The sequence below is a fragment of the Oncorhynchus kisutch genome, unplaced genomic scaffold (genome assembly GCF_002021735.2).
Source record: "Oncorhynchus kisutch isolate 150728-3 unplaced genomic scaffold, Okis_V2 Okis07a-Okis12b_hom, whole genome shotgun sequence".
NCBI lineage: Eukaryota > Metazoa > Chordata > Actinopteri > Salmoniformes > Salmonidae > Oncorhynchus > Oncorhynchus kisutch.
In genome coordinates, this window is record NW_022261984.1 from 873,963 (window position 1) to 946,051 (window position 72,089).

Sequence of the window (72,089 nt, forward strand, 5' to 3'; positions counted from 1 at the left end):
CTAAATCACAATTTCAAAGGCTCTGGTTGGCGCCTTGTGAAATTTATGGCATTCCGTCTGTTCTCGACCACTCCTTGTGCACATTGTGCCGGCCGGCGCTGCCAAATGTGAGAGGAATATAGATGCTAGGCCTAATTGCCAACGATCGCCCTTAAAGTCTGCCTCTATAGTGTAATGGCTAAAATCAGCGCAAGCTGTTTCTCATTTGACCGCATATTAAGTGTTCCTCCTCCGCCGAGTTTGTGCTCCCCCTCCCCCTAGCTCTTTCTCTGTGTCTCGCTCTTTCTCTGTGTGTCTCACTCTCTCTCCTCTCCTCTCTCCTCTCTCTCTCTGCCCTGTCATTTCCACCTATTGTAATGAATACAAGTCCTCCACAATCAGAGTTCATCAAAGTATTTCATCAAAGTTTTTAGGACCAGAACACATTGAGCATAGTATACAATAGAACAGGTTCACTGGATGGCAATTCTAGAATGTTTATTTCTTCCCAGCGAGACTGCAAGTATTAGCCCCATGGCCCGATCTATAGATCTGATAGGAAATAGGACAATATGATAAAAAGGTGTGATTTTCCAGTACAAAATTCACTAATTTATGGGGAGAATACAGTAATTTATGGGGAGAATACAGTAATTTATGGGGAGAATACAGTCGTAGATGTGTTCAACAGTGTGTTTGCATTACGGAGGTCAGGAGGAAGGTGATCCCATTGCTGCCTATGGAGATGGAGAAACGGGAGCTGACTCGTTGGCACACCTGGAGTGTCAGACATACACGGGGTTCTGGGTTCCGCCACCTGGCTGTCAGCCTGGTCTGCATTGTACTGTACTGCAGGCTGAAGACTCACTGTTGTGCAGAGGAAAATAACATGACGGTAACTCAGCAGTACTAGGGGAGGAATTAGGGAGGTTATTTAAGTGGTCTATTCAGTTGATTTGAACAGGGACCATGTACTACAAAAACACACGTTTCAGGACACTTGAGAAATGATACATTTGTATCAGATTTAGCTGACAGCTGATTTACATCTGCAAGTGGGTTCAAAGAATAGACAACCCAGAACCCAGAGTCCTTAAGAATGAGATTCATTGACTAATTGAAAGTCCAATTCAAGAATGGAGGGGGAAAAGTGAAATTTTCTGAATGAAATTAAACCCCAAACCAACCCTTAAATTGTCCGCGGGCTTCAATATGTAGTTTCAGGAGTGAGGTAGACAGGAGAGGACACTGCAGAATATGTGGAACTGGAGTTTACATCCTACTACAACTCTGCTGGTCAGGAATCCATGATGAGGTTTAATGTGTGGAAACGTCGTGGCTCTTGCTGCGGCCTTAACAGTACAAATCCGTACAAGACGCTCCGCACAACAATCCACACGACCGCAAGCCGCTGAGAAACGAAACCACATTTGACAAATGTGATTATTATGAGGAAAGTGCATTGTAACGGTGGCGAGAGAAGGAATGTGCTTGAATGTTACCCCCTTTGTCTAAATGAAGGAATCTACAGTAGTATCTAATGAATCTAATCATTGACAAATATTTCATTTATCCCCTACTTGTGTGTGGCGGAGTCATGGAAGATTGTATTTAGACTAGTCTGTTTTTTACAGGAATTTTCTCATTTTGGTTTGAGACTAATTAGCTGTGTTTAGACAATTTTTTTGGCCCGTGTTTATTTTTGAACCAGTTGTTTAAACTGAGAAGTCTAACAGAAGGTTTGAATTTGACGGCGAAGGTCTGACGTTTAGGTTGCGCTCTTACTTTGCCGCTGGCTTGAAGCAACGTCTCTGAGTGCTGCTGGTTCATGTGTCTGAGGTTCTTTTCATATCCCAGGTCCCCTGGCGTAAGGGGGCTTGAGTGCGTGTTTACTTCAATTACTGAAATACATGGCCTTTTTTTCCAAGCATATGAAGTGCATTTTGTGAAGTTCCCTCAAAGAACTCTTCCTAAAGTGTCCTTGAATTGAGTTGGTCATGCCATTCATCCACACAGTAAGTTAGAAGATCGTTCCTCACTTACCAGACAGCATGTCAGGATCAGGCTGTTGAAATGAGACGGTGCCTTCTACATTTTTTTTTTCTTCATTTTCTTTCAGCCATCAAGACTATGACTTCATCTCAGGGACACGGATGCGTAAGATGGCTCGCGAAGGACAGAACCCTCCGGAAGGCTTCATGGCCCCCAAAGCCTGGGCTGTCCTGGTGGAGTACTATCAGTCCTTGGAGAAGGCTACCTAAGGTCAAATGTCAAAATGGGGAACATCCGGGTCGTATTCATTAGGGCACACCATAGTAAAACTTTTTCAAACGTTTTCCACCAGGAAAAACTAAAACAAGCGGTTGTCATTGGACAAGTCCAGATAGTCCCTGCCTGCTTCAGTCTGTTTCCCTCCGTTTGGTGCCTAATGAATACGACACAGCTATCTCCTCTAAAACAGTTAAAAGATTAATACGAGGACCACTCAACAGCTAGATGTCCCTCTCCAACGCACACACCTCTCTATTCTCCCCTTCTCCTGTATTTTCTCCTACTCTCCTCTCCTCTCTCTCGTTCTGCTGCTACTGCCACTGGGCTTCAGTCTTACCACACTGAGTATGTACTTTATTTAAACTCACCATTAGAAATTGGTTTCTCTAATTGTGCAACTATCAGTATTTTTTAAATGTGTTTTAAACTGGAAAGTGGGTTCAAATGTTCATTTTAAAAGGTGTGAAGAGGCAAAGATTGTTGTTTTTAGAGAACGATGCAAAAAGTTTCCTCATGATGTAACAAGATGTGGTTTAGTTGAGGATGAAAACATGATACATGTAGGAAGTCAATGCCCCTCTTAGTAATGTTTCCTAGAACTCTTACCGTGTCCATGGCTAACGTGATCATATTGATTCTTTTGAGTGTTTGGCTTTGTCCCTTTGTCCCCATGCACACTTCAAATAAGTCAGTGGAAAGACTCATTTAGTGATCTGAAAACAAGCCATCGCTGTGTAGCTGCAGTATGTGGGTAACTGTCATCTGAGGTTGTTGGCCTGACTGGAACTGTGGTTTGAATTGGAGTTTGCGGTCAAGTTGAGTGCCTTGTCTTTGTCAATCGTTCTCACACAGAGACAATGCATCCCCCCCCCCACACACACACACACACCTGCTCATACTCCCACTTGCCTCTGTTATATTAAAGCGGTCCAATAGATCCAGGAAGTGATCTGCAAAGCAGATGAGAAGTGAACTAATGACTAAACCTTTAGAAAACCTTCCTGTTTTACCATTAGCTTTATTTCTCCATACTGATAAAGGATGTCTTTTTACCTTGATGTAGCATGTAGTGAAGTGTTTACCACCTATGACTGTTTTAGTGAACTATCAGTATTTTATTTTTTTAGTTGATGTTTATCACACAGGAGGTTGGTGGCATCTTACTTGGGGAGGACAGGCTGGTGGTAGCGACTGGAGCAGGATAGGTGGAATGGTATTCCATTTGTTCTGTTCCAGCCATTATTATGAGCTGTCCTCCCCAAAGCAGCCCCCTGTGGTCTGTCACTATATATATTTGAGTTTGTTTGCTTGTTTTAATATTCTTTGTACTGAGTTATGATATTTTCCATTTGGTTACTACTGTACAAACATGGGTCTGCTCTGCTAGTATGGCTGGAAGAAAAGATATTGGTTTATATATTATTGTCCATGTTCTCCAATAAAGCATTTTTAGCAAATGGATACATTTTATTTTTTTGTTGGTTAGCCACAGGCCACGATGGATATAGATAAAATGCTTCCAGACTCTCAAATATACTGTGTCATCAAAGAATTAATGTTTAACTCAGAACTACATCTAATTTGCTTCAAAAGGAACTACCATTGATGAGCTTTTACTGATTTAAACCAGAGTAGGTGATCTCATTCCCAATGTATACCGTTAAAATACCCTGCCATCTCCCATCAGGCACATATAGTGCTGACGTATGTGTGACAACCTGTAATGTTTCAACTGGTCCTGTTGTACGTCTCAGTGCCTCATGTCCACACCTTTTTTATATAGGAATTTCCATTCGTTTTTAATATTCTCAGACCCGGTACATTGTGCTCACTGCTCAATCACGGTAAAGAGCCCCCTCGTGCTCCATCTCTCTCTCCTTCAGTCTCTCCCTCCGTCTCTGTTTCTGACACACACACACACACACACACACACACACACCCTCCCAGCTGTGGCCCAGATGCGTGGGCCCTGTGAAAGTGGAACACACAGGGTAAATGCATGGCCTTAAGTCGCCCCTCTCAGACAGGAGGACCCTGGATATTCCATCTAAGCCACCTCATGGAGACCTCCGTAACCAATAGACCTGCCTGCCAGCAGTCATTTTTCTACACCGCGTTGCCAGACCTTGTTCAATCTCAAATGGTAATCAAGCTCGGACCTCGATACCTCTTCAAAGGGAGTGCTGTTGTTTTTTTAGCTGTAAATGAAGGAATGCTGTAGGGATTGGGAAGCTTGCCTTACATTTTGGTTGTCCTTTTAACTTTCTCTGAGGGAATGAGGGGGTGTAGTCCTCTGGGGGGGGGGGATTCAGGTGTGCAGAGTTATACTGCAGATTCCCTTCAACCCTTGTGATGTTCTAGATGGATCACACACATTGTATAAGAAGTGATTATACCATCTATCACTCCTTTTCATCTGTATGAAGAATCGAGACAATTTTTCAGATGGCTCTACCTTTAATCAGATGTGGCTTTGAACTTTTGTCATCTCTGATTTCATCAAATTTGCCAAAGAGTATTCCTTTACAACATGGCTGGCTGCCAGCCCCAAATATACTACTAGAAAGATGTTAATGCTTCTACTAATGTTACTGTGCCATGTACCTGTCTGTCTACTCACCTGTCTGTCTACTCACCTCACCCGTCTGTCTACTCTACTCACCTGTCTGTCTACTCTACTCACCTGTCTGTCTACTCTACTCACCTGTCTATTCTATTCTACTCTACTCACCTGTCTGTTTACTCTACTCACCTGTCTGTCTACTCACCTCACCTGTCTGTCTACTCTACTCACCTGTCTGTCTGTCTACTCTACTCACCTGTCTGTCTGTCTACTCTACTCACCTGTCTGTCTGTCTACTCTACTCGTCTGTCTACTCTACTCGTCTGTCTGTCTGTCTGTCTACTCTACTCGTCTGTCTGTCTACTCTACTCGTCTGTCTACTCTACTCGCCTGTCTATTCTACTCTACTCGCCTGTCTGTCTACTCTACTCTACTCACCTGTCTATTCTACTTACCTGTATCACTTATTCATATTGACTTGAATTACAGTCTCACATCGTCAGGACAGTCTCACCATTTTTTTTTGTTATCTTGGCTAAAACTGTAGAACAACTTTGCTGAAACTGTTTCCAGACAGTTTTATGTACAGTACAGTTTGAGATTTCCATAAATGCTAGACTTGACCGGAGGTGCTATACTGTGGGATATCTACTTTGAAAGCAGTTTAGAAAATGGCATTGCATATACTAGAACGGAGGCAAATGCAATAAGGAAAAATGCAACTCAAGTAACATCTAAGGACTTACATATAACTAGTGGCCAGCTGATCAACTGGCAATGTAACAAGATGCCTTAGTACAGCAGGCTTAATGTACTGTAATGCCATTTGCGATTGATGTGAAAAGATTAATCTGTTCCTCCTCTAGCACATCCACCAATATCTCTGCTATCCCAGAGATTCTCCAGTCCATAGAAATGCACAGTGACCCATGCGTGGCACATATGATGACCTCACACCCCCTCTCCATCGCCAAAAGATTCTGCCGCTTACATGGATTCCAGCTGCATTTAACTTCAATTTCCCCCCATCTGGTTCTAGTTCCCATTCAAAGCCAGCCATCATAAAAATAGGCTTCTTCTTCTTCTCTGCAAAATGCAATACAATGGTATATACACCAGGATGTCTGGGGACTCTGGACAGATGAATCCAAGCAAAGCCAACTCCAGCCTGTCATAAAATGGGACAGGGGGGATTGTCATCCTTATGTCTCTGTTCCCAGATCAAGGCCATACTGACTCCATAGCATCCTGGTCACATGGTCTAGAGAGATGACTATATAATAACAGCATAGTACAGTAGGCTAGCCTGGCTCCAGATCTGTTTCTGCTGTGTAGCCAACTCCTATGGTCATTTGCATGACAACGATCAGGATCCAGGCTAAATACAGTATACTAAGTAAGTCTTGGAGCTTGGCGGTCCATTAGGGGTGTTGTGGAGACAGCTGTAGTTGCGTAATGATCGTTTCTCTTTCTCGGAGTATCGTCACCACGGTGTTTACACTGTAGCTATGTGATCCTATTACTTTTTTTTGGCTCCCGTCATGAATTAGTGTAGTGATGTCATCCAAAGTGGACATAAATCGCTATGAAAAGACTTGATAACATCAGCCTGGGGGTTAATGACAAATGATTGGCCGCTGTCATGTAAACACACATCGTGTAGCCTTGCTACTTCTACTCGCTGTTGATATATGATACTGAAGACATATTATTACTACAACATCTCGGCTGGGATAAATCCATTAAGGTTTATGATGTTATCCTGTCTGTTCGTCGTGTCAGAGTGAGACGGGACAGGCCGGGAGACCATTACCTCAGTAGAGGGGGAAGACTAGAACATATGAAGAGGAGGATATCATTCATCAAATGATCCTGCACTGGCCCGCCGCACATCAAAAGGATATGCATCTGTTTCAGGCAGGGAACGAGGGGAGGACCAAGGAGGAATTCTTCCAGGCTGTTTTACCACACAGGGGTAAGCTGCCTGACAGGCACGTACTGAGGTGGGCTTTGAGACCAGCCTAGCTCCAGGCCAGCTCCAGCCTGCTGTATCTACCCAGCCCATCGCCTTCCCCCTACAGTCCTACCTACTGAGCACTAGCTGTCTGACAATGGGTACATTCCACCTGCCTGGTATGCCTGTCTACCACCTACCTGGAGGAAAGAGATGAGGGATTTTCATGATGTCACTGCTGGGTGCAGTCCCTAAGCATGTGATGTCATAGAACATATGGTATGGGGACAACAAGTTGGGAGAAGCTGGGCCTAGTTCTAACAACATTGCCATGGCAATAATATCTAAACGCTTCTTTGTTTTATTTGCGGATTCCACCAGACCAGTCAGCCCCCTCTCTCTCTCTCTCTCTCTAGAACAACTGCAGGGATCATTATGGAATTGTCAGTCAAAGACAGCCACACATGGTTGTTTATAATGGTAGGTTTTCAATGAGCCTTGCTGAATGCAAGTTGTCAACTGCCTATTAACAAACAAGATTCACGCAAAGATGATGAATGAATCGTTGATAGTAGCCTTTGATAGCATGACACCGTTTATGCCACTGTCACACAGAGGGGATGACCGTGACATTCAAGTGATAGGCTGGCACACCGGTAGTCATTGTGAAGAATTCCCGCTCATAATCTCTATCAATCTCCCCACACGCCTCTCATGTTGAACACCGGACCACATGTAGCCGCCAGAATAAAGGAAAGGCCTCCGTAAATAAGGGAAACACAGTATATTGAAAGGTTAAGCACAAATGTTAATTAAGCATTTAACATCCCATCATGCTGAGGGTCATGTAGAAAAATGCCCAGTGGCCCATTATTTTATCTACCATGTCTAGAAGAAGAGATCTCAGTGCCTTTGAAAGAGGGTCTCAAAGGAGCTTCGAGGGTTTAAAGGGTGTGTGTGTGTCTGTGTGTCTCAGTCACCAGACATCAACCAAATTGAAGACTTATGGGAGATTCTGGAGCGGCGCCTGAGACAGTGTTTTCCACCACCATCAACAAAACACCAAATGATGGAATTTCTCGTGGAAGAATGGAGTCGCATCCCTCCAATAGAGTTCCAGACACTTGTAGAATCTATGCCAAGGTGCACTGAAGCTGTTCTGGCAGCTTGTGGTGGCCCAACACAATATTAAGACACTTTATATTGGTGTTTCCTTTATTTTGACAGATACCTGTATATTTGTTCATGAAGGCTTGGAGTTGTGAACTTGATTTCACTACTGTTACTATTGATACATGGAAGTTGTGCAGTGAAGGGATGCTACTAAGGCGAGCAACAGAGGACTTTTGAAAGGTGAGTATCTGAATGAAATAGAATAGAAACCTGAATGTTTAAAACTATAGTTTATCGTGCTCTATAGAAAGCAAACGTGGCTCGCTGTGACTGCTAACTATTGTCATTGGCTCCTAGCTCTCAATATCCAAGAATTTAGCTTTGTCTCTAGTCTAGGCCCATGTCCAATGACCTCCTGCATATTTCACACCTGCACCATAGTACCACGCCTCTGAAACAACACAAGCCCTAACAAGAGAACCATTCAATCCACTGTACTGTTTGCAGGTGCATTTGAATGGCATGAATGAATAGACTTAAAGCACCTGGACCCACAAGAGGACGACAACACATGGATTGTTCCCCCCTGCACAGTACCTCTGTCTGCATGATATCTCCTGTCTGCTGGGGTTCCCCAAAACGTCACACCTTGACACGTAGTGTACTCCTCTACTGTTGTCCACATGCCAAGAAGGGTCAGTCTCTCTTTCTCTGTCGTGCTCTTTCTCTGTCTCTCATCTCTTTCTCATGCTCTCTCTCTATCATATATATATATATATATATATAAGTTTACATACCCCTTAGACAAATACATTTAAATTCAGCTTTTCACAATACCTGACATTTAATCCGAGTAAAAATGCCCTGTCTTAGGTCAGTTAGGATCACCACTTTATTTTAAGAATGTGAAATGTCAGAATAATGGTAGAGAATTATTTACTCTACTCACCTGTCTGTTTACTCTACTCACCTGTCTGTTTACTCTACTCACCTGTCTGTCTGTCTACTCTACTCACCTGTCTGTCTGTCTACTCTACTCACCTGTCTGTCTGTCTACTCTACTCACCTGTCTGTCTGTCTACTCTACTCACCTGTCTATTCTACTCTACTCGCCTGTCTATTCTACTCTACTCGCCTGTCTATTCTACTCTACTCGCCTGTCTATTCTACTCTACTCGCCTTTCTGTCTACTCTACTCACCTGTCTGTCTACTCTACTCACCTGTCTGTCTACTCTACTCACCTGTCTGTCTACTCTACTCTACTCTACTCACCTGTCTGTCTACTCTACTCACCTGTCTGTCTACTCACCTGTATCACTTATTCATATTGACTTGAATTACAGTCTCACATCGTCAGGACAGTCTCACCATCTTTGTTGTCCTTAAGCCATTTTGCCACAACTTTGGAAATATGCTTGGGGTCATTGTCCATTTGGAAGACCCATTTGTGAACAAGCTTTAACTTCCTGACTGTCTTGAGCTGTTGCTTCAATATATCTACATAATCTTCCTACCTCATGATGCCATCTATTTTGTGAAGTGCACAAGTCCCTCCAGCAGCAAAGCTCCCCCACAACATGATGCTGCTACCCCCGTGCTTCACGGTTGGGATGGTGTTCTTCGGCTTGCAAGCCTCCCCCTTTTTCCTCCAAACATAGCAATGGTCATTAAGGCCAAACAGTTCTATTTTTGTTTCATCAGACCAGAGGACATTTCTCAAAAAATACGATCTTTGTCCCCATGTGCAGTTGCAAACTGTAGTCTGACTTTTTTATGGCGGTTTTGGAGCAGAGGCTTCTTCCTTGCTGAGCGGCCTTTCAGGGTTTATCGATATAGGACTTGTTTTACTGTGGATATAGATACTTTGTACTGGTTTCCTCTAGCATCTTCACAAGGTCCTTTGCTGTTGTTCTGGGATTGAAGTACCTTCATCTCTAGGAGACAGAACGTGTCTCCTTCCTGAGCGGTATGACGGCTGCGTGATCCCATGGTGTTTATACTTGCATACTATTGTTTGTACAGATTAATGTGGTATCTTCAGGCATTTGGAACTTGTGGAGGTCAACAATTCTTTTTCTGAGGTCTTGGCACACCTCCAATTGACTCAAATGATGTCAAGTAGCTTATTAGAAGCTTCTAAAGCCATGGCATCATTTTCTGGAATTTTCCAAGCTGTTTAAAGGCACAGTCAACTTAGCGTATGTAAACTTCTGACCCACTGGAATTGTGATACAGTGAATTATATGTGAAATAATCTGTCTGTTAGCAATTGTTGGGAAAATTACTTGTGTCATGAACAAAGTAGATGTCCTAACCGACTTGCCAAAACTATAGTTTAACAAGAAATTTGTGGAGTGGTTGAAAAACGAGTTTTAATGACTCCAACCTAAGTGTATTTATACTCCGACTTCAACTGTATATATGTGTGTGTGTGTGTATATCTCTCTCAAGAAACCACAACCAGTGCATAAGCAGTGTAGGATCTGAACATGTATCTTTCCCAAACCAATCTCAGAACTGTAGTCAGACTGTAGAGAGTGGAGATACCGTATGCCTGAGGGGTACAGAAGAGATAGGGTTGCTACAGCAGTCAGCCTGTTATGTCTCAAAGTTGAAAAAGGTTTGGAGAGAGAGAGAGGGAATGGATCATTTTGATGCATAGAATATGGGGGAAAGAATGTTGAAGTATAGGCATAGGTCACGTGATCAAGCTATAGTATAATGAATGAATGTCAATCCAATCTATCCATATTGAGATAACACACACGTGTCTCTTGACATGATCTCTACTACATCTTTGCACCTGGAAATAAATCAAACCGACCACATGTTTTTAGTGTTTTTAATAATCCACTTTAACGCCATACAGCCGCTATACAATAGCTCCCTATACAACATCTGTGTGTTGACCCCATATCATATCCTGTGCGACGTAGATCACACAACACAGGCACCTGAGTTCACTCCAAGTTCACAAGGTAATACTCACATCGTAAGGGATAATTGGTACCTGTGTGAGTGACTTCCAGGCGCTTGTTTTTCAGTAATAAAGTGTAGTGATGCGGTTTCAGCTCTCAGCAGCCTCTACCTTGGCAGGGCACCTTTTGGCAATCTCAGATTCCCCGCGTATCATCAGATGTGCTGCTATCCGATGTCACCTTGTACTTGTCTTGGACATTGTTCTAGCTTTGATCATAAATTGCCGTAATTATTCCGGTGGCCTATACTTTACAGCCTACTTCCCGTAAGAAACACAATTCATGGAACAGGAGAAGCCGGTGCTGTGGTAGTTGTACAGTACACAAGCACAGCAGGGTAAAGGGGAGTGGCCTACCTGACTGGATAAATGGGCCCAATTAAATGCGTCTTTTATGTTTTTCATCAGCAATGCACTTTGCAGCTCTCGCTGCTGCTGCTATTGTGCGGCTCGTCTCTCAGGCTCTTCATGACCGAGTCCGGATGTGTAAACGAACCGAGGGTGAAATTGAACCAGCTTTTTTTTCTCTACCTCCTCCATCCTCCTATTTTTCTTTCATCTCCAAAACACAAATAAATAAATGAAGAGAACCTGAGAGGTGAATGCAGGGAACTGTTCATTTGCGGGTTCCGGAAAACAGGAGAAATCAGGACTTAAATTGGGGGTGTTTGACTGACTCATTTGGCTTTTAATAGTGACACACACACTTAACCCTAGAGTGCACACAGCCCACACCTTACCGTAATCACATAGGCTACTGTGTCGCTTGTCTTTCTTCTACCCTCTTGTATATATGGCTGGGATTTGCCAAGGTCTTCACGACACAATATTATCACGATACCTTGTTCCCGATACGATAGGTATTGCGATTCTATATGTATTATGATTTGATACTGAAATGTTAGTGCGATTTGATGCTCCAAACATATTGCTCCCCATATGTTTATTGCAGAGGGACAATAGAGAGACATGAGAAATCAAGTTTTGATCGGTCATGGAAATAAAAGTGCTGAAAACAAATTGGCTCCTTATTTTAAAAAAAGATGGAGAACAAGCTATGAAGGAAAAATACTGGAGTTTGCAGGTACAGCCAACTTGTGTAAAAATAATATTGTGATATTGTAAAATCAAGCTTTATTTATACATCACATTTCAGACATGGAATGCAGAGTGTTTTACAGGGGGGGGGATGAAAATAAAAGGTGAAATATTTACTACTCAACAAACATAAGATTAAAAAACAAAAGAATGACACAAACTGACACTAAAAAGCACCCTGAGGAAAAGCAATGCAAAAGATATGTGTTTGAAGATCTCTTTCAAATATGTCCACAGTTTCGGCCCCCCTTTCAGCCCCCTCCGGTTCATATCATCCAAAATAATATCACACTATGTAACTAGCAACTTTTCCCCCTATCACTACTTGTACACAATGCAAACATCCATCTATCACTCCAGTGTTTAATTTCTATATTGTAATTATTTCGCCACTACGGCCTATTTATTGTCTTACCTCCCTTATCTTACCTCATTTGCACACACTGTATATAGACTTTTTCTACTGTATTATTGACTGTATGTTTGTTTATTCCATGTGTAACTTTGTGATGTTGTATGTGTCGAAACTGCTATGCTTTATCTTGGCCAGGTCACAATTGTAAATGAGAACTTGTTCTCAACCAGCCTACCTGGTTAAATAATGGTGAAATAAATATGTAAGCAATGAGACCCAAGGGGGCATGGCATATTGTGAATGTACCACAGCTAAGAGCTGTTGTTTGGCACGATGCGTTCCCCTTTCTTAACTTGTTATTATTTGCAACAAACATGTACGAATTCACAGCATCAGTGAAATGTTTATCATTTACATGTCGCTGAAATATTTTCCCAGTTAGACCGTCATTTATTTCCATCAGACATTTATTGCAGACCACTTACTGGCTTATTCTGGCCATTGTTTTCTGGTCGTTAAAGCACTAAGACTTGGTCTGTTCCGTCAGTGTGGTTATCCAGAAATATGGTGAGAAAAATTCCAGTGATTCTCTATTTTTGCCCATAAAAGGTTTTATTGCTGTGAGAATGATGGGATTCCCTTTTCACTGTTCCTTGGAGAGACAGTGCATGCAGCCTCCCTGTGGTACAGCCATTCTGATCGCTCCCCACTGGGACTCGTGGCTGCAGGTTGAATGACTGTCTGAGCAGCTCCTGAAGTAGCCCAGCTGTCTTGACTGGACCATTACTGATCATCAACAAAAGGTCCTATACCGTCGTCCTCCTCTTTAGCAATACACAGGCCACGTCCTTCGGCTGTATCAACTCATATTACTTCAGTCAGAATTGAGAGGAGAAACTGGATACGATCTTCGCGTTCCAAGGGGTTACGCATGTTTTCGTTTCCGTTGTCCAGAAAGTCCCTCATCCTCATATCACAGTTAGTTAATCACTCGTCTCCATCGAGGACTGGAGCCCACAGACGAGCCGAGCTGAGCTGAAATTTTGAAACCCAATCAATGTTTACACTATAACACAGTTAACGTAAGCCAATTTTCAAGGTTAAGTGTAAAAGCAAATTCAATTTTGTTCTGCAGGATTTAAACCACCGATGACTATCTGAGAAAAGGAGAGACATGGCGTGGCACATAGACAACAAGATGGTGAAAATCACCGTTTGGAACGGAACACTGTCCCAGGCTCAAATTGATCTCCAATGTTATTTTTCTCTCAGTCTTTTCATTCTCAGCCACTTACCGAAAAAGGCAATATTATGAGACATGCCCTGATCTAGTATAACAAATATGACTTGGACTGGGCCTGCAATTATGTTGAAATGGTAAGTGTTATCATCAGTTGAATGTGTTGGATAGGATTAAAAGAAGTTGTACTTTTTTGTCCAAATTTATGACCTCTCTTGATGTATGGTAGTAAAATACAACACAGAAGAGATGATCTCTCATATCCAAGACTAATACGAAACAGCTTTTTCTGGCCTGTAGGCCTGCAGAATATTCATCCTTACTGCACAGCACAATGATTCATACATTTCTACAAAAGCAGAATTCTCTGAAAATGCATTCTGGTTGCCGGGGACGAAACATCTCTAGTAGTTTGTCCCAAAAAGTAACTGATGTTAATTGAAAACCTGACTTTCTGCAATTTCAAAAGGGACCTCGGCGCCCACAACAATTATGAAATGCAACAGCTGGTTTCTTTACTTTGTAGAAATGCTCTGTCTTTGAGTTTGAACATTGTGCATATTGCTAAATAACATGGTTCCAGTTTCTTTACCGTGACATTTATTTATGGGAATCGTCTTGGTAACAGTAATGAAAATATAGACCCGTCAACAGTATCAGATATACATCCTCCGGGAGGTCATTACTTTATGATGTGGTATGTTCAGAATCAGATGCCATCCACAAAGGATTCACCAGTCTCAAAGACGCTTCCCTGGGTGCCTTGTGTCAGCCAGTCAACCCTTTGCTTTAGGTACATATCACAGGAGGCTTCTGAGGGCAGGGCGGCCCATAATAATGGCCGAAGCGGACTGAATGGAAACCATGTACAGTGCATTCGGAAAGTATACAGACCCTGTGACTTTTTACACATTTTATTACGTTACAGCCTTATTCCCCTCATCAATCTACACACAATACCCCTTAATGACAAAGCCAAAACAGGTCTCTGGACATTTTTGCAAATGTATTAAAAATAAAAACCAAAATATCACATTTACATAAGTATTCAGACCCTTTACTCAGTACTTTGTTGAAGCACCTTTGGCAGTGATTACAGCCTTGAGTCTTCTTGGGTATGATGCTACAAGCTTGGCACACCTGTATTTGGGGAGTTTCTCCCATTCTTCTCTGCAGATCCTCTCAAGCTCTGTCAGGTTTGATGGGGAGCATCGCTGCACAGCTATTTTCAGGTTTTTCAAGAGATGTTCGATCAGGTTTAAGTCTGGGCTCTGGCTGGGCCACTCAAGGACATTCAGAGACTTGTCCTGAAGCCACTTCCGTGTTGTCTTGGCTGTGTGCTTATAGTCGCCCAAGTCTGAGGTCCTGAGCACTCTAGAGCAGGTTTTCATCAAGGATGTCTCTGTACTTTGCTCTGTTCATCTTTCCCTCGATCCTGATTAGTCTCCCAGTCCCTGCTGCTGAAAAACATCCCCACAGCATGATGCTGCCTCCACTATGCTTCACCGTAGCGATGGTGCCATGTTTCCTCCAGACGCGACGCTTGGTATTCAGGCCAAAGAGTTCAATCTTGGTTTCATCAGACCAGATAATCTTTTTTCTCATGGTCTGAGTCCTTAAAGTGCCTTTTAATGAGCCTTTTGGCAAACTCCAAGTGGGCTGTCATGTGCCTTTTACAGAGGATTGGCTTCTGTGTGGCCACTCTACCATAAAGACCTGATTGGTGGAGTGCTGCAGATATGTCCTTCTGGAAAGTTCTCATATCTCCACAGAGGAACTCTGGAGCTCTGTCAGAGTGACTATCGGGTTCTTGGTCACCTCCCTGACCAAGGCCTGTCTCCTCTGATTGCTCAGTTTGGCCGGGCAGCCAGCTCTAGGAAGAGTCTTGGTGGTTCCAAACTTCTTCCATTTAAGAATGATGGAGGCCTGTGTATTATTGGGGACCAACAATGCTGCAGAAATGTTTCGGGACCCTTCCCCAGATCTGTGCCTCGACATAATCCTGTCTCGGAGCTCTACGAACAATTCCTTTCACCTCATGGCTTGGTTTCTGCTATGACATGCACTGTCAACTGTGGGACCTTATATAGCCAGGTGTGTGCCTTTCCAAATCATGTCCAATCAATAATATAATTTACCACAGGTGTAGAAGTTGTAGAAGCATCTCAAGGATGATCAATGGAAACAGGATGCACCTGAGCTCAATTGACCCCATTACCCTTTTTTGACAAGCTGCTTCAAAGCTGTACTGTTTACATTTACTCTGATTATTTCCAGGGATACACAACATATTGAAATATATGTAGATATCTTTGTTAGAAAGAATGCTTGACGTAACAAGGCTGAATGTAAAGAATAGTTCAATATACCCCACTCTCCCATCTACGTAAGTTATTAGTTATGTTCTTCCTATGTATAAGGTTGATTGGGATACCAAAAGCTGTTTACTGACACACTGCCTGACACCCACTTCTGCCAACAAACGTCCAGCCACCAACCTACATGTGACCTGTCATCTGGCATGTGACAGGTCTGCGGTGTTGTGCTAACATTAGCTAGAGTAGTGTTACTCCATTTTTTTCCCACTCTTGACAAATTGCAGCGTTGAGAGGCACCAAAGTGAGAAATGCAAGTGCAAACAGCTTCGCTCCCTCCAACACTGCTGAAATACACCATCCTGCCAAGACCCTAGCTGGGTACAGTATAATTCAGCCTTTGGCTCCCTGTGCTATTAAGCTGTCAAATATAAAACCAACAGTATTATGACTACTGTTTTCTGCCTAGATGCAATACTTTAAAGCGACTCATAAAGAGGCACGATCATTTATTTCCAGACTTTTATTATGTATTTTCACCTTTATTTTATGTTGCAATAACAAACATTCATTTGAATAATGATGTTTTTAAATAAAGAAGGTAAAAAGTATTTTTATTGGCGTACAACAATAAAAATATCATCTTAATCCAAACCACATGAAGACAAACATCTGATACAACGAAACTCAAACGCACCTCCGTAAAGCTCTGAGAATTGTCATTATTTTGTGGTGGAATTGGACACTACAATTATCTTTGAAACGATAGGCTAACTGTAAACATTGTGAATAATCAAATGTAACTGGTTGGCCATGAACAATAATCAGAAATTGTATCCAACGGACATATAAAGGTAATAGCTCTTTCCATTAGTCAAATCAAATGTATTTGTACTACCGTAAAGTGCTGAGATAGGAAGATTTTTATGGTCCGTTTTAAACTTGTTAATTAACCTCTATATCTGCCGCTCATCCTGTCTGCTTTAGCTGTTTATTTGCTAGTTTGATTGTCTGGCTGCAGCTCCCAGCTTTCTCTGAGATTTTTCTACTGTAAATCACATCGAAGCAGACACTCTGACTGCCTAAAGCCCTGGCTGGTGTACAGAAACTCAACCTTTCTCAGGAGTTAGGTTTAATGAAAGGATTTAGTAGTACGCTGATCTAGGATCAGGCTTCCTGTGACAATGCACACCTGTACATTGGAACCGTCATGAGATCTGAAGCTGGTCTTCTTTCTCAAAACACTGACGGATCATCCTCATCTCCACACAAGTGTAATTACTGTCATCGAGAAAAGGTTGTTGCTTAATTATGTTCACACTATAATCTGCTTGCTGCTGGTTGGCTTTGATAAGCTCAGGTAACATGTGGGTGTGTTGGTTCTGTTGACTAGATGAAACCACACCAGATAACACGGTGGGACAGTTTGGGGACGGCGATGTAAGACGACATGCTTCAGCATGTATTGTAAGGGTATCAATTCAAGTCAATATTGTTCAAGTCAAGGGCGCAACTTTCACTGGGGGGGGCATGTCCCAAATGCAATTTCAGAATGTTTGTCCCCCCTAGTTTTATCATTGGAATGTGATACAAAACCAGGTAACAGTGTGTTTTTAGGACCATGCGGACGCCTCCGAGCAGTCGGGGACGCTATTTGGAGTGTTTATCCGACTGGATAACAAAAAAAACGAACAAAAATGATTACGTCCCCCCCACTTCTAAAATCAAAGTTGCGCCCCTGGTGGGGGACGGTTATGTAAAAGGACATGCTTCAGCCTGTATTGTAACAGTATCAGTGTACTCAATCGGAGACTGTTTGTTCAAGTCAATATCAAAGTGTCTTAGATTGCCTGTTTATCTCATATTCCCCCTGTGTAACAGTTCATTAAAACTATTTCCGTGTCCATTTGTTGTTAGTCGGACTCCCAGGTGCACAGATGAGTTTTTAAAATGGCCCGTAGCTCTTATGTTCTTCAGAGTCAACATTTCTGGGAAATATTACGAGCTGCACTTTACATGGGAAGGAGGGGACATTTTGTTCTTTGCCGTCGCTTGAGGAGATGGTTTTCTCTTTGTTGGGGCTCAGTACAATGGTTTTCGGTGGTTTCCCCCCGTTGACCACAGACACTTTGTTCACTTTCTCAAGGAGGAATTCCAGGCCCAGCGGCCAAGGCCTCCTCCGCATAGTGACTGAGCATCAAAACATGCCCAATATGCATCACATCTGCCCCCAACAACTCCCATGGGGACGGCATGTTGGCGCGTCAGTTCGAGATGACATTCTCCAGACCTGGTCTTAGCTTCTCAACTTGTGAGTGTAGCCCAAAACGCCGTAACAAATGTGTTTCTCTGTATCACAATTAGGCCTCAGACTGCAATTTCCAACTAAATATTGCAGCTGGAGACTTGAAGTGCAATTGTGAAAGACATCATGAGCCTTCTACGTTCTGTTAAATTAGAATTTACATACCCTGATTTGGCTTTGGCTTACACTTATATAAACGGTTCTCCAATTGTTGCCACTTTTATTAGGGTTAACCTACTGGAGTTCATTAAGCGTGGGTGTAGGTGCTGACAGACCAACAGACCTCCATGAAGTCTAGATGGGGTAGGGACGTCCAATGGATCCCAGATAGCAAGGACCATCTGAAAACTAGACTAGTGGTGGAGCTGGCTAGCCTTTCTTAGTATCTAGTTAGCTAGTCATCTAGTGACTTTGAAAGCCATGTTAGCACCTGGTACTGTTCTAGCCTCACATAGTTAACGTTAGACTACTTTGTGAATATTTAAATAGTTATGCAAGTGCGTGAACCAAGGTACTTGTCAGCAAACTAAACGGATTGGAGTCTGTTACGCAAATACACTTGTCCCATACAGGCCTACATTTCTCATCACTCACTTCATTGGTGCCATCTCATTCAGTCACCTAAACCCAGGGTTTCCCAAACTCGGTCCTCGGACCCCAAGAGGGGCACGTTTTGGTGTTTGCCCTAGCACTACACAGCTGATTGAGATAATCAACTAATCATCAGCTGTGTAGTGTTAAGGAAAAATACTAAGTGTGAACCACATGGAGGACAGAGTTTGGGAAACACTGATAACCATCTTCTCTCACGCAGCGTCTAGCCAACCATGTGTCAATACACCGTCAGCCCATCCTTCATCAGTATAGCCTCTCATTTGTACAAGTGGACTAAGAGATTTACTACAGCTCAAGTCTTTCACACCTAATCAGTCTTCATAGTGGAGGGTTATACCCAGGACTTCCCAGCTGGCATGCATTATAACATAGGCTTACATTCGCTTACACACACACACACACACACACACACACACACACACACACACACACACACACGACACGCAAATGTTCACACACACACACACACACACACACATCACACACACACACACACACACACACGCATGCTATTATAGCGTAGGTAGACACAGCATAATTGGCCTAGCATCGTCCGGGTTAGGGAGGGTTTGGCCGGTAGGGCAATCCTTGTCTCATCGCGCACCAGCGACTCCTGTGGCGGGCCGGGCGCAGTACGCGCTAACCAAGGTTGCCAGGTACACGGTGTTTCCTCCGACACATTGGTGCGGCTGGCTTCCGGGTTGGATGGCGCTGTATTAAGAAGCAGTGCGGCTTGGTTGGGTTGTGTATCGGAGGACGCATGACTTTCAACCTTCGTCTCTCCCGAGCCCGTACTGGAGTTGTAGCGATGAGACAAGAGAATAGCTATTAAAACAATTGGATACCACGAAATTGGGGAGAAAAAGGGAGAAAATTCCCCCCAAAATTAAAAAATTTAAGTAGGCTATTCTGTAGGTGCCAACTGACCTGAACATCCATATGGGATTGGTGGGTTTCTCAGGGAGGGTTTCTCAGGGAGGGTTCTTCTTCTCTTTTCTAGAGAGTAGGAGGGTTCTTCTTCTCTCTTCTAGAGAGTGAGAGGGTTCTTCTTTTTCTAGTGTGAGATGGTTCTTCTTCTCTCTTCTAGAGAGTGAGTGTATTTGAATCCCTGTACCAATCTGGAGCATAAAACCACCACAACAAGAGACTAACAGCAAAATAACACGTGTGCTTTGTATATCCCCTTTTATAACTAATATATTCAGCCTCTACCTGTTCCTGAGGCGTTGTGTTTTAGTTTTCTACTGTCCTGAAACTCCCAATCTCAGGTCAATTATTTCAGGTTGGAAATCAGAAATAAATCAGTTGATGGTCGATGCCAAGTTTACCTCAAACAATATTCAAGGCTGAATCTGCAGTCATAACGTAGTTGAATGATTTAGCGAAGACAATATCTGCCCTCATGCCGCGGATTATCTTGTCATAGGTAAATGGAATGGAATGGATAGCTCCGTTCCTCTCTAGCTTTCTTCATAGGTTCCTGGCTTCTAGGGAGTTTCTCCTAGCCACTGTGCTTCTGCATCTGCATTGCTTGCATGTTGATGTACATTGTCCTGAATCTTGGCCTGGAGGCAGAACTTAGCGATTTCCACTAGATGGTCCAGTTGCAAAGTCAAAATATTGTAAATATTCATGAAAAACAAAGTGCTTTTCATGTCTTCATTTAAGGTTAAGGTTAGGCATTAAGGTTAGCAGTGTGGTTAAGGTTAGGTTTAACATAATATTTTATGACTTAAAACCTGTTCCAGCTAGTGACCACTCTGCAGATAAGCTGTGCATTGCTTGCTCTTTGGGAGTTTTAGCCACTTTGTTACAACTGCTGATGTAAAAAGGGTTTATAAAATACATTTGATTGATGGATGGATGGATGAATGATGGAGATTGGATGGATGGATGATACATAAAGCAGAGGGAAAAGGATGAGTGATTTATAATGTTAATCATCCCAAGCAGCATCATTGGTCAGTTGAGACACAAAGAAGCCACTGATTAGATGTAAGTGGAGAGAGAGAGAATGTCTTTATTGTTTTGAAACTTCTGTATGTGTAATATTTACTGTTATCTTTTATTTCACTTTTGTATATTATCTACCTCACTTGCTTTGGCAATGTTAACACATGTTTCCCATGCCAATAAAGCCCCTTGAATTTTGAGAGAGAGAGAGGGAGAGAGAGAGGGAGAGAGGGAGAGAGAACCTCATCAGTCACCACACAATGGTAAAGAAGAGAAGATTGAGATGTTTGCATGATGAGCTCATGCTGTGACCAAGATAAAGTCTTTGGCTAATTGAACGGAAGGGCTTAGAACTGCTCTTTCTTTAGTCTCTCGTTTGTTCCGGAAACTTCTTTGAGGTCTCTGTGTTCAGTAATGGATGTTGGACCGAAGACACATAACAGGAACTTATCTTTTGGAATAGTCTCCTCTCAAAGACCATCCAGTTTTACCTCATCTTCCTTTACCACCGGTAGCATAGATTTGCTTAGGTTTCGGCTTCACCATGGTGAAATTGGAAACATACCTCTAGTTGCTGGGCACGCCGCTCTCGTTCTTTTTAAGTTCTTCCTTCCTTTTTAATGTGGGCTTTTGAGGGGAGAAGACAAAACAGGCTTTCGCAGGTCAAAGTTAACACCTTGAACCATCTGGACAAAGAGAGCATATCCAACCAATAAAAACATCAAGGCCCAGGAGGGATTATAGTCTGATTGTAGTAAAAAACAACCCACCTCTCTGTTAGGAGGATTAGTGTGTGTGTGAGACCCATGGAATATAGACAGAATAGAGAAAGAACAATAAGAGTGGGCATTTCACTGTAAGGTGAATGTTTTATTTTATTTGAGGAGTGAAGTGTCCATTTGTTTCAGTATACTTCTCCTTGTATGGATGTTTTCCTACTAGACATACTAGATGCCGTCTTCAAGTGATTATATAGATACAGGTAACTGCCAAAATAAAGGAAACACCAACATAAAGTGTCTTAATAAGGCGTTGGGCACCACGATCCAGAACAGCTTCAATGCATCTTGGCAGAGATTCTACAAGTGTCTGGAACTCTATTGGAGGGATGTGACTCCATGAGAAATTCCATCATTTGGTGTTTTGTTGATGGCGGAGGAAAACGCTGTCTCAGCCGCCGCTCCAGAATCTACCATAAGTGTTCGGTTGGGTTGAGATCTGGTGGCTGAGACGTCCATATGGTTTACATCGTTTTCATGCTCATCAAACCATTACGTCACCACTCCTGCCCTGTGGATGGGGCATAGCCATAGTTGCCAAAATAACGGCCACTATAATGGCCTGCCCAGCATGATGGGATGTTAATTGCTTAATTAACTCAGGGACCACACCTGTGTGGAAGCACCTGCTTTCAATATACCTTGTACCCCTCATTTATTCAAGTGTTTCCATTATTTTGGCAGTTACCTGTACGCACCGCAGCCTATATTAATTAATCACAGTGAGGAGATTCAGCTCACCAACACACTACCCTTTACCTCCTCAACATGTTTTTGTCCTTACTGTGTGTGTGTGTGTGTGTGTGTGTGGTATGTAGTCACAGGTGGCTGAAATGCGTTGTTTACCACTGCATCTGTTTCCTGTATGTCCCTAACCATGGTCACACCCAAAGACTCACATTTCCCAGTCGCCTGACCGCATCACTTCCTGTATCTAGTGTCTGTAACTGACCTCAATGACTTTGGTAGGCAGTGTTATCTATCTTCTCTGGCCTGGCTATAAAGCGTGCATCATGGGATACGACCGTCTTGTGTATGTGTTGGAGATTACAGTATGACTTCGGTCCTAAGGAGGCTGTGGCCAAAGCCTCAAAATGGGGTGTGAAATTCCTCTTTTGGCTAAATGGTGGTTTGTGTTGATTGCATGCTTACTCATATTTGACTGTTCCCCCTCCCCTTCACCAAGATATATCATTGTCCATATCTTCTAGGACATTTTTCCCCAAGTAAAAGTTTTTCACATTTTTTTTGTCCAAACCTCAAAATATCCCAACACCGACTCACATATTTCGGTGACCCATGACTGAACTTGGATCAAAATACACATTGAAGTAACAGAGGGGTTATTCACAGTCACATACGGATTCTTGTGGTAGAGAATGAATTGTGGGTACATTTAATTTGAAATGTGTCTCACAATTCTTCCCCTGACACCCTGAAGGTCTTCTGGAATCAATTGTCGCCTCAACAGAGTGTCAGCACTCTCAAAGGAAGACTCTCTCTCTCAATAAACCCACAGTCGCTTCTTCTGCCATATTAACTGTCCTGGCTTCAGGCATTGAGTGGCGGTTAGACTCGGGTACAAACATTCACCCATTGAGAGAATGTTACTTAATAGAAATGAATGATTATTCCCTCTGTAGCTCGGTTGGTAGAGCACGGTGATTGCAATTCCAACAATGTGGGTTCGATTCCCGGGACCACCCTAAATGTATGCGTGACAGTAAATCGCTTTTGTTAAAAGCATCTGCTCAATGGTATACATTATATGTTATAGGTGGATATAAAGTCGGCTAATGTTCTCAGTAGTGGGTGATCAAGTTAAGCATGGACTCGTTTTACTACCAGAGCTCATCCCTTTCATGCAGCTTTTTTCACATCATCATTAGAGTTGCATCATGCAGCCTTAGAATGTATTAAAAATCCAAACACATAGTCCAACATTTGTATCACAACTAAAGTTGTATATGAAGCATATAGTTGGACCTGTTTCTTTGTCAACCTCTCAGCACAGAATAGCCCCATGTGTTCACTCCCTCACATCGTTGGAGAAAATATCCTTTCTGTTTGATTCATCTATGTTCAATTATATTCTTCATACTATAAAATAATATAAAATAATGTCACGGAATTCTAAGCAAATCTTGTCTTCTAAATGAGCTAGTGTAGCCCACCGCCATCAGGGCCTAACATAAGGACAACTCAGAGTTATGCTATTCTGTTCTTCTGAAATGAACTAGTGTAGCCCACAGCCATCAGGACCTAACATAAGGACAACTCTGTTCTTCTGAAATGAGCTAGTGTAGCCCACAGCCATCAGGACCTAACATAAGGACAACTCAGAGTTATGCTATTCTGTTCTTCTGAAATGAACTAGTGTAGCCCACAGCCATCAGGACCTAACATAAGGACAACTCTGTTCTTCTGAAATGAACTAGTGTAGCCCACAGCCATCAGGACCTAACATAAGGACAACTCTGTTCTTCTGAAATGAGCTAGTGTAGCCCACAGCCATCAGGACCTAACATAAGGACAACTCTGTTCTTCTGAAATGAGCTAGTGTAGCCCACAGCCATCAGGACCTAACATAAGGACAACTCTGTTCTTCTGAAATGAGCTAGTGTAGCCCACAGCCATCAGGACCTAACATAAGGACAACTCTGTTCTTCTGAAATGAGCTAGTGTAGCCCACAGCCATCAGGACCTAACATAAGGACAACTCTGTTCTTCTGAAATGAGCTAGTGTAGCCCACAGCCATCAGGACCTAACATAAGGACAACTCTGTTCTTCTGAAATGAGCTAGTGTAGCCCACAGCCATCAGGACCTAACATAAGGACAACTCTGTTCTTCTGAAATGAGCTAGTGTAGCCCACAGCCATCAGGACCTCACATAAGGACAACTCAGAGTTATGCTATTCTGTTCTTCTTAACTACATTTTCTTCATATCATATTTCTTTAGACCTGTCTAAAATAACTAATGGATTTATTATGATGGTACTACTTAGTCAACTGTTTGAAAATCAGCCATAGAATGCCAACAGCTTTGAGATAGTGTAGTTAGCCAACTATTTGAGATAGTGTAGTTAGCCAACTCTTTGAGATAGTGTACCTACAGTACTTAAGTAAAGCTAAGGGGTCACTAATGTGTTGGGGGAAGATCTAAAGGGGAATTTAGCTCATCCAAACCGACACTTGAAATCAGTATATGGGTCCCGCTCTGTGACTTTCCTGTCTGCTGCCAACATCACAGGTTTGGGGACAATGGCACATTGTGTGGTCGTCATTCAATCCCAGCGCTGCCATGCCGTAACATTGACACTGAGTGATGGCATAAAAATGATGTCACCCCGGCTGCCTTCGGGGAAAAAACAAAGACCTACCTAACTTAAGACATGGCAAATCTGATCTGTGGTCAGATTAAAGCCAGACATCACTGGGAAGAAGAAAGACCTACCTACAGTAAAGACAATCTGATCTGTGGTCAGATTAAAGCTGTATGGATCACCAGGAGTGTGAAGAGACCCTAATAACATACATGGGCTCATTGATTACACAGCAATAAGGGACTCCAACTTCTCTAGAGTGACGGAGTGGCAAAGATATTTTGTTGACTCTTTCTGGGGTTTGACTCCTCGCCGCCTCACGTCAAGATGCTCCAGAATTACTTTAGTTTACATACTTCTGAGCTGAGGGATGACATCTGCTTATTTAGTATCTCAATGTGACATGCACAGCAGAGGAGGCTGGTGGGAGGAGCTAAAGAAGGACAGACTCATTGTAATGGCTTGAATGGAATATTATATAACGATATCAAATACATCCAACATATGGAAACCACATGTTTGACTCTATTCCATTCCAGCCATTACAATGAGCCGGTCCTCCTATAACACCTCCCACCAGCCTCCTCTGATGTACAGTAACCCTCCCAGAATACTCTATCTTTACTGTCCCTCAGTAAGCTTACTGTAAAGAGGCCGATCATTTACTTAATGGATTATTTGTTTTGTTTCATGGCACAAATACTGCATTATTTCTGCCTGCTGATTTGAAAAATGTCTCTGAACTCAGATGAAACTAAGTAGTTGTACATTTTCTCCTACAGGGAGTAACAAAATGCCTTGGTAATTGTTGTGGTCATTTTTACAGAAGCCCTCTACAGTAACGTGTTGTGAGTGTGTATAATAACACAGGACCAGCATCTATACTATACCACCATGTGTGCATACATGCATACATACTGTACATGCATACACGCACATGCATACACGCTCACACACTCACACACAGATAGATAGATAGATTTTTTTCTTACCAAATCAACACTCTTCACAACAATAATTATCCTTACATTGATCTGCAGCTGTCCACACACTGCCTGCCTGTAATTCTTCCATTAACAATACTACAGCGTGGTATTGTCATATTTTTGAGGTTGACCATTGATTCAATGGAATATTTGGAAAATCACAGTTTGCCATGAGAACATGGTATTTATACGCTATTTTGGTCAAGCACGTCGTAAATCTCTCCCAAAGCGTTGCCCCCCAATGCATGCTGGGATTTTGGAACACTATACCAACCTGGCTACCAGCGCTTTTCAGTCACGCTCTAGTGTAGTCAATAGACAGGCGTGCATAAATGCTCTGATTAGATATGTCAGACAGCCACGCTGCGGAATAGTAGGACATTATTGAACAAAAGCCTTACTAGTATCTGCATTTGTCATTGCTCTCTATACTCCATCTGTAGACAGATGCCATGAGGCTTTAGGTTTAATGTCCTTGTAAGGCTTTACTGTTCATCGAACGCATGAGACATCATCATGGAATGCTACCAGTCTCCAAACGTCTTTTAATCTCTCAAATCAATTGTCTGTAGTAGCGTATCAGTAAGAGGAGATCTGTCCCACTGAGGCATTTCAACCCAACAAATATATGTGATGACGTTAATTAAATCGACGTGGAAACAGATTGGATTTGCAAAAAGTCATCAACATAAGGACATTCCGCCTTTTTTCCCCCACCCAACTTTTAACCTGACATTGTTGAATTCACATTAGTTATAATTTTAACCAAATGTAAATGAAAACTAGAAGTTGAACTGACGTCTGTGCGCAGTGGGGTGTCTTCTTCAGAGACCAGCGACTCACGACTGTCACACTGCTGACAACAATATGGTAGTGTGTCAGTGTGTCTCCACAGCCCTAGGCAAGGCAGAGGAGAGGGCATCATCAGACGGCCGTTTGACTTAGAGTCAGGGGACGGCCTTTCGGGACACTTGATTATCAGAGCCCAGCTTTCATGTGGTCAGCGTTCTCGCTAAAGAGGGGTCACTGTTATCAATTCAGTAATCTGAGGCATTTAAAGGGAGCAACAGGGCGGCATTCTTGTTCCCGAAAAAAGGCTTGACTCTCAGCAAATAGACCTAATCCATCTTCCAGGCAAATCAGAGGAATTAACCCCGATAGGTAGGCAGCAGCATCTCTTTAAACAGAGACACACACACACACACACACACACACACACACACACACACACACACACACACACCTTTTCAAAATGCCTCCAATTGAACTTCCTGGAATGTGCTCCACAAAGTGAGAAGTCGGAGCTTGCGCAAGAAGTTGCCCAGTTTTTGATTAGAGTGGAGGAGGCTAACGATGCAAATCAGAGGAACGGCCGGACATGTATGTAGTCTGTGACCCGTTTGGAACAATGACCCGTTTGAATGAAGTGTACTGTAGTTCTCACTGAGATGCTCAATCGCATTAGGACGTACAGCTATTGTAAACACGTGGCCTATGGATAGGCTGACATATAGGACATGATATCAGTTACCAGCAATAGAAATACAAACAATAACAGCACTATCTTCCACAATTCAACAAAACACCATTTTCAGTTGGAAGTGCATGGGATAACAGCTTTCGTAGCCTATCATGCAGCACACACACAGTAGCTGCGTCCACGTAGCCTATGGATAAACAGACAATATTCACCAAGAAATAGAAAGCATTTGGTTTATCGGTCCTTGTGGTCTTTAAATGGAATTGAGTGCCAAGCCTTAACAAGATGGCTGGCAGATGTAGTAGGAAGTGGTGGTGCCTCTCCAAAAACACAATGTGTTTCTGTCTAGTCCGTCGACATCTTTGTCTTGGTGATAATAGTCAAGTATGAACAAGACCCCTTTGATGCTTTCTCCAGGATGTCGTCTTCACTACAGATGTAGGGTCTTAATTTGATCACCCTGTTGCAGGAGAACTTTCCTGTCATACAGGACATTTTAAACGTGTAGTGTATTAGAGGTTTAAAAAGGTTTAGAGAGATTGTAATCTCCTCTTGTTTTTCCCTTGCCGAAAATGTTTTTTTCCTCTACAACAATTTCCATGAATTATAATCCACATAATAATTCCCATTTCCTGTTGCTACAGGATTATTTTCCTGCTGTAGAAAACTGGCTCAAATTTAAGTTCCTGCATCTGTAACTGTATCTGCCCACTCTCCTTTTCTCCTGTTAGTCAAGAAAACGGAGGACTTGACTTTCCCCTCTTAATATTGCCAATTTCAATGATTGATGAATTATTTTCTTATCTTCTGTGGTCCTGATAGGCTACATTTAGTAAGGGATGTATGTTGCAGGTGACGCACGTAGTTGTTGCTTATTGTTTTTCATTTGGCAGGAGTTGAAACAAAACCCTTTTCACATCACGTAGTTCTTATCTGGATTTCACAAGAAAAATGAATAACTCAAATAATACAGGAAACCACATGCTTTGTTTTCCCAACTTTCTATGGAAATACATTTCCAGACAGGCCGTCAACAACGGAAGAAGTGATTGATTCCAGTCATAGAAATACCAAAAACACAACATTATTATCCGCAATTGAACAAAAGAAAATATTCTCGTTGGAATTACATGGGATAATGGCTTTCTTCTTCCAGGATCTCATTATGGTTCACGTTCCGGAATCAAACATGTTTGTCCTTCCTTTAATGGCCAACTGTGCTACAAATGTTTAGCCACCTGCTGAAACGACTCGGCCATCAAATGGTTCAAACCGCGTCATCGCGTCTGCTTGGACCACAGAGGTGGTGGTGTATACACTACAGGAGACAGACAGACCGCTTGGATCATTTGTTTATCGTCTAGCTGGCCTGGGTGTGGCCAGCCCATCTGCAGGAAACTCAATGACTCACATCAAAGTCATACATCAAGAAGAGAACTACATTTTCTCTGGGTTTGACTTTGACTTTGACCACACCAACGACCAACCCCAGCGTCACCACGCATGATTTATAGACGTCTGGTCTGGACCCAACTTTGGGGATGGGGAACGCTGCTTTTACAACTGCACAGGTCACAAGCCCTCCGATTCAACTCCCCTCAAGTCAGAGATAGTCAGGGTGGGCTCCAGGCAGCATTCTGGGCCAGTCGACCTGCCCTTGCCCCCTGACGTTTTTGGGATTGACGCGTGGGTGATTGTGTCCGACGTGGAGGAGGAGAAACCCAACGCAACCCAACCCAACCCAACCCAAGGCAATACATGCTGTGTGATCCATTAATAAGAACCAGTTCCGATGTGCCGGGTCGAGAAGGTTTACAACAACATGGGTTGCATCCAAGACCTAAACCACAATTACTTACCCAAGTTCCCAGCGTTTGAATCTCCCAGTCAGTGGAATGCTTTAAAAGCAAACATAAAAGCACCATGTCATTCATTTTTCTCAACCCCTCCCCCCACCCATACATGGTAACGCATCTTTCCATATGATGATTACAGATTGGAGACATATTGTTTGTTTAGAACCACAGACTGACTACCAGCTGCGAAAGAGAAAAGGCAGTCTGCTGTAAATTCTGCAAGTCAACACAACGGCCGACAGTCTCTGGGTATACATTATGTATGTACCCTTATGTTGTGGTTTGGAATATATATGGATTTTACTGTATAGCCTGTGACTTCAGCAGACAGATTCAAATGAGGAAGGAAAATATTGCTGAGAGAAGTGATTTGTGACTGTTAGTGACCCCCGAAGGTAAGTTTGCACATGCCTCATTAATTGGCAGATATGACCACCTTGGTCATGGACTGTAAGGCCGATTTTTCTCATGTTGCCATGACTCCATTGGGCTGGAGTTGGTCCAGTTATGGTCTGGCATAGAGAGAGAGGGACTCTCTACCTGGTATTGGATTCTTCCTTCAATCTTTGACTTCCAAATCATAATAAAAAACAACGATGCCTGCCTTCTCTGTTGTTAATTTGTCTCCACATATCGTTTTACAGATGGTTTGAATCTGTTCAATCGATAAATCGCCAGAACTAAATAACTTTTTGTTATGTGAGCGCATAAACATGGCATGATAGCGGTCAAAACTCAATTACCTTATGATCGCTGGGGTGATCATAAGAACACCAACACTGTTCCAAACATTCCGTCTGGTCAAATAAACAGGCCAAGAAAACAATTACCCCGGTTAGCACCAGCCAACTGCTTTTACACTGCATACTCGTCAATCGTCGCTGCTGTGAAGCACTCCCAAACCTGCTGTTTCCTTACAATGTTATGAAGATCCAATTTTTGGGGGCATGAAATCTTCATTCAATCTTTTTTTGTCCTAGGGACTTGCCCATCATTGCGTCGAAGAGGTGCCAGGGCACCAGATCAACCTCACAGCTATCTCCAAAACCTCTAAATAACCCCCAGATAGCCCTCTCCAAAACCTCTAAATAACCTCCAGATAGCCCTCTCCCAAACCTCTAAATAACCTCCAGATAGCCCTCTCCAAAACCTCTAAATAACCTCCAGATAGCCCTCTCCAAAACCTCTAAATAACCTCCAGATAGCCCTCTCCAAAACCTCTAAATAACCTCCAGGTAGCCCTTTCCAAAACCTCTAAATCCCCTCCAGATAGCCCTCTCCAAAAACTCGAAATAACCTTGAAATTGAGCTCAGGTGCATCCTGTTTCCATTGATCATCCTTGAGATGTTTCTACAACTGTGGTAAATTCAATTGATTGGGCATGATTTGGAAAGGCACACACCTGTCTATATAAGGTCCCACAGTTGACAGTGCATGTCAGAGCAGAAACCAAGCCATGAGGTCGAAGGAAATGTCCATAGAGCTCAGAGACAGGATTGTGTCGAGTCACAGATCTGGGAAAGGGTCCCGAAAAATATTTGCAGCATTGAAGGTCCCCAAGAACACGGTGGGCTCCATCATTCTTAAATGGAAGAAGTTTGGAACCATCAAGACTCTCTCTAGAGCTGGATGTTTGCCAAAAGGCACCTAAAAGGATGCAGACCATGAGAAACAAGATTTTCTGGTGTGATGAAACCAAGATTGAACTCTTTGGCCTGAATGCCAAGCATCACATCTGGAGGAAACCTGGCAGCATCCCTACAGTGAAGCATGGTGGTGGCAGCATCATGCTGTGGGGATTTCTTTAGCAGTAGGGACTGGGAGACTAGTCAGGATCGAAGGAAAGATGAACGGAGCAAAGTACAGAGAGATCTTTGATGAAAACCTGCTCCAGAGAGATCAGGACCTCTGACTGAGGCGAAGGTTTACCTTTGAATAGGACAACAACTCTAAGCACAAAGCCAAGGAGTGGCTTCGGGGCAAGTGTCTGAATGTCCTTGAGTGGCCCAGCCAGAGCCCAGACTTGAACCCTCTGGAGAGTCCTGAAAATAGCTGTGCAGCGATGCTCCCCATCCAACCTGACAGAGCTTGAGAGGATCTGCAGAGAAGAATGGGAGAAACTCCCCAAATATAGGTGTACCAAGCTTATAGCGTTATACCCAAAAAGACTCAAGGCTGTAATTGCTACAAAAGTACTGAGTAAAGGGTCTGAATACTTATGTGAATGTGATATTTCCGTTTTGTATTTGTAATAAGTTTGCAAACATTTCTAAAAACCTGTTTTGATTTTCTCATTATGGGGTACTGTGTGCAGATTGATGAGGGAAAAAAAACAATTGAATACATTTTAGAATAAGGCAGTAACGGAACAAAATGTCCAGTGGTCTGAATACTTTTCAAATGAACTGTATGTCATTCCTTCATGGTGATGTTTGTGATTGAAATCCTCCATCTTCTCTGGTCTTCCTGGTGCTCTGGGCCACTTGTCTCTCGTCCCTGGGAGCTTTTTAAACTGTTTCAACGCAAAACATTGCTGGGGCTTTTAAAACAAAAGCTTAGAGAAACTGACAGATTCCAGCTGAGCAGTGCTTTGGATTTATGGGATAAATCATATTGGTGTTACAGACAGTTGATGTTGTGAAGCTTTGTGTTCTTCACTTGGATGTTTGAGTGTGATCTGCCTTTAATTCAAACCACAAAAATAACATCATAAAATCTACACTGCAGGGATAGTGTTTCTTCAAAGTGCAAAAGTCTACGTTCTGGTTGGTTCCCCTTCCTGTTCTCTATTAAAAGATGATGGTATTGACGCCTCTTGTCAAACAATGTCTGTTTCTTTTCAACTTCCCTGAGTATAAAGAGAGTAGTGAATAGTGCTGTAACCATCACACCATTCAAGGGCCTCAATGCCACTGTTATGATAGGCGTGTACAAAAATGCATTTGTTCATTCAATCAAACTAGAGTACAGGCCCATCACAGGAAGTATTCACTATTGTAACACATCATAGAAGCACAATACATCCGTCCCACTTCCCTGATTGGCTGCTTGCCCAAACAAAAGAGGTTGGCACACTGGTTTGAGGCGTGTGACGGATCACTTTTAAGGTCAGAAGTGTGTGTGTGTGTGTGTGTGTGTGTGTGTGTGTGTGTGTGTGTGTGTGTGTGTGTGTGTGTGTGTGCGCGCGCGCGCATGCGCATGTCGTGCGTACTAGAGCATTGCACATACCATAGAGTCATAGAGACTTTGTGGGTGCAGCATGCTGGTTTCGGTAACTGGCTCTTCATCGTTTATGTTGATAAGGCAGCTGTAGTTCTTGATTAACATGCACTGTGGTTTCTGCTGGTGAATCATATGTTCCATTAATTATCTTTAGAGCCAGAAAAACATCCAGGTCACTGATAGATATATGAGTGTCTGGTTGATGACATTTGACTGATTTCTACAGATTCCCTTATCAGGAATGAATATGAATATTTGGTTTCTGGGCCCGTATTCACAAAGCATCTCAGAGTAGGAGTGCTGATCTAGGATCAGGTCTCCCCTGTCAATATAATCCTATTAATTGTCATCTAAAATGCCATACTGATGCTAGATCAGCACAATGATTCTTCATTCTACAGATCTCACAAATCTCGAGAGCATAAATCTAGATCAGTTTGTATTCCCGATGGCCTTCACCTAAAGTAAGTATACATGTATTATTCAATGTGCCTTTGCACTCCAAAATCATATAGGCACCTTACCTTACCACTTCAAGAAGGTATTATACTGTTGTGATGTTATCGAACCATCATGAACATAACTTATTCTGATGCAGGGACCATAAACCCAGATATCTAACAAAGGAGTCTCTATATGTTATATATCACTAACCATATCACTGAGAACATTCCTCGCATCATGAGGGAAGCCTTTCCCATCGGCCAAAACAATGCTTATCTGATTGTCTTATACAAGCTATTTTTGTGAATACCGATTTAAATTGGTGGTGTCAATGAGTCCTAGCCACATCACCCCAGATAATTAAGGTGGGCAAGATAAGTTAGTATGCCAACATGAACCTCATGAACCATGTCATAGAAGGATGGATTTTTTATTCCAACCAGATCCACATACCATAGATTAAAATTCCAATCAAATACCCCATTACAAGTATATAAGCACGTTTTGACTATTGGCCTATTGAAAATAAATGTGTTTTGTTGTGTTTTTATTTATTTTTAAATAGTAATTAGATACTTGTCCATTTCATGAAGGTGTGTTGGAGGTTATAGACCAAGAAAAATGGTGACAAACTATGTGAAGTTTTATTCATCCCTCTCTTTCATTTCCTTTGCCCCCAACTGTCTCGTTATAAAAAAGGTCAGCACACACAGTTAAAATATACAGTGTATAATTTTATAGGTTTTTCACCAACAGGGCTTCTGGTGCAGGCGTCTGGGACCAGTCTGGGACGGGGGCTCGAGACTACAATGCGCAGCGCGCACGTACAGATCAGTTTCAGTCTTTGTCAGTTCTGAATGGGGGCGGAGGAAGTAAACCCATTAGAATCCTATAAAAAGAAAGTATCCGAGATCATAAAATATCAGGCTGCCGCACTAAGCATTCACTTACTGCCAGAGAGACAGACTGGAAGTCGCTTGTCAAGTTTCACCCTGACCTTGTGAGTGTCAGCAATTTTTTATTCATTGAAGCTCATCATTTTGATTTGGTTTTTAGATTGAGCTATTGGTGTTGTTATAAAAGTGGCATTTCTGTCGATGGCAATAACCCGTTTCCTTTTCTGATTCGTTGAAAAGAGAACACTTACCGTTATTGACTTTATTCGCAAGCGGTCAATTTAACACATGGACACAGTGTAACAGAGCGCGCGTTTCTGTGATACCTTTATGCGTAATTGGCTAGGCCCGGGTCGTCCGCTTTATCCTATTCGAATCCGTTTTAATTTTTTTGGCAACATTTCTAAACAATTGTTTCCCAAGGATGCTCGTCCTGACTCGGAATAGATTCTGGTGTGTTTTCGTGCTGCTTGTCGCGGCCTTGAGGATGGGAGAGTCGCAGAGAGCAGAGCGCTCCAAGCCAAACTCCATCAAAGCGGCTCTGTTGGGAGAGCCCACGCCGGCCACGAACCGTTCAGCCACCCTCCAACCCGGGATCACCAAGAAAGGCAACATCCTTGCGCAGGTAATCGCATCGTTCTCTTTTGATTTACACACACATTACTGTAGTTATGATTTGATTGTAACAACTTTTGGCGAGGACATTGGTAATAATTGACTGTTTTCATGTTTTGAATCATCGTATTGGTATAAGTATTTTAGATGTCCCCGTTTTGCATTTAAATGGCTGGTTACAACTGTTCCAATACATGCGTTGTTGCTTTACGCAAGCCCCCAAACGTTGCGCGTGGTGCCCAACTGAAGCCCCCAAACATTGCGCGTGGTGCCGAACTGAAGCCCCCAAACATTGCGTGTGGTGCCCAACTGCCCATGGACATTTTTTGACGAGAACTAAAATAGCGGTATCAGCCCCAATATCATTAAAACTTCTCTCATGTGTGAATCGTTATTGGAAATGACAGGGATTGGACCCCTCATAAACCTTAATTGCATCTCAGACCTTGACGCCACTGTCGGGTCCAACATGCTTCCAAGGCAAATCATTAACATGATCAGTAGAAATGTGAGAGAAAGTAAGTTAACACCGGGGATTATTTTCTGTCTGGTTCTTAATGTCATTAAACCGCTCCAGACGGAACTGTGGGCTGAGAGTGAAGGATACTCTTACCGACCACTTAATATGCACTCCAAGTGTTATCAGTTCCTGCTGTTTCAACACAGTGTGGAATTAGCCTGGCTGTCTGTATAAGCAGCCAGGCTAAAGTAAAAGCCTCGGGGTAAAGAGCTACACAGTGGTGGAAAAAGTAACCAATTTTCATACTTGACTAAAAGTCTGGATACCTTAATAGAAAATGACTAAAGTAAAAGTGAATGTCACCCAGTAAAATAGTACTTGAGCAAAAGTCTAAAAGTATTTCAATTGAAATATAATTACGTTTCAAAAGTAAATGTAATTGCAAAAATATACTTATGTAAAAGTATAAATAATTTCAAATTCATTATATTAAGCAAACCAGACGGTGCAACTTAAATGTTTTTAAAGTATGGATAACAAGGGGCACATCCCAATACCCCAACATAATTTACAAACGAAGCATATGTGTTTAGTGAGTCCGCCAGACCAGCAGCAGTAGGGATGACCAGGGATGTTCTCTTGATAAGTCCGTGAATTGAATCAGTTTCAAGTCCTGCTAAGCATTCAAAATGTAACGAGTACTTTTTGGTGTCAGAGAAAAGGTATGGAGTACAAAGTACATTGTTTTCTTTAGGAATGTAGTGAAGTAAAAGTTGACAAAAATATAAATAGTAAAGTACAGATATCCCCCAAAATACTTAAATAGTACTTTAAAGTATTTTTCTTAAGTACTTTATACCACTGGAGCTACGCTATAGTTTGGTTCATGTGTGAATTATAAAAAAGCATTCTACCTAATTAGTTCTCCAATTGTTTTATTGAATCTGGATCTCAGGTGCCATAGAGTATGTTTAGGTATATAATGTGTTCATACTGTATGTTTAGGTATATAATGTGTTCATACAGTATGTTTAGGTGTATAATGTGTTCATACAGTATGTTTAGGTATATAATGTGTTCATACTGTATGTTTAGGTATATAATGTGTTCATACAGTATGTTTAGGTGTATAATGTGTTCATACAGTATGTTTAGGTATATAATGTGTTCATACTGTATGTTTAGGTATATAATGTGTTCATACTGTATGTTTAGGTATATAATGTGTTCATACTGTATGTTTAGGTATATAATGTGCTCATACTGTATGTTTAGGTATATAATGTGTTCATACAGTATGTTTAGGTATATAATGTGTTCATACTGTATGTTTAGGTGTATAATGTGTTCATACAGTATGTTTAGGTATATAATGTGTTCATACAGTATGTTTAGGTATATAATGTGTTCATACAGTATGTTTAGGTATATAATGTGTTCATACTGTATGTGTAGGTATATCATGTGTTCGTACTGTATGTTTAGGTATATAATGTGTTCATACTGTATGTTTAGGTATATAATGTGTTCATACTGTATGTTTAGGTATATAATGTGCTCATACTGTATGTTTAGGTATATAATGTGTTCATACTGTATGTGTAGGTATATCATGTGTTCGTACTGTATGTTTAGGTATATAATGTGTTCATACTGTATGTTTAGGTATATAATGTGTTCATACTGTATGTGTAGGTATATCATGTGTTCGTACTGAATGTTTAGGTATATAATGTGTTCATACTGTATGTTTAGGTATATAATGTGTTCATACTGTATGTTTAGGTATATAATGTGCTCATACTGTATGTTTAGGTATGTAATGTGTTCATACAGTATGTTTAGGTATATAATGTGTTCATACTGTATGTTTAGGTATATAATGTGTTCATACTGTATGTTTAGGTATATAATGTGTTCATACTGTATGTTTAGGTATATAATGTGTTCATACAGTATGTTTAGGTATATAATGTGTTCATACAGTATGTGTAGGTTTATAATGTGTTCATACTGTATGTTTAGGTATATAATGTGTTCATACTGTATGTGTAGGTATATAATGTGTTCATACTGTATGTTTAGGTATATAATGTGTTCATACAGTATGTTTAGGTATATAATGTGTTCATACAGTATGTTTAGGTATATAATGTGTTCATACTGTATGTTTAGGTATATAATGTGTTCATACAGTATGTTTAGGTATATAATGTGTTCATACTGTATGTTTAGGTATATAATGTGTTCATACTGTATGTTTAGGTATATCATGTGTTCATACTGTATGTTTAGGTATATAATGTGTTCATACAGTATGTTTAGGTGTATAATGTGTTCATACAGTATGTTTAGGTATATAATGTGTTCATACAGTATGTTTAGGTGTATAATGTGTTCATACAGTATGTTTAGGTATATAATGTGTTCATACAGTATGTTTAGGTATATAATGTGTTCATACTGTATGTTTAGGTATATAATGTGTTCATACAGTATGTTTAGGTATATAATGTGTTCATACTGTATGTTTAGGTATATAATGTGTTCATACAGTATGTTTAGGTATATAATGTGTTCATACTGTATGTTTAGGTATATAATGTGTTCATACAGTATGTTTAGGTATATAATGTGTTCATACAGTATGTTTAGGTATATAATGTGTTCATACAGTATGTTAGGTATATAATGTGTTCATACAGTATGTTTAGGTATATAATGTGTTCATACAGTATGTTTAGGTATATAATGTGTTCATACAGTATGTTTAGGTATATAATGTGTTCATACAGTATGTTTAGGTATATAATGTGTTCATACAGTATGTTTAGGTATATAATGTGTTCATACAGTATGTTTAGGTATATAATGTGTTCATACAGTATGTTTAGGTATATAATGTGTTCATACAGTATGTTTAGGTATATAATGTGTTCATACAGTATGTTTAGGTATATAATGTGTTCATACAGTATGTTTAGGTATATAATGTGTTCCTACAGTATGTTTAGGTATATAATGTGTTCATACAGTATGTTTAGGTATATAATGTGTTCATACAGTATGTTTAGGTATATAATGTGTTCATACAGTATGTTTAGGTATATAATGTGTTCATACAGTATGTTTAGGTATATAATGTGTTCATACAGTATGTTTAGGTGTATAATGTGTTCATACAGTATGTTTAGGTATATAATGTGTTCATACTGTATGTTTAGGTATATAATGTGTTCATACTGTATGTTTAGGTATATAATGTGTTCATACAGTATGTTTAGGTATATAATGTGTTCATACAGTATGTTTAGGTATATAATGTGTTCATACTGTATGTTTAGGTATATAATGTGTTCATACTGTATGTTAGGTATATAATGTGTTTCATACTGTATGTTTAGGTATATAATGTGTTCATACTGTATGTTTAGGTATATAATGTGTTCATACAGTATGTTTAGGTATATAATGTGTTCATACAGTATGTTTAGGTATATAATGTGTTCATACAGTATGTTTAGGTATATAATGTGTTCATACTGTATGTTTAGGTATATAATGTGTTCATACTGTATGTTTAGGTATATAATGTGTTCATACAGTATGTTTAGGTATATAATGTGTTCATACTGTATGTTTAGGTATATAATGTGTTCATACTGTATGTTTAGGTATATAATGTGTTCATACTGTATGTTTAGGTATATAATGTGTTCATACTGTATGTTTAGGTATATAATGTGTTCATACTGTATGTTTAGGTATATAATGTGTTCATACAGTATGTTTAGGTATATAATGTGTTCATACTGTATGTTTAGGTATATAATGTGTTCATACTGTATGTTTAGGTATATAATGTGTTCATACTGTATGTTTAGGTATATAATGTGTTCATACTGTATGTTTAGGTATATAATGTGTTCATACTGTATGTTTAGGTATATAATGTGTTCATACAGTATGTTTAGGTATATAATGTGTTCATACTGTATGTTTAGGTATATAATGTGTTCATACTGTATGTTTAGGTATATAATGTGTTCATACTGTATGTTTAGGTATATAATGTGTTCATACTGTATGTTTAGGTATATAATGTGTTCATACTGTATGTTTAGGTATATAATGTGTTCATACTGTATGTTTAGGTATATAATGTGTTCATACAGTATGTTTAGGTATATAATGTGTTCATACTGTATGTTTAGGTATATAATGTGTTCATACAGTATGTTTAGGTATATAATGTGTTCATACTGTATGTTTAGGTATATAATGTGTTCATACTGTATGTTTAGGTATATAATGTGTTCATACTGTATGTTTAGGTATATAATGTGTTCATACTGTATGTTTAGGTGTATAATGTGTTCATACAGTATGTTTAGGTATATAATGTGTTCATACTGTATGTTTAGGTATATAATGTGTTCATACAGTATGTTTAGGTATATAATGTGTTCATACTGTATGTTTAGGTATATAATGTGTTCATACAGTATGTTTAGGTATATAATGTGTTCATACTGTATGTTTAGGTATATAATGTGTTCATACAGTATGTTTAGGTATATAATGTGTTCATACAGTATGTTTAGGTATATAATGTGTTCATACAGTATGTTTAGGTATATAATGTGTTCATACTGTATGTTTAGGTATATAATGTGTTCATACTGTATGTTTAGGTATATAATGTGTTCATACAGTATGTTTAGGTATATAATGTGTTCATACAGTATGTTTAGGTATATAATGTGTTCATACTGTATGTTTAGGTATATAATGTGTTCATACTGTATGTTTAGGTATATAATGTGTTCATACAGTATGTTTAGGTATATAATGTGTTCATACTGTATGTTTAGGTATATAATGTGTTCATACAGTATGTTTAGGTATATAATGTGTTCATACTGTATGTTTAGGTATATAATGTGTTCATACTGTATGTTTAGGTATATAATGTGTTCATACTGTATGTTTAGGTATATAATGTGTTCATACTGTATGTTTAGGTATATAATGTGTTCATACTGTATGTTTAGGTATATAATGTGTTCATACAGTATGTTTAGGTATATAATGTGTTCATACAGTATGTTTAGGTATATAATGTGTTCATACTGTATGTTTAGGTATATAATGTGTTCATACTGTATGTTTAGGTATATCATGTGTTCATACAGTATGTTTAGGTATATAATGTGTTCATACTGTATGTTTAGGTATATAATGTGTTCATACTGTATGTTTAGGTATATAATGTGTTCATACTGTATGTTTAGGTATATAATGTGTTCATACAGTATGTTTAGGTATATCATGTGTTCATACAGTATGTTTAGGTATATAATGTGTTCATACTGTATGTTTAGGTATATAATGTGTTCATACTGTATGTGTAGGTATATAATGTGTTCATACTGTATGTTTAGGTATATAATGTGTTCATATTTTGTAGGTGAAGTTAAATAAATAGGATACATATATAAATAGTTCCCTCCCTCCCTCCCTCCCTCCCTCCCTCCCTCCCTCCCTCCCTCCCTCCCTCCCTCCCTCCCTCCCTCCCTCCCTCCCTCCCTCCCTCCCTCCCTCCCTCCCTCCCTCCCTCCCTCCCTCCCTCCCTCCCTCCCTCCCTCCCTCCCTCCCTCTCTCCCTCTCTCCCTCTCTCCCTCCCTCTGTACCCCACCTGCTGTCTCGACCTCTGAATGCTCGGGTATGAAAAGCCAACTGACATTTACTCCTGAGGTGCTGACCTGTTGCACCCTCTACAACCACTGTGATTATTATTTGACCCTGCTGGTCATCTTTGAACATTTGAAAATCTTGAAGAACAATCTGGCCTTAATGGCCATGTACTCTTATAATCTCCACTTGGCACAGCCAGAAGAGGTGTGGTTCCTCTCTAGGTTTCTTCCTAGGTTCTGGAATTTCTAGGGAGTTTTTCTTAAAGTAAATTAATATGAAAGTTGATCAAATTAGTTTAGATCTTTTTCTTTTCTTTTTTTCCCTTTGTTATCAAATGTAAAAGGCAACACTGTTTATGTGATTTCTGGCATCTTCTTGAACAGTAGATGGCGCCACATTTCTGTTTTCCCCTGCTATACATTTAAGCCAGCGTTTCACATAAAAAAATAAATAATAATTGATTCTCAGTTGATTCTCTTTGTCTTTTACAATCAAAGTGTTTATACCAGTGTAACTACTGGTTGGCTACAGTTTAGCTTTGGCTTGGACTAGTGTCTGCTGTAGGCTTATATAGGTCTCCAGAATGTCACTTGTAATGATACCAGTGAATGAAGTGGATATGCCTGTCTGTAGCGTGTGTGTGAGTGTGTGTGTGTGTGTGTGTATGGGGGGAGAGGGGGGGGGGGCACTGTAGTGTGGGAGCTACTGCTGAGAGCACTGTTCTGAGATCCTACCACTCAGACAGTGAGGATTAAAGGGAATAGCTTCAGTCTCTTCTGCGTAGTGGGAACCGTTCCAGCCACCAGAGCTGTGCCAGACCTCTGTTTAAATGTCTGCTTACAACTTTGCCATTGCAATAAACTGGAGTGGTTTGGATAGAATGGACCACTGGGGATGAGTGTGTGTATGTGTGGAGACCACCACCGTTCTGTTATAAGAGTGAAATGCCACGGCACATTTAGATGGCTAATGGTTTCAATGGGAGGTGGTGTGTCTCCCCGTCTCTCCTGTCTGCTAGAATGGTTTCCAGCCTTGTACCGTTACAGCCAGCACTCAACAACAGCCAGACATGAATCACGGGCCACAGGCAAAATCTATTGACCTGCTGTGTGGCATCTGAAGTGGTTGTTTATGATGTAAATCAAAGATAACGAACCTTGAAGTCTTCACAGGCTTTTAATTGGCAACGTGTGGCATCGATTTGTGATGGTTTATAGGAGCTTTTGTTATAGTGTGGATGATACTGAGCAGTCGACCATGCAAATAGTGGGTCATGGTGATTGCTTAGATTGCGACTGAAGGTCCTCAATAGCTTTTTATGGTAGATTATATACTCATAATGAACAATTTACTCTATAGAGAATGGCCTGACTCTGAAATGAACCTGCCTTGATTTTTTGATTTGCATGGGATGGGGCAGAGACATGGGGTGGGTCAGAGACATGCGGTGGGTCAGAGACATGGGGCGGGTCAGAGACATGGGGCGGGTCAGAGACATGGGGTGGGTCAGAGACATGGGGTGGGCCAGAGACATGGGGTGGGTCAGAGACATGCGGTGGGTCAGAGACATGGGGTGGGTCAGAGACATGGGGTGGGTCAGAGACATGGGGCGGGTCAGAGACATGGAGTGGGTCAGAGACATGGGTTGGGTAAGAGACATGGGGTGGGTCAGAGCTGCGTGGGGGGCATCAGTGGAAAGCGGTGGTGCGAAACCTCAAATATTATAACCAATCTCTTCTGGCGGAACCTTGTCTTTCTCTACCCTGTAGATTAATGAAGAAGTTGGCGTAATGTTGAGGTTGCTATAATTCGTGAGGAAGCGTTGGCAGAACATTACACCTTCCTCCATAGATGCAGTGGATCAGGACATGAGTGATCGTCCGCTTGGAACACTTCTAAACTTCACAGTTTGAGAGACTATCGCCATAATTCACCATTACATCCATTTAGTCCCTTTCCCACATTTCTCCCTCAGATTCCTCCAACAGCAGACCTCCTCAAAAGAAGGGTGTTCATTTTTATACAGCATTATTCAGGCTGTTGAAATGTATTCCTTCTGGTCCTCCAATCCTCCGACATGAAAGGATATGAGAAAGATTGCAACATAAGCTCTCAATAAATCACCCCCACTGGCTCACTTTCAAAAGTCACAAATTAGAGACGGGGAGTCGGGGAGGGGAGCACGGCGGCCACCCAGAGAAGCCTGCAGGAAACCGGGGTGTAATTTGGTGTTTAAATTGTCAGATTAGTAAAGTTGGGCTCTATCCAACATGTCAAAGCTATTGGTGGATCTATATAGGAAGTACCATGACAGACTCATTTGTTTTTGTTTCCCTCGGCTGTTGACAAAGTTTTGTACTGACTTTGCCGCTCTCCGCTCTAGCTGACTATAAATGTCACATGAATCACTTTGCGCTCCAACCTCAATGTCAGGTTGTGACTGTCCCAAGTGATTCAATCATTACAATTAAGACAAGCTGCATGAGTGTGTGGCTCCACCCCCTTTCCCCCCTCACATTGACTTGACTTGAGTGAAACCAAACCGAAGTAACACAAAGTAAAAGGCCCTCTTGACTGGGAGATGTTCAGACCCGATGCTCCTGGGTGGCCCCTGGTTCCCAGTAAGTTAGAGAACCAGTATGGATGGTATGGGCAGGGAACGTTCACCACCCTAACCTCTGAACCCACAAGGGGAAGTGGAGGCATGCGTACAGTAACAGTGGTTGGCTGTTCCTACCAGTGCCTGGATATCCATACAGTTTTAAGTAGTCTTAAAACTGTGTTTAATTCAACACAGAGATTATTTTAACAAGCCAGGACCGAATCGCTTAGGCTCCCCCAGTAAAAGTTGAGCGCTAGGTCCCCTCTCTCCCCCCCTCTCACCCCGCCAGTACCCCTCCCTACCCCCTCCAGGGTTAAGTAACTGTTTAGTGATCTTAACGATCTGAGAGGGGGAAACAAAGCAGGCCGAGGTGTGAGTGCTTGTTAGCGCTAGGTAGCCGCCGTCAAGGCTCCGTCTCCTCCGTCTCAGGGGTCCAGCGGGTCTCCTTGCTGTCTCTCACCCCTCCAGTCAGGGGGGCCCAGTGGGTCTCCTGGCTGTCTCTCACCCCTCCAGTCAGCAGGCCCTGGGGGGCGAGTGTGGGCCCCAGATGGGCCATAATGGGTATCAGGGGCCCTAGCAGGCCAGCAGAGTATCCTGAGGGGAATTCATTTCACTTACCTTTGTACTTAGACCTGTTAATGAGAGTCAGGAGACACAGAGCCCTTCTCTATCCACAGGCTAACACCTCACTGAGCTACACCCAGCTCTGACTGGGGTTTCCGGCTCAGTCATGTGCCCTTCTTTTGATCGCTGGTGTAGGGCCAATACGGTTCTGAGTGTATTTAAAGAGTTAGGACATTGAGGTTTCTGCATTATGATACGTTTCCATGACACTTTAACATTCTATGCTGAGTGTACAAAACATTAAGAACACTTGCTCTTTTCATGACCAGGGGAATCCAGGTGGAAGCTTTGATCCCTTATTGAATCTACTTCAACCAGTGTAGACGAAGGGGAGGAGACAGGTTCATGAAGGATTGTTAAGCATTGAGACAATTGAGACATGGATTGTGAATATGTGCCGTTAATGGGAAGATAAAAGATTGAAGTGCCTTTGAACGGGGTATGGTACAGTAGTAGGTGCCAGGCGCGCCAATTTCAGTCAAAAACAGTGACGCAGCTGGGTTTTTAATGTAGAACAGTTTCCCGTGTGTACCAAGAATGGTCCACCACCCAAAGGACATCCATCCAACTTGACACAACTTTGGGAAGCATTGGAGTCAACATGGGCCAGCATCCCTGTGGAACGCTTCTCCACACCTTGTAGAGTCCGTGCCCTGACGAATTGAGGCTGCTCTGAGGGCAGACGGTGTTCCTAATGTTTTGTATAGTCAGTGTACGGCAGCCATGTTATCTCTCCTTTAACATTACATGGGGAATATTTAAACACATTGATGTAACTGAATGTCGGGAATTAGAACAATATAGAAAATGTTCCAAGTTGACCCACAACTCTCTAAATTCAGCACATGGCTCTGGTGTAGCCTATAGGGAGACTCTGTCACCAGAGTCACAGACCGATACAATCCACGATTTAACCCATCAAAGACCTGTGTTTTCAGTGACGAAAGAGCCAAAGTTGTATTGTTAAGGTTCTTTTTGTGTTTTATGCCCCTGTCCCTTTGTTATCTGATACTGTGAGACTGTCTCTCCTTAGAGGGACGAGGACGTTTGTTTACTTGGTGACATAGTTTATTAGACTCAGTGAGGCTCAGTGCTGCTGACCATGATTACCAATCACACTTTCAGGTTTCCATGCTTGATTATCCAAGGTCAAGTTCAATTGCCCTCGAAGTTCTCGTAACAGTGTGTGTGTGTTTATTACTGTTATAACGCCATTCTTTTAATCTTCTTAAGTGAATAGTGAGCAGAGCTCGCCTTTCTAACCAGACGTTGCTTGAACGGTGTGAATATACATTTAGACAGTTGGCTAAGTGACAGAATCTTATGTGTCACAGTTGCCCTGAAGGACAGTAGCTGCCTCATCTGCCGTGACTAGACTTGAGGTAAATAACACGCCACTAACATTGTGTTGTGGTCTTATGAACATGTGTTACACTCCTATCATATTATGATATCAGTCCTTAGGAATGACTGATGCTGGGTAAATACAGGCAAATACAGAGTAAAGGACAGGTTCAAAGACTCATGTATCCTGGAGTAAAACTGGTGTATGCTGGAGATTACTCCCTCCCTCCCTCCCTCCCTTTACCTTCAAAGCCCAGGCCACTTATAACACCACGAGAGCAGCACGAGACAGGACTGGGGAGTCAGGGGCCTTCCCTCATCGCTCTGCGTCTGTCTCCCTCTTTATGGTCTAGCCTGCATGAGAGGTACACAGCCCACTTCCTCTAACAGGGATAGCCTCTTGCTTTCATGTGATATGGTGCGTCTAGGGGAAATAGGGGATCGGGAGCGGCGGCGGCAAACAAAAAGGGGCCAATAAAGTGAGCTAGTGGAGTCGTGATCAAATGAGACGCATCCAAACGAAACCGCCGCCTCCCCTCAGAGGACCGTGGCGTCAATGAGGTGTTTTGAAACATGGCAAGATAAAGTGAGATTATCGGTCATTGGATTTCAAAGGGCTCCTGTGAAATGATGGAGGCTTGATGGAAGAGGTGAGGGAGGAAGGGGAGGATGGTGAGGGGAGGGAGGAGGCCCTTCCTACAGCAGAGTACAGTACAGCTCCACTGTAATCAATCCTAGACTGCTTAGCCAGGAACCACCTGCTAAAAATCTGAGAGACTGTATAGGGTACTGTAGGGCCAAGATATTTCTCTTCACATTTCAAGATTAAAGGCTGTTTGTCAACATCAGAACAGAGCTACACACTTTCCTGTGGTGTTGATCTCATTGGTCAATGCTTCAGAGCATAGTGGGGTTAACCAAGTCTTATTTCTTCTTCTCGTAGGGCTAGTTAATTGTTCGTGGGCAGCAGAGTTGCCAACGACCGGATGCATCCAGTTTTCAGGGATACAACCTAGCTTCCTTTTCCGCTGAAGACCGGATGTGGGAACTTCGCTCTGGCGTTTTCTTTTATGCCTGCTACATTAGGTTATGGGCAGCCACAGGCCTAAACTGATACCACTGAACTTGAGAACATGAACATGATCTGAAACTCTTGGCTATGATGATGTCATTGTGGACATAGGCTAGCATGTAAAATACCCTGTTAGCTCTACATTACATTCGCCTCGCTTCACTGCAGGAGAAATTGGGCACAAGCCCAGTTCAGAAACATGAAGCTATAAGGTCAACCTTTTATGTTAGGAAGGACTTGTTTTTCCAAGACTTATCAAGACATTTCCAATTATTATTATGATTATTATTATTGCTTAATGGTTTCACTTCCAAGAAGGTATTATTGTTTAATGGTTATTAATCCTAATTAATACCTTTTTGGAAATGTCTTTATAAGTCTTGGAAAAGCAAGTCCTTCTATAACAACTGTGGCACCATTTAGGATCTCACCGTGCTGCAACTTCTTCTTTTTCTGTTTGCTCTTATTTTCATTGTATTACTGGACGGACGTTTATTAGTCCCTACATGTGTTTTCAATGTGACAAACTCGACATTGCTCACACAAGGTCCAAATACCTCTAAGCCTGTTCAGTTTATTTAAGCACATGGATATTAAATAACATCTGATCTGAAGATATTGAGATATTCGGTTTTTGAGAGCTCGCTCCAACATGTGGTGTACATTTTGATCTAGCAACAAGGCCTGTTATGGTGACGTGACCCTTCTGAATCCTAATCCACGTTCATTATTGTGACTGTAATGATTTTATGTTCTAGTATTCACATGTTTATTATTCAATGTTTTGCAATGGTGGTCAGTTCTGATGCAGATCTGTCAGTTCAGCACCAGCCCGTCGTAGAGCAGCCCAAACAAGTTGCTATTACGTCAATCGAACATTGGACGGAGAAAACCTAAATAGGCTGTTTGTGGCACAGTACAGTGTCCCCTCTCACTCGACATGTTCAAAACACTCTCACGACACTATATCATCTGACTATCATATTATTTCATTTGAACTCGTTTGCCCTCATACTCGTGCGACACTGGACGATACCAGACGGTACGCCATGTGTAAAAAAACAAAAACAATCCCGTGGTTGTGTGTATTGCTCCATGCACTTGTTGTGGAAAAAGTGAGCCGGGTCCTTTCATTATGGCCGCCGTGTGGACTGCGGTTGAATGGTTGCTATGTTTATGGACACACTGCGGTTCTACCTCGGTCATCTCGGCTCACCTAAATCAATGTGTTCTGCAGACCCGGTTGGTGGCTGAGGACGGAAGGAAATCACATTGAATTGTTACCATGTTGCCATAGCTTCACCAGACTACGGCCTATGTCTCAGGCACTGTCTGAAATGGCATCCTATTGCCTAAATAGTCCACTTCTGACCAGGTGCCATTTCAGACGTACCCTCAGTGATCTGAGAGAATCAATCTGGGGAATTATGAGATGGAAAAGTAAGAAAAGAACCACGGATGCCAAATACTTGCTTTTCAAATCCCCAGGTACCAAATTAGAACAACGGTTGGTCGCAAAACGGACTCCATAGCCAAGTGGTTCTATTATCCAATGACTGCTTCATCGAACTATTTAGGCTTCTAAAAGCCACCTTGAGATAGAGTGAACCTTGACTTGTGTTTTTCTTGGGTGGGGATACAGTAATGGCTCCATTGTTTAGAGTATCTGAAGATATTCCTGGCCGTAGGCTGGCACGTAGAAGCTGAGCGAGAGGCGGCAGTTCCCCTTCTCTCTCTCTCTCTCTCTCTCTCTCTCTCTCTCTCTAGTCTAGGGACTGTTTTCCACCATTGGAAAAAGGTCTGGTTCTTCAGAAGGAATTCATACAGAACTCACTCTGCTAATCTGCTTACTGTCCTGAGCAATTTCTGTTGGACTTTTTAAAGCCGTCACATAAAAATGCCATGGGAGACAGGGAAATTAGTGACGGTTAGGAGAAGTAGTGGAGTCTAGGAATGGGGTTTATATGACTGTAAGTGGAACCAAAACCGTTTTCCGTCATGTCTGGTAACCATTACCGACAAAACATTATGTTTTTTATGATGCAATTATAAAAAACCGGCAACGTTATGGGTGACAGGTTTGTTGCTAGTTAGCCTGAGTTGAACCGCAGTGTCACTGTTCCCTAACTAATGACTGTACGTAACCTTATTAGTGACCTTAGTCCAATACCTAATGACCTTGTCCAGAGGTTTCAGACCACTTAGATGTTTGACTAACAGTCACATGCAGGGACCAGGGTTCGAGTCCCCGTCGGGGCCGCCACCCTAATAAACCCCAATATTATGAGTTGATTTATTATTTTTCAGTTCCCAGCCCATATGGGCTAACAAGACACTAATTGATACATACATGTGATCATTATCCATGACTCTGAATGTTTCTGTTTCGACATCTACAGGTGTACCCATGCAGCAGCGATAAGGAGTGCACTGTAGGAAGCTACTGCCACAGCCCTCAGCAAGCACCCTCCCGCTGTCTCACCTGCCGACGGAGGAAGAAGCGTTGCCATAGAGACGCCATGTGCTGCCCCAGCAACCGCTGCAGCAACTGTACGTTGTGTTGACGGACCTCTCTTACTTTTTAAGTCAGCATGTCTGAAGTCGTGTGAAGTGAACACTTGTCAGCACACTACGTCTCTGTCACAAGCACATTCCTAACAGACAGACTGGATGGGTGTCAGGCAACAGAGAGGGACTATCTAGTCCAGAGGACATTTAAATGGGGCGGCAGCTAGCCTAGTGGTTAGAGCGTTGGGCCAGTAACCCGAAAAGCTGCTAGATCGAATCCCCGAGCTGACAAAGTAGAAATCTGTCATTCTGCCCCTGAACAAGGCACTGTTCCTAGGCCGTCATTGTAAATAAGAATTTGTTTTTAACTGACTTGCCTAGTTAAATAAAGGTTAAGTATAAAATGACGGAGCAATTACATTTAAACCATATTGAACACATGCTTTCTACCCATGTGTCCTCTGAGAGATGAACAGCAATAGACATGAATGATAACCATATGTGCCAGTCACTGGGTAGCTGTAATGGCAATATGATCCCTAATAACACAACTGTCGTTGACCAACCTGAACAGAAATTCATATAGAAGACGGAATATATGACACTGTATCTATCAAACCCTGGCTTGTCTTTAGCTGTAATGATATCAATCAATCATTATTATGTGGTGGTTGAACTCACCTCTAACCTCTCTCTCTCCACTGGCCGTATCCATGTAGATATCTGTGTCCCTATCTCGGAGAGCGTCCTCTCACCTCACATCTCAGCCTTGGACGACCACAACAAGCTCTCCACCAAGGACAGCACTGTCGACTGGAAGAAGAGTGGGAAAGCAGCGCAGGCCAAACACTCTGTTAAAGGTAGCCATTTCACCTACTTGTTATACAGCTGTAAACAGACCAGGGTTTAAATAGTATTTGAAATCTGCTTAAAATGCGTTGAGTGTTGGATTGAGATTGCCTGGAGAGATGGGTGGGGTTTGTACTTTTGAAACTACTCCATTGGTTCCATTGCACCAGGCAAGCTTAGTCAAGCACAGCTATAGTATTTGAAAGATCTTCGATACCGGTTGAACCCAGGTCTGAAGACCGCCTCTCGGCCTGGCCTGGGAGAAGATATACAGTCATACGAAGGGATCTCTGTTTCCTTTTCCGATTTCGCAATATCTCTCGCTGCTCCTGGTCCACGGTGCTGAATCTCTGTTGTCCCTGTTCTCTGTTACTTGTCTGCAGTCACACGAAGTTAAAGAGACGCCAGTCCGCAAACGACCGCTAGAATTACCCGCTAGCTCGTATATCAGCTGCGAACCTCAGAGACCACAGCTCAGCATGGGGGCCTGGCTGAGAGAAACCAAACCACAGTGGCCCCTTGCTGTTCCCCACGACACCTACATAAACCAGGCATACAAACACTCTCGCTGACAGCACCACGCTGTCTCATATACATTTGTGAAACCACAGAATGTAGAGTTGGCGAGGTTCGTAGTGGTATTAATAACTGGAGTTATTATTCAACAAGTGAAGTAGGCCTACACTTCGTATAAGCAGTGTTGTTGTCAATAAAGTTCTACCTCTAATGAGACACCTTAATGGCAGTGCAATAAATGCCCTCTGGAGAAACGAATAGCCGCAATGCTAAAATTCCAGGATAAAAAGGGTGCAGTATTTCAGGTCATTTTGAGTAAACGCTAGGCCTATTCACTTTTTCATTTGCGTCTGACTCTCGTCTTGCTTCGCCTCTGCAACTCTATTGCAGTGACTTTGGAGGGAGAGTCGAGAGATCAACACAACATATTAAACATTCCATTCAGGCAGAGCACTGAGTGGGAACTTCATGTTGTTGATTGGAACTTCATTTGGAAACAAACCCCTTACAAGAAACAGAGGTTTTGCCAGAGTTACAGGACGGCTGGTTTGTGTCGAAAAAGCCCCTCTGGCACAGGGGAATCTGGGTTGTTTCACAGAAAACTTGCATGACTAAATAACATGGATCATAAATATTTGTCATACTAATTACATCCTTTGAAAGACTATATAAACCTGCAAAATAAACCTCCTGCCAAGAACATCAAGTTCTACCCGAAGTTGGTTAATTTAGTTGATAAATCTAAGGACATTTCCAGTCCACTAATATACTAACCCTGTAATGTCATTTGAATTGAGATGAAAAGAAAGCCAGAGGTATGTTTGAGCTCTTTCCTATGGAAGTCAAAACAAAGATAATGGGCATTTCCTGTGGTTTAGTAGTAGGGGGATTTTCCCTGTAGAGTGTACTGTACATTTCACATGTAAGAGCATGATAACTCTCTACATATTGATGAATGGCCATGAATTGTCCATGCTCTAAACCAGGGTTTCCCAAACCTGGTTCTGCCACCACCTCTTGGTGCACGTTTTGGTTTTTGCCCCGCACATCACAGCTCATTCAAATCATCAAAGCTTGATGATGAGTTGGTTATTTATTTTGCTCCTTTGCACTCCATTATTTGTATTTCTACTTTGCACATTCTTCCATTGCAAATCTACCATTCCAGTGTTTTACTTGCTATATTGTATTTACTTCGCCACCATGGCCTTTTTTTTGCCTTCACCACCCTTATCTCACCTCATTTGCTCACATCGTATATAGACTTGTTTCTACTGTATTATTGACTGTATGTTTGTTTTACTCCATGTGTAACTCTGTGTTGTTTGTGTCACACTGCTTTGCTTTATCTTGGCCAGGTCGCAATTGTAAATGAGAACTTGTTCTCAACTTGCCTACCTGGTTAAATAAAGGTGGGAAAAAAAAGCTGTGTAGTGCTAGGGTTTGGAAAACTGCTCCAAACCACACATAGATTCAATGTTTTACATTACATAGTCTAGAACAGGGATGGGCAACTTTGATGGTGGTGGGGGCCACAAAAAAAATCTGAATTCATCATGAGGGGCCGTAGTTGCTCCACCCATCAATGGGGGCCCCCTGGGCTCTAATTCGACCTTGATATATAGCTGGCCGCTGAGTCCGAGGGCCTTCCCCGCAGACCACCAATTGCCGATCCCTGGCCTAAATAAGGAATGGTAAAAGAATCCACAGTAGATGATATAGTATTCTATACTAGTACATGCAGTAAAGGGTCAGAGTATATCAAAACATGCTGAAAAGTAAGAAAATTTCTATGTTTTGCACCCTACATCTTCCCTCATACTAGTCCATGTTAAGACTCCTTTCTCTCCCTCCCTTGACCAGGACACGAGGGCGACCCGTGCCTGCGCTCGTCGGACTGCTCCGTGGGCTACTGCTGCGCTCGCCACTTCTGGACCAAGATCTGCAAGCCGGTGCTGCGGCAGGGCGAGGTGTGCACCAAGCAGAGGAAGAAGGGTTCCCACGGCCTGGAGATATTCCAGCGCTGCGACTGTGCCAAGGGCCTCTCCTGCAAGGTCTGGAAGGACGCCACCTCCTCCTCCAAGTCCAGGCTTCACATGTGCCAGAGGATCTGAAGGGTGAGGCAGGGCTGTCCGACGAGGCCTTTCTCTTTGTCTTCCTCCGACCTGCTTTCGGGGGAGGAGAACCAGGAGATGAGATGAGAGACTGGAGAAGAGGGATTGAGAGAGAGAGAATGGAAGATGCTAAGGGCTGGTTGATACCCAGCAAACTAAAGCAAAGAAGGAGGTTCTTCTGAGAACATTTGGCACCGTTCCGTGTATGATCCTTCCTGTTTGGTTGTGTTCCAGCTCAGAACATTCGCGCAAAGTTCTGAGACTGTTGCATTCATCGTTAAGTTGTTCAGCGGGTTCTCGAGGACTTTATGCAAACCAACTTCTTTATGTCGAAGGCTCTTCACAAAGTTGGATGTGTTTTATGTACAAGTTCCTTAAAATGTTGCATATATTTTCACATCACGAAAAGAAAAGACATATCTTTATTACAGCCATCATTAACCAATGGCATAGAAACATCATCCTCTTCCTATCTATCCTTATGAAGGCAAGACTGCTGTGATGCACCCTTGGTTTACTAGTTATGTTTGTTTTTGGCACATATTTCATGTATGATATTTTCACACTAAGGGAATGACAGAATCCCAGCTAACCGATACAAGCACTATTGTAATCTCACTATTCTGATTCTATTTGGAGCATTCACTCCAATAGCGTAACCAATGTGGGAATCTCCAAACGAATAGTCGCCTACAGTAACAATGACTCTCAAACCAACATGTGGGCTCAACCATGCTAGTAAAGAACAAAAAGCATATATGTTTAGTATAGATTATGAACATAGATATACAGGTTACTGCCAAAATAAAGGAAACACCAACATAAAGTGTTTCAATAGGTCGTTGAGCCAGAACAGCTTCAGTGCACCTCGGCATAGATTCTACAAGTGTCTGGAACTCTATTGGAGGGATGTGACTCCATTCTTCCACAAGAAATTCCATCATTTGGTGTTTTGTTGATGGTGGTGGAAAATGCTGTCTCAGTCACCGCTCCGGAATCTCGCATTCGTGTTCATTTGGGTTGAGAACTAGCCTGGATTTGTCTCAGTTGAGTCTAAGTGTAGACGTATGCCATAGTAAGGCTAATAAGGGCCTGGAATCCAAAACATGTTTAGTTTTCTAGATTTTGATAGAATCCAGGCTAGAATCCAAACATATTCAGTTTGATTGCAGGCTAGAATCCAAAGAGATTCCGTTTGATTGGTTCAACCACAGGACTGGAGGGTCAGTGGTGTAGAACTGATACCAGACCCCAAAGTGCCTCTCGTCCCCAAATGACATCCATATGACTGGAGCTGAGACCACAACCAGGAATTCAATCAGGACATATTGAACACATGGTTTTATCTGTTACTACTACTTATAAATTCTGAAAATATTACCGCAATTGCAAATATGTCCAATAACCTTTTGGTCTTTTCCCCCACATTTGCGATCTGTATTCAATTGATAATGATAATATAATTCACTATACAATACCTATGAAATGTGACCTGCACCTTCTAGAATGTTTTAATCTGTATTATTTCTCATGAGTCTGGGAAAATGCTTACTTTTCACACGTCTTACTGGATGTACAGTGTACCGACCTGCTCATTGTTTTTCATATTAGATGATTTTCAATGTTTAACTTAACCAGTCGTTCACTACAGTACATAGTCAATGCAATAATATGTACCTCCATTTTGTTTTACATTTGTTTTCCAGGCACCATTTCCACCAGTTTTCTAACGTCAATAAGCTCTTATATTGTATATAATGTGGAAACGATTGAAATTGTATTTAAGAGTCAATGTATATCATGTACAGATAATAATAAACATTAGAAAGATATTAAGGTAACAACAAAAAGGACGAGGTGAGATGATTAAAAGGGGACATTGCAGCAAGGTTAGTTCAAGCCTGCCGCGGAGGCACTGGTGGTCCTGGGTGGGCTTGGGCCCAATCAGATTGTGAGGTGTTTATAGGCTCTCTACTTGTCAGTGTTCCAAACGGGACATTATTGGTATTTTTACCTAAAGATGCAAACACAATCAGATAGACTTCATAGCAAGCAGTGCACTGGAATGACGTTCATATGAACTGGAATGACATTCACTTTCATGGGATGGGGTGGCCAAAAATAAGTAACTGAAAGCCACACACCCAATAAGCCACGAATATGACCGCATTGAGGCAAATGTCACTGTCCTACTGTTTTCAGCAGATATTTTCTGTGCATTTACAGTGATGGATGAATAAATAAAGAATGTATTTTGTATTACAAACGACTTGTTACTTTACTATTATCAATAGTTGATACCAGAACACTCTGAACACTGTTTAGTAGGCCGACAAAAAGGTGCTATCTAGAACCTAAAAGGGTTCTTTGGCTGCCCTCATATGAGAACCCTTTGAAGAACCCTTTTTGGTTTCAGGTAGAATGCTTTTGGTTCCAGGTAGAACTCTTTTGGGTTCCATGTAGAACCTTTTCCACAGAGGGTTCTACATGGAACCCAAAATGGTTTTACCTGGAACCAAAAAGGGTTCTCCTATGGGGACAGCCGAAAATGTTTTGAACCCTTATTTCTAAGAGTGTATAGGCTACTGCAGTTTCCCAAACCTCCGTCTTGTTCCTTATTTGATACAATACAAGCACACCTGATTTAAATGCCCAACTAATCACCAGGCCCTTCATTAGTGGTACTTGCAATAGTGGGTTTGATTCCCAGGACCATCCATACATGTCAAATACAGTATATGCAAGCATGACTGTAAGTCTCTTTGGATAAAAACTGCCTGCTTATGGCATATATTATTATTAGATCATCCTATCACCAGGCTCTTCATTAGTTGAACTGGCTGGGTGTAATCGAGGAGAGGTTTGGGAAACAGTTTGCTACAGTTTACTCCAGTCATTTCAGTAGATGTTCATATCTTCAGAGTCCAACAATAAAGAACTTAGATGGACTAGGTAAGAGGACACTGCCTTCTGGCCACTGACAATTCTCCACTCATGCTTACGAGACAGTGGAAACCTTCCTATGGGTCTCTCATTGGACAAGGCTCAAGCTGTGGCGGCCAAAGACAAGACAATTTTCTTGAAATATTGGCTAAATGAAATGGTATGTTTGTGAGGCTGAAAATAAGAGGCATTTTGCCTCCAGTTTCCTTTCTACAGTTAATAGTCAACGATCTATCATAATCAATTGTCTAATGCAGAATATAAAGCCATGCTGAGTTATTGTGTGTTTAGCATGCAAGGAGTAATGCTACGTTCATGTGTTTGTCGGTGGGAAATTGGCGAAACAACTATGAGTTATGGTGCATCTGGCACGTTATCAAGGGAGTGAATGCACAAATACTAACTTCCTCTCTCATTTGGAGACTATAAATATGACAAAACACCAACAAGTCAAGTAGGTCTTCAATTTCTCACTAATTTGCAACAACCATGAAGCTGTGGCCTAAATGTGCTCATTGAGAGTGGCATGATTGGCATTGTCGACTGTCAAATCTTAGGTTTGTCTTTGAAATGAACCAAAACAAACAAACAAAGGAATCTTTCAGTAGGATCATTACTCTTACTTACCACTTCACAAGGCCTGGAAGGCTGGAACAAACCAAACAATCCCTCATTGATTTACTCAAAGCCCCTCCAAAGATCACTATAAAAACCATCAAGTTTGTTCTCAATGGTTGTATATGACTTTATTGAGTCCTGTTTTTGTCTGCAGCCAAATCATTGAGATTTATTGTCCACATTCAGATTTTTTTCCTATCAAAGTCTGGGATTGCACAGCCACATTGAGCAGTCAAAGACCAACATTTGCATTGATAGTGTACAGTGGGCTTATATTCTTGGAGATGTTTCTACTTTTTTAACATGACACACACTGTGTAGAACCTAAATTGAATGTATACTGTAAAGTAGCTATACAGCAGCCTGTATCACTTATTTTCTGTGGCATTCCACACTCGGAAAATACATTTTTCTACATATATATTTTTTTCCTCAGTTATTAAACTATTTTACAGACTAACATTATACTTTTCGGAAAGTGACCTTTTGTTGGAAATGTGTTTGACAGATGTTCAATAACCTTGAAAAACCATCAATACGTTCCTGAAAATGTTTGAGCTTGTTTTTCACTATTTCCATGCCAAAGTGAGATCTGTTCTTTTTCAATTCGGCAGATCAACATATTGTGTAATATGACCGGGCATATTCCAATGGAAATGTCAGTACTGATATTGGTATTCAAATGGATTATTACTATACACTATGGGCACTTTTAAAATGAGGCCCTGTCGGCAATGGAGGCCTGGGGGTGTAGACAAGTAGTACAGAAAATCCTCAATTAGTTGGATAATTTTAGTTAACCTTTTATCACCGTCTTTGGAGAGTCTTGCTAATTTGGAGAATCTGCAAATGTTCATGAACATTTTAATTGGGTTATGATGAATCAGTTGTACAACATCAATCTCAATCACACTCCACACTACCGTTTCCCACCTGGACAAAAGGAACACCTATGTGAGAATGCTATTCATTGACTACAGCTCAGCGTTCAACACCATAGTGCCCACAAAGCTCATCACTAAGGGACTAAACACCTCCCTCTGCAACTGGATCCTGGACTTCCTGATGGGCCACCCCCAGGTGGTAAGGGTAGGCAACTACACACCCGCCACGCTGATCCTTCGACACTGGGGCCCCTCAGGGGTGCGTGTTTAGTCCTCTCCTGTATTCCCTGTTCACTCATGACTGCGTGGCCAAGCATGACTCCAACACCATCATTAAGTTTGCTGACAACACAACAGTGGTAGACCTGATCACAGACTACGATGAGACAGCCTACAGGGACAAGGTCAGAGACCTGGCAGTGTGGTGCCAGGACAACAACCTCTCCCTCAATGTGACGAAGACAAAGGAGATGATCGTGGACTATAGGAAAGGGAGGGCCGAACAGGCCCCAATTAACATTGATGGGGCTTTAGTGGAGCAGGTCGAGAGTTTCAAATTCCTTGGTGTCCACATCACCAACAAACTATTATGGTCCAAACACACCAAGACAGTCATGAAGAGGGCACGACAACGCCTTTTCCCCCTCAGGAGACTGAAAAGATTTGCCATGAGTCCCCAGATCCTCAAAAAGTTCTACATCTGCATCATCGAGAGCATCCTGACCCTGGTATGGCATCACCGCCTGGTATGGCAACTGCTCGGCATCTGAACGTAAGGCACTACAGATGGTAGTGCGTACAGCCCAGTACATCACTGAGGCCAAGCTTCCTGCCATCCAGGACCTATATACTAGGCGTGTCAGTGGAAGGCCCAGACATTTGTTAAAGACTGCAGTCCTCCCTGTCATAGACTGTTCTCTCTGCTACCGCCAAGCTTCTACCCCCAAGCTACAAGACTGCTGAACAATTAATCAAATGGCCACCCAAACTATTTAAATTAACCCCCCCCAGCCCTTGTTTTTACACTGCTGCTACTCGCTGTTTATTATCAATGCATAGTCACATTACTCCTACCTACATGTACAAATTACCTCGACTAACCTGTACCCCCACACATTGACTCGGTACCGGTACCCCCTGTATACAGCCTTGTTAATGTTATGTCATTTTATTGTGTTACTTTTTACTTCAGTTTATTTAGTAAATAATTTCTTAACTCTATTTCTTAAATTGCGTTGTTGGTTAGGAGCTTGCATTTCATGGTAAGGTCTACACGCGTATGTGACAAATAAAATTAGATTTGACTTGATACATTTTTTATAGATTTATTTTATTTAACCTTTATTTAACTAGGCAAGTCAGTTAAGAACAAATTCTTATTTACAATGTCGGCTTACCAAAAGGCAAAAGGTATTTTGCGGGGACGGGGGCACGGGATTAAAAATACAAAATAAACACAATATAAATATAGGACAAAACACACATCACAACAAGAGAGACAACACTACATAAAGAGAGACCTAAGACAACAACATAGCAAGGCAGCAACACATGACAACACAGCATGGTAGCAACACAACATAACAACAACATGGTAGCAACACAACATAACAACAACATGGTAGCAACACAACATGATAGCAACACAAAACATGGTATAAACATTATTGGGCACAGACAACAGCACAAAGGGCAAGAAGGTAGAGACAACAATAAATCACACAAAGCAGCCTCAACTATCAGAAATAGTGTCCATGATTGGGTCTTTGAATGAAGAGATTGAGATAAAACGGTCCAGTTTTAGTTTGAGTATGTTCCCAACTTAAATGTCTTAAGAGCAGCAAATCAGATGAACCTCTAGCCGCTGAAGGCATGCTGCTTGGTAATGAAGCAGGGTTTCTCCAAAATTTCTCTAGATGCCATGGACCTTGAAACTATAAACACCTCTCTTTGCAAAAATAAATATATAATCATTTGTTGCCACATTCCATGGAAACTGCACTTTATGAAAAGATTTATATCATTTTCAATATCCAGGCCAGCGCTGGTATGCTATGACCGTTTCATTCTAAGTGGACTAGAATAGTTACACCGTGAAGAGGCAATTAGTAAAGCACACTAAGTACTATTTTCAATCATTTACACTTGTACTTTTATGGATATTTTACAGCCGCCTCGTTTCAGGTGCTGAGATATGCAATAAATCATTTTCTCACTTCTCGTGACAGTACAAAGAGACAATCTGCCATAATTACAGAATAGCGAGCCCGGCGGTTAACAAAGTTATGCTTTCGCTCCGTTAACTGACTGTCCAGACGTTATTTAGTTATTCCACATGTGTTTCTGATATAAAATAATGACCCTACCCTACCTATGTTGGGAGAGAGTTCTGTAGGCTAGTCTGAAATATTGGCTGTTCCTTGTAGTGGTTGTCATCTACTCAGACTCAATACTACTCACTCAGGTAGATACAGGGAAGAGGACCATTAGATTGTATGGAGACTTTTGGGCGCCTTGGAAAAGAAGGGCTGGACACTGAGTAGAGCGTTTCTTTAGAGATAGGCCACCCGAACAGTGTGATACTCATATAGACACAGGGAAGATGAGACCAGGAGCACCATGAGAGTGTGAAGACTTCAGGTCTCCCTGGAAAGAGCAGTCGGATACTGAATGCAAAATATCCAACTTTTGCTTCGTGGTAGGGCCACCCACAGACTCCACGGTGCCCACCAAGATTAACGAGGCAGCGTCAAGTCTCTGGGTACACAGGTTCCAAAATGTATCAGCAAGAGGAACAAACGAGTCGTCCCCGTAGAAAGTTCTAGTGCTGCCATGGTAGGTTCCAGAAGACTGAAACGCTTGATGATTAATAGAAGGCTTTTATGTGGCACTCGTATTGGCATCCAAGGCCTAGACAGGACGACTTTAGCACTTAGGACTGGTAAGAAATCTGTCTCTTCACAGACAACTGATGAGGGTAATGGGAGAGAAGCAGACTAATGACATACTACAGAATGATTCGTATCCTAGTATTGTCGTCTTTTTTGGGGCCTGTGTTGGATGTCTGTATTGGTAAGAGTAATGGATGTATGACAGGCTTCTTCTAAAGAGTAAGTCATGTGATAAAAAATGTTTTCGGTGCATTTCAAGAATTACAGTACGCTTTATGTGTTCGTCTGACCACGGGGGTTGGTGTCAGGGTTCATACACCTTACATCACTGTACAGACCGCTGACACAGTCACTTCTGTGCTCGCCTGTATAGAGAAGCGTATTGTTAGCTGAAACAAAGATGTGTCAGTGTCTCTCGGTGACTCTCTCCACTTGTTCATTTGGAGTCTTCCAGTCATAACTTGTCAGCAGTAACCACAAGGAATATGTGGTCGGACACTCACAAACACCAAGCCCCTTTTCACAGTGTCTTCTCTCTAAGGTCTTTGTTTTTGTTCATAGAAAATCAAGTCATTTTCCAGGTGGGGAAAAAAGTAATTTGGCCATAAAGTCTTTTTAGAAGAGCCTGATAGACTCATTGTTATAGCAAAAGTGCAGACAATTAATTCTATTCATGTCGAAAGTTACTATTTTCCGTTGCTAAATTGCTAAATCTTTCGCTCAACACCAGCTAAGTGGCAGCCTGTTCATTGGGCATGGCAGTCATTACGATTGGCTGAGACTGAAGGCTTTATCATCCTAAAGCTCACATTTTCCATTACCTCTTGTTGTTGCAGCATACTTTTTACATAATCCATTTTTTTCTCTTGCAAATTGTCAAATCATTTCAATCAGCCTAAAATGACGCTTTGCCCCTGAGTCCAGGAAAAGAGACGTTCTTGCTTCAGCGGTGATCCAAACAGACTGGCTGCCGAGCCTCACTGCCAACTTTCAATTCCTGGCTGGACCCCTGCCTGGTCCAACCACTGCTCTCTGTCTATTCTCAACTTCTCAGTCCCTTTGCCCCGGCGATGATTAAGCAGTTGTATTAGTGCCTAATGGAAATACCCAGAGCCATGCAACAAGTATGTAATAGCTACATAATAACTAATCTAGAAGACCATGCTCAAGCGCAGACATCACGGGCCTTGGGCTCTGTGATGTGAAGGATCACCCATGAATCCTGTGTGTAGTAACTGTCGGCCAGTCTGATCTACTGTAACATCGGCTTCAGAGAAGAATTGGAAGTATGGCAAAGGGAGACTAGATATAAATGTTGTATAGTTCAGTGCTTTTGTGAGGAGAATCTGGATCTCATGTAAAATGATGCTGAGGCCTTCCTCTGTGTTTGAGTTCCTTATCTCTCGTCGTAGTTATTTTAGAGTATGGCCCTGTATCCTCCCTACATAGACTAGTATCCTCATTGGGTCCATATGGTCTATATATTTCCTAACTGTCAATAAAAAGCCAAGGTTTCCTGATTTAGGCTACCTGCCCACCCACCCTATTCTACTGTATAGAAATTCCTGTTTCCAGCCAACTGAATTTCTACAACCACTGATGAAATGTGAGCGACTTTATCTATTTGAAGACATTTTAAAGGACAAGCTCTTTTCTTTCATGTTATTCAATTGTTACCATGCACATGCAACAAGATCGCCCAGATGTGCGAGTGCCTATTAGAATTCTAAAGGACAAGCACTAGAAACAAGAATATGAATACAAGGCGCTGTGTCGACACAAAGTCCAGACAGACTCATTGTAAACGTGACGTAGCCACGTCGTGCCGTAGCCACGTCTGACCATCCGGCGTATCTTTCAAATCAAAGGTTTCTGGCCTAAACGCGGGTTGTTATGCAGCGTTCTTTATCGTATAGAGAACGCAGAAGAAGGCTCCACCGGTCTGCAATCATGTCCTAAGTGTATTTTACTGGGTTTTACCTGGAAGACGGATGTGCCTGCTGGAAAGCACTGGAGCTTCATTATAGACGGATGAGAGCAACAGCGAAACACTCATGCCTTGGCAGAACAGATCCTACCCAGGTTGTTACATGGACCCCTACTTTGATCTCTGAGAGAATTGTTATATTTTATTCCTTCATCAGCCCAGTGGAAATCATCTGATGTATAGATTGGGAAGGGCGCGTTGAGTAGCGATAAACTGCAGGAGCCGTTTATTGACTGGTTGAAATAATGGAGTGAGGATGCATGATGGATGATGGAGGTTTATTGCTGTGGAGCCAAAGCACTCACTCTCCCTTTTTCCTTTCTGTTTATCCTGGCGGCCATCTTTGTTTTTCTGCCTCCATGAGAACCAAATTTCCCCCATACTGCACAGGTCAAGGTGTGACCGACTAATGCATGCCAGCAGGCCTATCTAGGCCCGTTACAAAGAGATCTCCTGCATGTCACAAGACTGTTAGCCCTCTGAGCCGAAGCCTGGGCATTAGCTCTGGGTCTTCAGGTCTCGGGCAAGGGTACTTATCATAAGAGTGTGGTTCACAGAATCACCTCTGTTACAAAGGCCTCTCCTTTGGTTGGGAGGAAAGGCCCATCGATATAGTGCTTGAGGATCGGGCCATCTGTCTGCTGTATTGTACTAGCAGTGTGATGACAGACTGGAGAATCAAACCCCGGTCTTCAGAGACATGTTCCCCAAAGTTGTTGGTTTCATCACCGTTTCAGTAGACCTAACAGTTGTTTTAGGGCCAGATAGCTTACCGTGCCACTCACAGACAGTTGTAAATTAAACACCCCCACTTCAGACACCACACATTCACAGTTTAAATAGAGCCAGGTCTTCAACCCTTAGGCCTTTGGCCTGCAAACGCTATTCTTTGAAAAAATACGATTCGTGGGATGGGTAGGGTCAACCAAAGAACGCTTTATGTTCCCAGGTAGCATCTTATTCCTACCCTTTGCGCTCTCCCTCTGTCTCAGTAGCATCCTGCTAAGCTAACAGATGGTGTTAACCTTTCTCATCCTGTAAAGGGGTTTTAGCTGGTTCATCCAGACATCCAGTAGCTGTGTTAACACCTCATACCATTGTCAGTAAGATTGATGGGACTCTTGTTATCACATTTCAGCTCCTTTATAGACCAGGACCAGGAAGAAGAGATGGATTTCTCGGGACACCTGTATAAATACAGATGATCGAGTTTCTTGCCCATTTATATTGTCCATGTCAGAATCTCTCCATTCTAATTCCATTTACACCTGTTGGGTTTTCATTTCTCTGTCTCTCTTTCGCTCTCTCTCAGTCTCTCTCTCTCTCTTTCTACCTCTCTCTTCCTTTCACGATTCTCACTCCTTTGAACATGGCCCATCAGTTTTTTGGTCCGCCTTAGTCGGCCCTTTGCCGGGTGCCAAGCGCTGCGCAGTCGGGAATTTGATTAAATCTTAACTGATTAGCCATCTCTAATAGACACAGTGATTTGCATTTCAGAAAAAGAGAGCAGAGAGTGCAGCCAAAAGAATGTGTGCGTGAGCAAGAGAATTACTACGATGTTGTTGTGCTGCCTGTCATATGTCCGCTCCCATGACAAATAGTTCAACACTTTTCGTGAGCCAACGTCATTAAGTCTTGTGGTGAAGGAGTCGTCTCAGACCTTTGATTTATGTGAAGTGGAATGCTTGTCTATCCGAATTGGAATTGACCCCATCCCTAAAGTCAAACAGTATGTGAAGGTATCCCCACAACTGGACACATACATGCTCTTGTAACGTCCTATAAAACGTGTCTACAACTCTGATGTTGTATATTCTGAGAACGTGGTAATCACCCTTTTGGGTATGTGCCAAAGCATGCTCAAGATTTCTCAGAAGGTTTTTTTCTAACGTAGATGGAATGTTCCGTGAACTAACTGAAAACTGAACACTCAAACATTACTGGTAACATTACAAAAACGTTTGCTCTCCCTAGAATTGTTAGCTGGGAGCAGGGGTGAGGGGTGGACAAATAAGCGGCACACGTTGGAAGCCCAGCATGTGAATGCGTTTAGGCAGGAATGCAGGATATGCCATCAAAGATTCACGACCGTGCTTTGATCAGTGTCTGCCCCTGAGTTACTGGCTTGGATCGAAGATTTGTGTGTGGGTTTATTGGTGAGAGTAAATTGAGGACAGCGGACTCCTAGTTCAAAACTGTTAGGGGTTTCACACTGCTATACCTCCTTCATGCCCAGGTATGTCAGAACAGGTTATGGAGTCCTTTTAATGGCGTGGCTGTGTGTGGGTGGGTGTGTGTTGGTGTATGTGCGTGCGTGAACGTTTTATCAGAGTAGACAGCATTTGGTTGTGCTCACCCTTATGAAAAAATATTGCAGTACACTGCAGTATAACTGTAGTTAGAGTGCATTATAACTGCAGTACACTGCAGTATAACTGTAGTTAGAGTGCATTATAACTGCAGTACACTGCAGTATAACTGTAGTTAGAGTGCATTATAACTGCAGTACACTGCAGTATAACTGTAGTTAGAGTGCATTATAACTGCAGTACACTGCAGTATAACTGTAGTTAGAGTGCATTATAACTGCAGTATAACTGTAGTCAGAGTGCAGTATAACGGCAGTACACTGCAGTTTAACTGTAGTTAGAGTGCAGTATACTGCAGTATAACTGTAGTTAGAGTGCAGTATAACGGCAGTACACTGCAGTATAACTGTAGTTAGAGTGCATTATAACTGCAGTACACTGCAGTATAACTGTAGTTAGAGTGCATTATAACTGCAGTACACTGCAGTATAACTGTAGTCGGAGTGCAGTATAACGGCAGTACACTGCAGTATAACTGTAGTTAGAGTGCATTATAACTGCAGTATGCTGCAGTATAACTGTAGTTAGAGTGCATTATAACTGCAGTACACTGCAGTATAACTGTAGTTAGAGTGCATTATAACTGCAGTACACTGCAGTATAACTGTAGTTAGAGTGCAGTATAACGGCAGTACACTGCAGTATAACTGTAGTTAGAGTGCAGTATAACGGCAGTACACTGCAGTATAACTGTAGTTAGAGTGCATTATAATGGCAGTACACTGCAGTATAACTGTAGTTAGAGTGCATTATAACTGCAGTACACTGCAGTATAACTGTAGTTAGAGTGCAGTATAACGGTAGTACACTGCAGTATAACTGTAGTTAGAGTGCATTATAACTGCAATGCACTGCAGTATAACTGTAGTTAGAGTGCATTATAACTGCAGTACACTGCAGTATAACTGTAGTTAGAGTGCATTATAACTGCAATACACTGCAGTATAACTGTAGTTAGAGTGCATTATAACTGCAGTACGCTGCAGTATAACTGTAGTTAGAGTGCATTATAACTGTAGTTAGAGTGCATTATAACTGCAGTACACTGCAGTATAACTGTAGTTAGAGTGCATTATAACTGCAGTATGCTGCAAAAACGGTGTCCAAAATAACAGTTTTTTTTACTGCCTTAATTTTGCAGTGTAAATGCAGGTAGAGTGCAGTTATCCTGCAATTACTGCATCCAAAATACCACAGTCGCCTGCAGTCACTAAACTTTTACGGCAGTTTCAATTGCAATCTTTTTTTGTAAGGGGAGCAGCAACTGTTCCATGCTACCGTAAGTCACCGTGCTGGATCTGATATCACGTCTATATGTCTGGATCTATAGAAATACTTCAGCTAAATATGTAGATGTGGATGATGCATGTGTCACCTAGCTTGGTCCCAGACCTGTTTCTGCTGTGAACTGTTGTGTCATGCCAAACATGTTTGACCATAGGAGTTGGCAAGACATTACAAACTGATGCCGGACCAGGATATCACCTACTAGCAGACTTCATTCGACTGGCCCCACAGACTGACCCCTGTCTGACTCACAGGAGCTGGTGGTGAGGTGTGTAACAGGCCTCGTCTCATAATGAACTGTGTACGAGGCCAAGTAGTGTTGTTTCTCCATAATATCCCAACATTAAGTTCATCTGTATTTCGTCTTGGCTCATGACGTTGATACAAAGAGACAAAACCACGCTGTATTGCTCCCCTTCAACTCGTTTGCTGGTGGTGGTTCCAATTCTCCTAAACCCGGGTTTCCATTTTGTTTACATCTTCAACATGTTTCGGGGACCGAAATGTGTCTGCCAGTAAACAAACCACTGCCCGTGTTTGTGTCACGCACCCTTAGAAGTCGAGAGGAGTGACGATTTTGGACGTTCGGGGCTCAAACAAGCGGTTTGTGCGGCGGGTGTATTGGCGTCCATCTTGTTCTCACATTCTCACACAGAGCAGCATCTTCCCAAATGTGTTTCATTAGGGACCTTTCAACAGGACTCAAAACGTTTTGCCACTGTGTCCAACACTGAAACACATGTAGGGAAATGAGGACATAGTGCATCACATGGAGCACTAGGCACCATATTCAAACCCTCCCTAACTTGTATGTGGTGAGAGTACTGTATATAATACTGTGTTGTTTCCAATATCACGCTAATCTCAGATGAGTCAGCATACAGCATGTAGGGATATGATATAGCATTTTTTAAATCATCAACAACATCCATTGCCATTCTGTGCTCACTTAGATAAGAGCGCTAGCACTTGCCCACATCCTCAGTCAACGGGACTGTGGGAGCTCCATTTGTCAAACAGGCAAACCTGATACGCTGTGTTATTGTGCTACTTTCAACAGCTCCAAATGGTGACACTGCCCCTCCTACTCCCAGGAGGGGGGTCTCAACCACCACCCCACCCCATCATTCCCCCATCCACTGTCATCCCTCATCTGCAAAACGAAGGCTTTGTCAGGATGTCTCACTTTGGCAGTTTAACTTGATAGGGAACCATTGAGGGCTTGTGGGTGGCAAAGGGTACAATTTCCTCCTCGGTAGCGGGAAAAAAAATGAGATTTCCTGGGATGAATCATCCATAGGTCTCTCTGTCACTCTGTCCTCTATCCATGTCTCCTCTCTGTCTCTCTCTGTTGCTCTGTTTTCTCTATCTCTCTGTCCTCTATCCATGTCTCCTCTCTGTCGCTCTGTTCTCTATATCACTCTGTCCTCTATCCATGTCTCCTCTCTGTCGCTCTGTTCTCTATATCACTCTGTCCTCTATCCATGTCTCCTCTCTGTCGCTCTGTTCTCTATATCACTCTGTCCTCTATCCATGTCTCCTCTGTTCTCTCTATCTCTCTGTCCTCTATCCATATGCCTCCTCTCTGTCACTCTGTTCGCTCTATCTCTCTCTTCTCTATATAGTGACAGAGGACACCTATGTATAGAAGAGAAAGAACCCTATGTTTACAGTGTAGAGAGATTGAGAGAAGAAAGATGAGTTCTAAGAGAACAGAGAGAAAAAGAGAAGAGAGAGAGAGAGATCTAGGAATAGAGGACATCTAGAGCAGACCACAGAGAAACATTAGAGGAAGGTGGGATATATCACATAGCACAGGCAGCAGCACCACCACTACTTTGATTTAACTCTGAGCAGCACAGTCTCTCTGAGCCAGCTGTCTCTGTAAGCAATCAACACAGAGGCAGAAACACATGGCCCAGCCTCGGCTACAAGTCATGCAATCCTCATTCTTTTGGGTTTATTGTTTACATGCCGGCCCAGCGCCGGCCAAACAGCCACTTCAGTCAGTGTATGCCTAATTGAGCGGACAATGTGGACATGACCATTTTTCCTAGTAGGGTAGTCTAGTATAATTGTCATGACGAGGGCGGCAGGTAGCCTAGCGGTTTGAGTGTTGGGCCAGTAGCCGAAAGGTCACTAGTTCGAATCTCAGAGCCGACAGATTGATCAATCGGTCAATGAGCAAGGCACTTGACCCTAAATTGCTCCAGGGTCGTTGGTGAAAATGGCTGACCCTGTCTGTGACCCCACTCTCTGAGGATGTCTCATTAGGACAAATGTAAGCACCCACCAAATTATTAGTTGGGACACTCGCAGCATTCTGGTGCTGGAGAAAATGGGAGAGTGGGTGGAATGCTGTAAGTAGTGGAGTGTTCTGGGCTGAGTATTCCGGAGTCTGTTAGTACTCCTAGAGAGCTTGTCCAGTACTCCAATGGTGCGGAGAGACCTTGGGTCATCTGGCAGATAGTGCTCTGTGTGCCACTAGAGGTTGCTTAAGACTAGATGGGTGGTTTTGAGGGTAACAGGTTCTCTCTCTCTTCTCTCCTCCTCCTCCCTCACTTTCCGGTGGGAGACAGTTCAGGAGAAGTGCACGGCCGCACATACACTAGAGAGAATTCACAATCACGAAGTCCTCCTTCTTGGTTTGTGCCTGATCATGTATTACAGTGAATGGTGTATTTATAGTTTATCTGACGCCCTTCCAAATGTAAAAAAAATAAAATCCAAATGTTTCTTTAATTCGCTCTCTGGATGTAATGACCACCCAGATGCAGCCAATACCACATGCTGTGAGTCAGGACACGTGTGTTGAGCTTGTAATTACATGTACTGGACAATGTGTACTGTATCACAAATAAACTGTGCAAATTCTTAGTGAACTTTAGCAAAAGTGCCGACTGCAGCCCTGTTGAATGAATCGAGTGTGTATTGAAAAGGGGATGGAAAAGTCAGGATTTTAGCAATGCTGACTAGAAACGCAGCTGAATTTGATTACAAGTCCATTTGTGACCTCTCTTACCATTGGAAACTGCTTTATAAACTACTCACTTTAGAGACTGCAACTTAATTGCATGGCGTGCGGTGATACACTAGATGTACAAAAGTATGTGGACACCCCATTCGAATCAGTGGATTCGACTATTTCAGCCACACCCGTTGCTGACAGGTGTATAAAATCGAGCACACGGACATGCAATCTCCATAGACAAACATTGGCAGTAATATGGCCTTACTGAAGAGCTCAGTGACTTTCAACGTGGCACCGTCACAGGATGCCACCTTTCCAACAAGTCAGTTTGTCAAATTTCTGCCCTGCTAGACCTGCCCCGGTCAACAATCAGAGACTGGAATGGTCTAAAGCTCATCGCCATTGGACTCTGAAGCAGTGGAAACGCGTTCTCTGGAGTGATGAATCATACGTCACATTCTGGCAGTCCGACGGACAAATCTGGGTTTGGCGGATGCCAGGAGAACACTACCTGCCCCAATGCATAGTGCCAACTTTAAAGTTTGGTGGAGGGGGAATAATGGTCTGGGGCTGTTTTTCATGGTTCGGGCAAGGCCCCTTGGTTGCAGTGAAGGGAAATGTTAACCCTACAGCATACAATGACATTCTAGACGATTATGTGTTTCCAACTTTGTGGCAATAGTTTGGGGAAGGCCCTTTCCTGTTTCAGAATGACAATACCCCCTCGCACAAAGTGAGGGACATACAGAAATGGTTTGTCGAGATTGGTGTGGAAGAAGTTGACTGGCCTGCATGGAGCCCAGACCTCAACCCCATCGAACACCTTTGGGATGAATTGGAATGCAGCCAGGCCTAATCGCCCAACATCAGTACCCGACCTCACTATTGCTCTCTTCCAACATCTAGTGGAAAGCCTTCCCAGAAGAGTGGAGGCTGTTATAGCAGCAAAGAGGGACCAACTCCATATTAATGCTCACGATTTTGGAATGAGATGTTTGACAAGCAGGTGTCCACATACAGTACTTTTGGTCATGTAGTGTATCTTGTAGTTTTAGCCAGAACTACACTATGTTATGTCTGTTGATACTGTAGATATCTAAATAGTGGATACTACCTGGTTGAAGGGTGTACATACTTTCTATACTACCTGGATGAAGGGTGTACATACTTTCTATAGTACCTGGTTGAAGGGTGTATATACTTTCTATAGTACCTGGTTGAAGGGTGTACATACTTTCTATACTACCTGGATGAAGGGTGTACATACTTTCTATAGTACCTGGTTGAAGGGTGTATATACTTTCTATAGTACCTGGTTGAAGGGTCTATATACTTTCTATAGTACCTGGTTGAAAGGTGTATATACTTTCTATACTACCTGGTTGAAGGGTGTACATACTTTCTATAGTACCTGGTTGAAGGGTGTATATACTTTCTATAGTACCTGGTTGAAGGGTGTACATACTTTCTATACTACCTGGTTGAAGGGTGTACATACTATCTATACTACCTGGTTGAAGGGTGTACATACTATCTATACTACCTGGTTGAAGGGTGTACATACTTTCTATAGTACCTGGTTGAAGGGTGTACATACTTTCTATAGTACCTGGTTGAAGGGTGTACATACTTTCTATACTACCTGGTTGAAGGGTGTACATACCCCGTTGGTATCTCTTTTCATCTTTTAGCACCTGTTCCTCTGTCAGTTGGTGGTGGTAGAGTAAACAGTGAACAGTGCAGTAAAACGTCCTGTAGTATGCAGTTTAATCCTGGCCTCAGTATTGCTGCCTTCTGTTATATTTCTGCCTTTTAGTTATTTACGGTAGTTATTTACTATAGTTGCTGTGTGTACTTTCTAAGAATGAGCTGTTTATAACAGTTCCTCTCCTGCTTTAACCTACCATATGCCCTCCTCTCCTGTTTCCCTTACCAGGCTATTCCCCAACCCACTACCCCTTACATAACACCACAGACTCACACACACTACCACCCCACCCCTCTCTCTCACCCCACCCCCACCATACTCAGTGGGAACTAAGTGGGATGAATGGGCTACCTGGAAATCTCACTGTTTCAAATGACGGCCATGTGGAAGTGGAGCTGTGATCCCTGGTGTTATTATCCTCCTGCCGTTCATTCACAAAAATCTCAGAGACACTAGAGAGGTAGGAAGGGACTGGGAGAGCCCCACCCAGTTACCTACCCCCCTCACCCCCTCACCCCACCGGCCACCCCTCTCCTCCCTCACAGAGAGACACTAGAGAGGTAGGAAGGGACAGGGAGAGCCCCACCCAGTTACCTACCCCCCTCACCCCACCGGCCACCCCTCTCCTCCCTCACAGAGAGACACTAAAGAGGTAGGAAGGGACAGGGAGAGCCCCACCCAGTTACCTACACCCCTCACCCCACCGGCTGCCCCCTCACGCCAGGGACCTCATGGTGACATCATGTCTCTGCCAGAGAGCAGATGCATTGTTGTCTGTGACTGGCTCAAACGTCCTTTTTTAAATTTCTCTCTCGCTCTCTTTCCCTCCCCTCTTTTTTTCCCTTCTTCCCTCCCTCTGTCCTTTTCCCCTTTTTGTGTGTTTTGTTTTCACAAACAACAAAGGGACGCCAAAGTTTCATCAAGACAGGAGACATCCTTCCTCTCTTTGCCTGTTGAAAAGGGCTGCTCCCTCCCCCCTCCTCTCCGGCCCACCTCTCTCTTCCCCTCCCTCCCGTTTCAATGGCCACATCACACACAGCCAGGGTGTCTGCCACAGGATAGCTTTACCTTGGTCTTTCCTTTCTCTTCTTCGGCACCAGTGTGTGTGTGTGTGTGTATGTGTGTGTGTGTGTGTTCCATCACTCATCGGTGGTCTACTGTTTTTCTTTCCTCACAGGCGCTCAAGGTGACGTCCTGCCTCACTTCTCTGTGATTAACTGGAACCAATGGCACCATCTCTGTTCCGCGGGCAGCATTTCAAATGGTACCCTACTCCCTATAAAGTGCACTACTTGTGACTGGGCCCGTAAGGCTGTTGTTGAAAGTGGTGTACTATATGGGGAATAGGGTGAATTTGCGATACATCCAGGGAATGATTTGTCGCTGGCTGGAATTAATGGTTCAGGCTCTGGAAAGATTTTGCTGAGGAGTTGATTAAAAGATTCTCTCCCTCCTATTTTGGCGGAGTTAATTCATCATTCTTTTTCAGAGAGCTTTCTCTGGGCATCAGCTCAAGAAAAGTCAGATTAAACCATGCAGTACAGTGATATCCCTTGAGGAAGACATCCTCTCTCTCACTCTCTCTCTCTCTCTCTCTCTCTCACGCACGCACACGCACACACACACACACACACACACACACACACACACACACACACACACACACACACACACACACACACACACACACACACACACACACACACACACACACACACACACACACACACACTCTGTTATGACCTTCAAGATGATATTGATCTTAGATTAGAAATAGCACAATGAATGGAGAAACATATGCCCAGGAAATGATTCTGCATGTATGACTTGGCCTGTGTCTTGATGTTCGGAACATCTGTCTTCTACTAGATACATTTCATCCTTCCTTCTCTCTTTCCCTCCTTTATCCATCGTTCCTGGAGCCTCTAAAACGTCTGCGTTTATCATGTTTCTGGAGAGATACTCATTTGAAGTGGAAGTATTTAGATTTGTTTAAACCTACGTACGTCGCTCAAGGGGAAGGATGCAGAATGTGTACGATTATATTACGATTATATTATTGTGTTATGTGGAAATTCAGCATCATGAACATCCACTTTCACTTGGATTGACTTCTTTCAGAATGGTCTGATAGCTGACCCTTATTGAATGCCTTTGGAACATCAAGATGTGCTGGCTGCCCGAAGGCTCAGTTCCAATGTCCACACAGGCATGCTATTTCCAATGAAGCAATGTATTGGCCCTGCTAATATGGATATTGGAAACGGAGTCTTTATTTACACCTGGTCCATTGAAACTCCA

At 42.3% G+C, this 72,089-nt stretch overlaps 2 protein-coding genes across 2 annotated transcripts in view; both read left to right on the forward strand.

Annotated features, from left to right (window-relative positions):
- LOC109877296 (bifunctional 3'-phosphoadenosine 5'-phosphosulfate synthase 1) overlaps positions 1–3,711 on the forward strand; it is a 25,297-nt gene extending 21,586 nt beyond the window's left edge. Inside the window, exon 12 of the mRNA XM_031814495.1 lies at positions 2,099–3,711. Within this exon, the coding sequence (XP_031670355.1) occupies positions 2,099–2,240 (142 nt within the window). The 3' untranslated portion in view covers positions 2,241–3,711. The remainder of the gene's footprint in view (positions 1–2,098) is intronic.
- A 29,898-nt stretch (positions 3,712–33,609) lies between these two features.
- On the forward strand, positions 33,610–54,396 carry dkk2 (dickkopf WNT signaling pathway inhibitor 2). Its single transcript, XM_020469116.2, has 4 exons — positions 33,610–34,354; positions 48,543–48,693; positions 49,371–49,511; positions 51,880–54,396. The coding sequence occupies exons 1-4, from the start codon at positions 34,154–34,156 to the stop codon at positions 52,128–52,130; spliced, it is 744 nt and encodes a 247-aa protein (XP_020324705.2). The 5' UTR covers positions 33,610–34,153; the 3' UTR covers positions 52,131–54,396.
- Positions 54,397–72,089: the final 17,693 nt, after the last annotated feature.

Excerpts from the sequence above, each read along its gene's own strand:
- dkk2 (XM_020469116.2), top strand. The coding sequence starts at position 34,154 with ATGCTCGTCCTGACTCGGAATAGATTCTGGTGTGTTTTCGTGCTGCTT. Across the intron at positions 34,355-48,542 it reads AAGGCAACATCCTTGCGCAG|GTGTACCCATGCAGCAGCGA; the intron begins GTAATCGCATCG and ends CGACATCTACAG. Across the intron at positions 49,512-51,879 it reads GGCCAAACACTCTGTTAAAG|GACACGAGGGCGACCCGTGC; the intron begins GTAGCCATTTCA and ends TCCCTTGACCAG.